Source organism: Cyprinus carpio, unplaced genomic scaffold (assembly GCF_018340385.1).
Source record: "Cyprinus carpio isolate SPL01 unplaced genomic scaffold, ASM1834038v1 S000006625, whole genome shotgun sequence".
NCBI classification, from domain to species: Eukaryota; Metazoa; Chordata; class Actinopteri; order Cypriniformes; family Cyprinidae; genus Cyprinus; species Cyprinus carpio.
This window is the reverse complement of record NW_024879257.1, coordinates 864,575-920,007: the sequence shown is the minus strand read 5'-3', so window position 1 is coordinate 920,007 and position 55,433 is coordinate 864,575. Positions and strand designations below refer to the sequence as shown.

Sequence of the window (55,433 nt, the reverse complement as noted above, 5' to 3'; positions counted from 1 at the left end):
TCTACTCACCAACAAAGGAGTCACTTTCATACTGACGCCAGTAGATGGCAGCAAGTGAGAGTGTGTTTTTGTGCATTGTGACACGTTATTGAATCATGCACCTATCATTCTAAAATGGATTAAGTGTTTAAGCCACAATTAATCACAATTAAGCAGATCTATTAATATTTTCTCCACCTTGTCAAGTTCTAGGTATGACTTGGACATGCGATAACAAAAAGTGGTAGTTTCTACAGTGTAGCTTACGTCATTTGAATTGTGCATAGAAGACATCAGTTTTTTTTGTTTTTTTTTCAAAATAATGTTTCCTCCACCTTTTCTCACAATAGCTCAATGCCTTATGTTAAAACTATTAAAAAATGCACCATTTTACTCTGTAAAATACAAAAAAACGAGGTGATTTTATTATTCCTATTTTTTATTGAAAAGGTTAAACATTAAGTTAGATGGTACTCCAGGTAAATACTTTAGGTCATAGGGATTTACAGCGGACATAAAATTTGGACTACTGCATATATAACTGTTTATCTGTTTTAACACAGTTACATACAATGTCTGAGGCCGTTCAACATGGAAAAACCCATCCTCCAACCGTCCTGGAAGTTGGGACTTGGGGTTCTTGTGACAGACTCCTTCCTATCCAGGATGTGTCCTGTTAGGGAAAAAGAAAAACCACCGTTGGGGAAAGGCACGTACCAGTTACCAGGAGGTCACATGAATTCGGGTGATGATTTACTGTCACAAAAATGGCTGATCATATCAGTGTGGTCTTTTTCTAATGTATCAAATTCTCTCTTAATTCCTGCTATTAGTTAACTTTTCTTATGCCCTGGTTGCACATTAATACACATGGGCCATGCATGTAAATTAATTTAAATTTTTAGAGAAACTTGGGAGGAATGGTGCCCAGAGACGAGGTCATGGAGGAAGCTGGGGTTCGTCCGACTGAACTGAATCGAACCTCGCTTTGGATCTGGTCGTCAACTCCATCAGGACTGGAAGAAAACTACCATTATATCACAATCTTCATGCAGGGAGAATTGGAAACACAGGTCTTTCTCAGCTGAACCAGTTAATTGGGAGCCAGAGAAGAATGAAGGTAAACCGTTTTCTTTGAATGTGTATTGTCTGTGTAGTCTCAGGCCCAGATGCACCCCACCCAAAGATCATTCATGACAGTGATAAAAATCTGTCATGTGAGACTATTGCCTGTCCTCACACCCAATTTGGCAGTCACCAGTACAACAGGTTTAACAGTTCTGAGCAAATATTAAAATGTTTTTTTTTGAATACAGTATAAGACAGGGTTATTCAAATGCTTGCCCTGGAGGGCCAATGCGGTGCAGAGTTTTGGCTCCAACCCTGATCAAAGTCACCTGCCTGTGATTTTCTAAGATCCCAAAAAACATTGATTAACACTGCTCAGGCGTGTGTTTGACTAGGTGTGGAGCTAAACTCTGCAGCGCACTGGCCCTCGAGGGTAAGATTTGAATAACCCTGGTATAATATAGATGTGGCTTGTTGACAGGTGGCGTTTTTATAAAGCACTGGTTTTGTGCAGAGAGATTCTAAGAAATCCCACGTGGTGATACAGGGATTCTAGAGACAGAAGTCCACCCGTATTTAAATTAAACCCAAGCTGTTGTTGAGAGATTCTGAGAAGTCACGTAACTCAAAATGTGGTAAATTCATAATGATAGTTTCATTTCAAAAGTTAAAAATTAATATTTCATGGTAGTGATCGGTCTCACTATATATATTAACAGGTTTCATTTTTTATATTTCAAAAAGATGTTTTGGTAAACTTTGTGGTATATTTCATATGTAATTTCACAGTATTTCTAACTGCGTAGTCAGCTTAGTCTGTTTTGCATATGAAGTTGAATTGCACGTATTGTCTTTTGTATCAATATTTCTTAGGACAAGTATCAGTAGGATACTTCGAATCTAAAATAGGAAGAAGTCCAAAATCGAGAGCATTGACTAGACCTATTTTTAAAGGTTAGGTGTTTATAGTGATAGCCAATGATGACGACCTTATGTTCTGGAAACAACCAGTATATAAGATAGACTCTGCAAAATAGAAGGGGTTTTTTGACTTTCTGAGACTCTGGTCGTCTCTATCTTTTCAGCTCACTTCCTCTTCTTTTGGCTTCACTCGACAACTCTTAGACTCAGACTTAGAACTCTTACAGGTTTTATTCAAATTCAATACCTTGAAATTCAGATACTTTGATACTCTGATACTTTGATATTTTTAATATTTTGGTACTTTTGATTTAAAACAAATAAAAACTGTTTATGTTTTTACTTACAATTTTATTAATGTTTTGATTAATACTGGTTGGGTTCAATCCATCATAAATGGCTTGTAATTAAAAATGTACTAACATTGGATTTACATTTTCTATATTTGAAGGTTGTTATTATTATTCAAGAACTTTTATTTTCCAAGTTATTTGATTTGTGGTTTCTGTTTCCTATATCTTTTTAATAAATTTACATATTATTACACCTTGACCGTCTGAATTGGATTTAAATTTTGCATCAAGCACTAAAGCTTTAAATCCCCATGTTTTGTTTATGTTAAATGTAATATATATGTTAGACAAACTATTAAAATAGATGACATAAACATAACATAGAGAAATAAAAGTAGATCTACACACAAGTAATCTCTGTCCCAACTTCCAATCTTGACCGTCTTAATCATATCCATCAGTTATAATCATACAGTTTGACATAATCAGTTGGAGTGATATTCAGTTATTTGTAATAAGAATCGGTCACTTTATATTTTGTTTAGGCACACTTTTAATATCTTTTAATAAACACCAGTGTGAACAAGCCAGACTATATGTCAATAGTCAAACAAAGTATGCCAGCAAAAGTATCTGTAGATTACCTTGCTATTTACATAGTCCAGCACTGTATAAAAAACCAAATCATGTGCTTTGGTTTTCTATGTTGTATGTATGATTTCTGTGAGTAAGAAGAGTGACCAAGTATAAAGGAGTTATATTTAGTATTAGACCATCAATTTATTATATGAGTGTAGATAATACTGAAAACATTAGTGATTCATTTTTAATTATTTGACTGTATCTGCCCATATGCAAAGCAGGCAGCAGTATTGCTGCAGTATTTCACTGCAGGCCTTCAGATTCATTAGTTATTTCTTTTTTCTCCTCAGTATGGACATGGAGGCGGTGGGATTGAAATTTCCCACCTGAAGATCATGCTATTCCTTGCCATTAGCCCCCTGCGACAGCAGGACTTCCAGCCATTCAGAAAGAGTTAAAGGGATTTTCATGTAATTAAAAAAAACCTTAAGCACTCCCTGACCCTAAACCTTATTCAAGGGTTCAGGTGAATCTGAACTCACCTTAGGCCTTTTTCACCCCTCACTCACTCTTGAAGAGAGGCATTGACCTTAGAAAGGGGGACACATGGCCTGACCTTAAGTTGTGAGAATTGACATACTGGTACTTGCAATATTGACTGAATGGGTGATTCCAGCTTCTCAAAAGCCTAATAATTAGTGTTGAACACCACATGTGTAGATAAATTATATCTAAGGCTATTAAGCTAAGTAGGTCCTATCCAGGTCATATTTTTTTTGTACATGCCGGTTAGATTAAGTATAACAGCATGTTATGTGTGATAGTTTGTTTAATAATTTTAGGTAAAACAGTTTACAATAAGGACTTGTTAACATTACCGAATGCATTGGGTATCCCAAAAGCAGATACTTTTCCAGCATTTTATTTCACACACAATGCTAATTTCTACAATAACATTTTAATATTTAAACAACAACAATTAACCTGTATTAATAATGAATTGTATTTTATTTGTAAGTGTTACCAATATGATTCATCATAACTTCCTCATGGCAAACTTACTCTAACTGTTCCCACCAGAGAAACACCTTTTGCATTTGTAAATCCTACTGCAAAGTGCGATATTCATAAACATATTGTATTGTTCCACATAACCCTTACCTGCACTCAAATAAAAACATTAACCTGGTATTTTCAAAATGGTTTGGGGGGACAGATCTTGATTTTTTTACGAAAGCCACACGCCCCTTATCAGTGAAACTGATATATTATATTATATTTTATTTATTATATTATATTATATATATTATATATATATTATATTATATTATATTATATTATATTATACGTCTGTGTTCATGTAGTAGTGATTTATTACATTGAAATATAAACTTTATTAAAATTAAACCAAACGATGTTATGTAATTTGGTGGAAACAGCGCCCCCTTCCCCGTTTCTATTGATGCACTAAACAGTATGATAATCCGGTCGGTCTCGTGCTACTATGAGACCAGCAGCGCCACAGCAACAGTTGTGAAGCAGTACAGTGTAAACAGAGAGGTCGTCGGATTCGCCAAGCTTTCGCTAGTTTCCAGTTACACAACATGGTGAAACGTCGCTTTTCAACTCTGCTCTCCGGACAGAAGGATTTAAAAAAGGAGGAGAAGGATCGAACGCTTTGGACTTCCTTCAGGATGTGGTGATTTCGTTAGCACAAACGCTAACCGGCTAACGTTAGTGAAATATAAAAACAACGTTAATAACGACATTAACTTTTTTACTAACAATTTTTTATTTGATTGTAACTGTGGTAGGGTCAGAATGTTTATATCCACCTCACTACACCATTACAATGTGAACTACATAAATGAAGTATTTAAAAAAAAAACAACATTCACAAGTAAAATAAAACAACATCAGTTTGATGTTTGACTGGTAATATAGACGTCATCTTTTTTTTTCTAAACAATATTCTGCAGTATGACTGAACACACACGTAGACCGAGTTTGTTTGGGCTTTGTGAGGATTAGAACCTTATTTTTTGTCTGGTAGTATTTGTTTTCGTGTGTGTAGAGGGAAAGCCATCTCCTGCCTAGTTTCAGAGTGGGTGTCGCTATGTAATGTGAGTGGAGCGTGTCAGAACAGCTTGTTGAGCTTTCAGGCAAAATGGCCGACAGTCCAACACAGACACCAGGATATAAAACATCACCAAAAATCCTATTGCAATTGCACTTTTTAGATGTTTTCCATCAAGATATCCTAATGCATGACTGGTCAATGTTCAGCATATAATAAATATTGCATAAAAGGAAATCACGACAGGTGTGTGTAATATATATAAAATCTGCATTGCATTGTTTTTCATGTTGTTTGTAGTCTGATGCATGGTGGGTGCATTAATGGCAATGTATTGAAAATTAAACAGTTCAGTTTCATACATGAGACTTTGCATTTAAAGGAATGTGGATGTATACATGCTCCCTGTACTTCCTGATAGGTTGTTCAAGATCGATACAAACATAGTAAAATCAGGAACGAGGAAATACATGTTTGTGGGCCAGATTATTTATCATTGGAGGACTTTCACACGATGTGAGACCAGCTCCCACTCATGATGCATGCACCGTCTGGCTGCTTCTGTTCCCCTCAGAATATGAATCATCAGCTGCCACTGAGGATGAAAGTGCAGGACCTAGTGTGTGAATTGGGTTTATAATCAAGGAAGAAGAGGGTCGTGAATCATTCATAAGACACTGGTTGTGGTCCTGCTGAAGCACTGCCACTTCACGGCGATCATGAGACAACGGAGCAAGCAGCCTGTGATCTCGACTGGCGACCTACTAATTTCAGCAAGGAGGTCGGATCACTTTCGGGCCCTCAGGGGCATAGTGTCTTAGTACTTGAAACGTAAGAAGGGCCAAATCCGAGCTTCAGAAGGTTTCATAGTTCATGGAGCACCTTTCGCTCTGGGTCCTCGTCCTTTACCTTTAGAGCATTTCTGGCATATCAGAGCACTCTAATTCTTAACTAAATTGGCTAAATTGGCTTATTCATCATGAGATAAGCTGTAAAGATCGTGCTGTCGTGGTCTGAAATCCTCTGTCACACAGGTGAGTTCAAAGTGCCTGCACTGAACCTGCGGATGGAGCCAACTACCAAAAACCCAGCCATCTTTGTGTCCCTGTGGAAAAACTCCTGCAAGGCTTCTGGTTATTTTTAAACAAAGACGGTCCTCTGTTAGCCAAGCCGTAATCTGCAGTGTGTGTTCTGTGTGTGCGATGGGCCAAGGCTCATGTGTATTTGAAACAGGTTGTGATTGGTGTATAAAAATTACTCGTTTCGATTAGAGTCTCTTGAAGCATTTTTGTTTTAGGCTTAGATTTTCCTTTTTTTTTTTTTTTTTTACAACTCACCCAACAGGATTTGGCATTCATGCAAATATAACGTCACATGACCATAATAGATGAATGCCTGGGTGCTGCATAGCTTCAAAGAAATGACATCTAAAAATGAATCAAACAATGGTTTAAACAGATTAAGCCGAACCATTGCATATGGTGTGTTTCCCTTGATGTATTCATTTTTGTGCATAAGTGCCTAGTGCCCTCTTACAGAGTAATTAAAACACATGGATTGGTTTTGTCCTAGATTATCAGCTTCTGTGTGTGCTAGTCATTACTTCAAAATCCTAATAGTAATAAGTCAGCATAAAGGAAGAAGAGCATTTGAAGATGCAGCGGCAATATTTTGGCCTAATCTCAGGATTTAGAATCAGTTGTTTGTGCTTTATTTTTGGATGTCCATTTTTATTTTTTTATTATATTGATCAACCAAAAAAAAACGAAAAAACTTTTGAAAATATTTGTAACTTTACTTTCAGTATTGAAGCTAGTACTGGATGTATTAAAAAGTATATATTCTGTCCACACACTGAGTGGTGTTGAAAAATTGTTATAGCCCCCTTCCTGATTTCTGTTCTTTTTTGTGTTTGCATGTTTGACCACTCAATGTTTCAGATCATCAACCAATGTAAATAATTAGTAAAAGATAACCCAACAAGTAAAAACAACAACATGGACGATTTCTTATTCATGAAGTGAATAACAAAGTCCAAAACGCCAATGGGCCCTGTGTGAAAAAAGTGTGTTGCCCCCTAAACCTAATACCTGGTCACCACCCTTAGCAGCAACAACGGCATATCACATGCGTTTGCGATAGACTTGCAAGTGAGTCTCGTTACAGGTGCTGTGGAGGAATTTTGGGTCCACTCATCCTATGCAGACTTGTTGTAAGTCCGCCACATTGGAGGGTTTTCGGAGCATGAAACGCCACCCCTGCCTTTTTACGTAACTTCCCACAGCACCTCAATAGCCACATCAGGTCCGGGGGGAATTTGGACTAGGCCACTCCAACAGTCCTTCATTTTGTTTTTCTTTCAGCAGCCATTTAAGAGGTGGACTTTCTGGTTGTGTTTTGGCTCTTGTGGTCCTGCTCTGCGCAGAAGAACCCAAGTGCGACTTAAGCTTTGATGTTTACGAACAGATGGCCGGCACAGTCCTCCTTCAGGCGTTTTTTTGAACAGCAGCATTCAGGGTTCCATTTATCACAGCAAGTCTTCAAGGTCCTGAAGCAGCAAAAACAGGCCCCAGACCATCAAACTACCACCACCACCACCATATTTTAACTTTCTGCTGGTATGATGTTCTTTTTTCTGGGATGGGGGTTTTCATCTTGGCACTTCTGCCATGCAGACCATTTTTGCCCAGTCACTCTTCTTATGGTGGAGTCATGAACACATGACATTATACGAGGCAAGTGTAGCGGCCTGCAGTTCTTTGGCTGTTGTTTGTGGTGGTCTTTTGAGAGCCTCTTGGAGGAGTCATTCACTGTTTGTCTTGCTGCGTAATTTTTGTTGGCCAGACCCACTACTTGGAAGTTTTCCCCTGTTCCCTGTTTTTTGCCATTTGTGAATAATGGCCTATCAATGTGTTTCGCTGAGGAGAGTCCCAAAGCTTTAGAAATGGCTTTAGATAAAACCTTTTTCCAGATTGATAGATCTGCAATTACTTTTTTCCATTTGTATTCTGATTTCTTTGGATCCTCAGCATGATTTCGAGCTTTTGAGGATAGTTTGGGGCTACTCAACATTTGTCAGTCAGGTCCTCTTTAAGAGAGATTTCTTGATTCGTGAACATGTGTGGCCGTAATCAAGCCTGGAGTGTGCCTAGAGAAATTGAACTCAGGTCTGATAAAACTACAGTGTTTAAACCGGGTGGGGTGCAAACCACTTCTTCCCACCAGTGCCAGTTGGTTTGGATTTTGTTTTTCCCTTAATAAATAACAAAACGGCTCATTTAAATAACTGTGCAGGTTGTGTTGACCTTGTTTTTTATAATTTGACAAATATTTAATTCTTGTGTGATGAGCGGACGACCATTTAAAGTGGTCACCAAAACAGGCAAAAAAATAAGAAATCCGGAAGGGGGCCAACACTTTAACCACCACTGTTTATGGCAGTAATTCAATATTACACTTTAAGGTGGAGCATTCGTTGTTATTATAAAGTATAGTTTTTATAGTATTTTTTGTCTAACAACCACATTCTGTGCAAGCAACAGAAATATTTTAGTATTTTAATAAAATAAAACAACTAGGCTATTTTATTTTATTGAAGAAAGAATCGCGATAATAAGACATTATCAAAATACCTGTTAGTTTATTGTGCGATTAAATTTTCAATTTCCCTGTTTAACTTTCTTTTGGATGTGCCCTCTTGCTTTTATGAAGTGAATTTGCTGCTGCTGGTGTTTCAGCGGTACACAGGACCTGACTAATCCTATTAAAATGGGTTGGTTGGACTGTTTTCAGTATTGATCAGCTAAAATATTGACAAAGCCCTAAATAACATTTTATATCAAACAGACACTATATGGCATATGAAATAGGTCTGTGCAAGATCCGAAGGTTGATTTTGAACTGAACTAGCGGAGAGGTACTGATACTAGATCATTTTAAATTGCAGGCCGTTGTCATGGGAAATTTTAGTACAGACCTGCATCCCTTAGGACACCACCTGTAAACAAAACCTTTATGTATATTATAGATGTTTTCTAGCTGAAATGAACTCGGTTTTTTGTTGCCATAATTTCCCTGGAGTCATGCAACATGATTGACTGTTGTAAACAAGAAAGCTTAAATACTTTACTCCTTCTTTTTGCTCCTCATTATATTGTATTATGCAAATAGGACACCAACAAAAGATTTGGTGCAAAATTTTTTTTTCCGCTATGTTTCAGTCTGATTTTGTTTTCACTTTTGGTCCATGTGTTAATCAGTCACTGGGTCAGATGCTGTTTTGTTCATTTGCATCAGGCAGTGGGTTTGTTCCTGTTGGTCCTTTCTGGAGGGGAGGTTTGGAAATTTTCCCAGTATCTGTTGCACACAATGCAATTGTTTTTTCAACCCCCAAGAGAAGTGCGATCTTGTGTGAACAATTTGGAAACAAAACATAGTTTTTCCAACAGTAGTTTCCCATACATACACATGGCGTCCATGAAAGTGAGACCATATATTACATAAAAAAAAGTTTTAGATTACTAATGTTCAATACCAAAGCTAACTAAAAAGTAAAAAAGTTAGCATGTATTAATTTGAAGATGTCATCCAACCTGGCCTAGAAGTGCAAAGAAGCCATGATTTTTACTAGACAAGCGTGGTAATTCAGCTTTTCTTCCCTGCTTTTGTGGATGATGCTACAGGACTTGGAGGATGGTCTGCATAATCAGGCAGCATCATGCCAAAAGCAGTCCCAGGGCCCCTGGTGCTGGTGATGTGTGTTTGGGTCCCCCCCCTGGCCCTCATTTTCCCCCCCCCCCCCTTTCTGGCGTGGTTTTTGTGTGGCGCGAGCTTTAACTGTACAGGTATTACTTCATAGAGGTGATGAGAAACCGCAATTTCCATCCGCACTGCAACCACATGAAAAAAAGGACTCAGAATAAGAATGTGAAAAAATCTGTTTTTGGATCCCTTAAAAAACCACAAGGTATTCAAAATGTTTTAATAAATGTTTTTTACTTCAACATTTAAGACAAATAAAAAGTCAAAACATTTATATTCATTGATTTCTTTGTCAGTATGATTTTGAAATGCCCAATGCCTGTAACTAGGTTTTTTTAATAAAATTGAATTTTAGTTTTTTTTTGGGTTGTTGTTTTTTTTTTGCATATTGACAGAGTGCATTATGGGGTGTTGAAAGTTTTGAAGGATCACTAAAAATACATACCAAAAAATAACATAACAAATGGGTGAAAATAAAAAAACTTTCTAAATGTGTGGAAACCCATCAATGATCTGAGAAGCAGCTCGACGTCATCAGTGAATAGTTCCTTTCTCCTGTTAGAACGCATTCCCCCCTGTGTTTAGAGTTTTCTAATGGCCCATATGTAGGCTACATAAAGTTTGTTTTTTACCATAAACTGGACTGTCCTCACCAAACTATTCCAAAATGAAGCATCCTCCATTATAAAACACAGTCACTATATACAAACTACATGAATTATACTGAACTGAGTTTCAAAGCAGAAATGTTATAGTGATGATCATGGTTCATTTTAAGCATACAATAATAAACGGACCAAATGTCCTAATGTACGACTCCTTGTAATCTGTCTCTAATCGTCTTTTACTTTGATTACAGTCGTCATCCATCAAAAAACTTTACTAACGTAAACCCTGGCTTGATTTATCCAGCCAGGAGCTTGTCGTTTTTGCGTATCATAATATACATACAGCGGTTTTGAGCCTGTCTGTTCAGACGCCTTATTTCACACAGCGTGATGAGAAAACACAGAATACATAGAAAAGTGGGGTGCTGTTTATTTATTATTTATTTATTTTATATAATATATATATTTAAAATTAGTTAAACATTATTATAATCATAAAATAGCCTAAGTGAATTTTATTATATTTTAGTTTTAAGTTTAGCTTGCAATCCCCCGGTTGAGAAAGCACAGGCTATTTAAATGATGTCCGAATCTACCAGCATTGCCTTTGCGATCAAAACCTATTGGGCACCCCTGATCTAACAGAATGATGTGTGTCTAGCTGATCATGGTGAATGAATGTGTCCATTCATAATGATGGGTCTTCAGGAGGAGAGGATGTATTTCTGCGGGGTGAACTACCGTGAAGGAAAATTTACAAGATGCGGACAGCCAAGAGGAAACAGACATGGATTTTTTTGCCAACACGCATCCAAGAGGGTTGTAGGAGGAGTGAGGGGTTCTGGAGGGACGAGGGAAGGGAGTGGAGCTCATTAACATCCCGGTGCCCAAAGTTCAGCGACAGTGACCCTGCCCTGACATCGTGGTCATGATTCAAAAAACAGGGTGGAGAGCCGAAGTTTATCTCCCCTTACAAAGCCCATACATTCACACACAATTTTCATCAGATTCCCCCCCCAAAAATAAACTACATGTACCAAAATGTAGTAACATGGTGGTTTTCCTTCTCTGCTTTTAGAGACTGACGGCATAATCTGGAATCTGCGTCTAAACAAATGCTAATCAATCCTATCTAACCTCTCAACACTTCTGTGGTGATGCCGCCCAAAGACTTTGTGGAGCTTCTTGTCAACATCAAGGTAACTGCAGCAATACTGCTATCTTATATTATATATCTTTTAGTCTGCCTCAAAACCTCCTGAACTGCCCTACTTAACCACTTGAGTAATGCCAAGAAATGAAGTCCAGGTTGATAACTGACAAGGCTTTGGCAACACAGTTCTATCTGGTGTTCGAGCAAATGTGACAGTGAACCTTTGGTTGTGTTCGCAGGCTGGAACATACCTGCCTCAGTCATACCTGGTGCGTGAAGAGATGATATGTGACCGGAAAGTTGGAGCATGTGGATCAGCTGGGTTACTTCATCTACTGGCCGTCTGCAGAGGGAGAGACACTTCCAACTGGAGCGCAGAGAGGCCGGTTTTGGTTAAAACACATGCATCCATTGTACTGTTACTTTTGTGCGCGAGCGTCCCAGTAACATTGTTCTCTCGGTTAATTACAAGGGAACACTAGCAACCTCTACAGACAGTGTTTGCCAGTTAAGACTTTTTGTCCCATTTAAGAGTCTTTACTAGGATGTTTTTTTATATTATGTTTTAAAAAAAACAAAAAGACATTTTGAAACCCTCAAAACCACTGACACAAAATAATAGAATGGAATAAAAATGGATAAAATATAATAAAATAAATGAACATTTTCATACATCGCAGTTCGTAGATTTCCAGTTTATTATTTTGCCATTTTACAGATTTGAATTCAGCACTGTTCCATTCAAACGTCCTATAATTCAAAGAATCCTGAAATAAAAAAAAATCATCACAAGTTAAACCAAAATTTTAAGCTTCATGACGCATTTTTTATGATTTTTGTTAAGTTTGTCATTTTCTATTCCTTTTTTAAAATATCTATATATTTAAATTTTTTATTTCAGTTTTAGTACATCAAAAGATAAACTAAATTAAAATGTGAAATGTTACCTCTGCCACTAACAGGGATAAATATCATGATATCTAATAGATATAGATAGAGATATATATAGATATAGATATATATATTATATATAGATATATTTATATAGATAGATATATGATATATAATAGATATATATATATATATAATATATATATATATATACACACACACACACACACACACACACACACACACACACACACACACACACACAGTCACCACACACACACACACACACACACACAGAAGTTTACTGTTTTACTTAGAAGAAAGGTTTCTTTAGCAGCAAATCTGCCTTTTAAGAATGCTTTCTAAATTTTAAAAATTTAGCTTTGGTCATCACAGGAATAAATTACATTAAGTTTGGAAACATTTTAAATTGTTATTTTTGAGGTATTACTTTTTTACTTTATATATATTTGAGTATTATAGATATATATTAGCGTTCTGACACAAACGTGGTCACATAGCATTCACCAAACCATTTTTCCCTCTCTTTTTCAACAGGTATCCAGAAGCGAGAGGCTCTCACTGCCACAAGATTCTCCACTTTGAGAACAAGTTTTGTGGTGGAGACTCCTTATCTGTGCGCCGTAGGGGGGTACAGACGTCTGGGTAACAAGAGAAAAAAACTTTTGACAAATTCCACTTGACCATTACCCTTCCTTCTCCTTTCATAACCTCTTAATGTTTCCCCGTTAGTGTGTGTGTTTCTCTCAGATTTGTTTCTCTGTATAGCAACAAGTCAATATTGCGAGAGAGAATGAGACTGAGACACCAAGAGCCATATAATGCGTAAGAAACCATTTGTGTGTAGGGACCAAACATTTTGATCAGTTTCTCTCTCTTAGTAAACATTTTTTCTGTGTCTGGGTTTCTGTTTAAGAGGGGAGCTTAACGTCTCCAACAGGGTGTGTGGGATGCAAAACATATGAAAAATAACTATACCAAGTGGTGACCATGGGAGAGGGAAGGACTCGCAGATGATAAATAATGACAATGAAAATCTATAAAAAGATGCACTAAATGTTTAGTGTTATATGTTAAAAACGGTTTGAACTGTGTCACAGTACCAGACTATATACTGGGAAATATATTTTGGCTAGAGATTTGTGATATATGGGCCAATTATTACATGTAAGAAATACACATAGAATTGATTTTTGTACGTAGTTACAATTTAGCCTCTAGATTTTTATTTTAAATGACAGTTTTTGCTCTGCTCTGTACGTTAAATACCCTGCTAAAACATCCTATAGATCAGAGAGAAGTAAAATCGTAGGATTAAATCTAGAGGATGCAAAAACATTTTGACATCTTAAAAAAAAAAAAAAAAAAAAAAAAAAAAATCCAAAAGTTAAATCAAAGTGCCGACTAATAAAATGTGTAATTATATGTAATTTAGGGGCTGCCGAGGTATGGGGTGTAGACTGCTGGATGAATTCTGTAAAATGTTGGGTTTAAAGTTTACTAAAGATGTCTACCAGTTCAAACAATGAGTTGGAAATGATTTATTTGTTTTACTTTGCACATAACCCAAATGGTTTAAAATGTTTAAACATATGAATACTAATAAAAATTTGAACCACTCAGTTGCTTGACATTGATTTCATTCTGCTTTTTCTTAGGACGAAAGATCTTTCTACTTTTTTTTTTTAGTACCACTGAGATATTTGATAATATTGTAAATTCATTTATATTTTTGTGTTTACATATTAATTGTTTTGAAAAAAAAAAAAGTTTATTTTGCCAGTGTTCGAGTTCATTTGTGATTTTAGTGTTGGCTTTTTTTTTTTTTTTTCTAGTTTTTAGTTTAGTACATTAAGGTATAACTAAATTAAATGAAAATGTGTACCTTGGTGACAAGCACTAATTGAATATAATGGTTTCGGCATAAATATTAAGTAGCAACAACTGTCCTTCACCATGGGTATAATAAATGTTTCAAGCATAAAATGATTTCGATAATCGTGCAACACTGAAGACTGGAGCAATGCGGAAAATTCACTTTGCTTTCACAGGAATAAAGGACATTTTTAAATATATGACATAGAAAACATTTCTTTTAAACTGTAATGCCATTTATAATAAGTAGAATGCCCAAATTACTATTTTTACGTGTATTTTTTGGGTGCATAAATCCTTGTGAGCAGAACAGACTTGCAATATACACACAAATGCTGTGCTAGCAAGTGATTGTTTCCTACATATTTTTTTTTAATAAAAGTGGTTCACGGATATTAATATTTGAATATTAAACATTAAATTGGACTGATTTATATGGAAATATGAAGAAGGTGCAGGAAAAAGGAATAGCATTAAAAAAAATCCTCAAAAATGTTTTGAATTTTTACTTTGAAGTGTACTTTTAAAGGGATTTTACATATATCTGCTTCTAATTTCACTTAATATAAAACATATTAGATGTTAGAGTAAAACTATTTCAAATTTCTCTTTACCATAAGGAGGACCCTCAGCATGCTCTGGATGACAGATAACTCAAACCAGAAATCAATTCCTGACACAGCAGCGGTCTGGTTTCTGATCCGCTCCAGGAGGGAAACCTTATACGACCCTTGAACTTGAGAAGCATGAACAAGTAGACCGTATCCAATCCATTTTATTCGTCCATCACAGGAAAATCACAGAAATGATCAACATGCAAGACTCAATTCACCACACCCTCGCCACAGACCGTTCATTGAAAAAAAATAAAGATTTGCACACAGAAAAGCAAGTCAGTCACCAAATGATCCAGAAACGTGTGAAAATCGATCGGTTTTCACGCTCACAATACGCACTCACACACACTTACATATAGACATCAAAGTACTCGATAGAAAAAGTCTCTGTGCATTATTACAGTTTGTTCCACATTATCTGCATGTGGGTTATGAGGATGTTTAAAACTTGGGCTGGTCTTTCTGTTTTTTTAGTATCTCTTCATCCAAAAATCAGTTCTTCACATTTTATAAGGTCTCCCTAAGGACCACGTGCATCTCTTGTGCTTTAAAAATCTCTGTAGCTCGTCGACTGAGGACTTTCTAACTGTGCCTTTGTTATATGCAGATAAATGGGGGGTTCTCTTATCTCTACCCAGAGTCATACACCAACACAATAGTATTTCTATAATACTAAATCAATATATAACATACATAGAGAATAGTCTTGTATCTTGAAGTCCGCAGTGGTCAAAGGGATGAATCGGAGGTTAAAGTTCACAATAACACATGTTCTTCCTGAAGAACACCACATCCGGTGCGTAGATTCAAGAAACAAACTCTCACGTCCTGAAAATATGACCATCTACGAACATTTCTTTATGGCACAAAACTTCCTGAACAATTTAATAGTGGTTTTTTTTTTTTTTTTTTTTTTTTACTTTTTATCATACATACAAACAATACACATACTTGCAAATATTTCAAGCAATAAATCTATAAAAAGACTGGTGTTAAAAGAAGAAGTATTTGGTAAAGGGTTGTAGTCGGTCCCGTTCGTGATCCCAAACGCCACTGAAATCCTTTGGTATATCCTCCTGCTAAACATATCAAACTGCACTCCAAATGTAACGGTTTAAAAGAAATTCAACTCCTAACGCAATGAAAAACTAAAGAAAAGCAGACCACCTGAATCCATGCGTCTCTCTCTCTCTCTCTATCACCACAGCACCACCAATATGCATAAAATCCCTGTTCTGTCATTCTTGGCAAAAGCTTTTTTCTGTCAATTGCTGGTCAGCTGGCAGCACACCTTCGGTTTTAAAAGAGGTGATGTAAAAAGGAACATGCACATCCAAGATGGCCGTCTTCCACGAGACAAGTGCAACTGTCTTCTGCTAGTCAGGACCCATTCCTCCCAGAGTAGAGTAGTAAGAGACGAGATAGGACGAAAGCAAAGCGATCACTATTCAACACAAGTCAAGCAAACGCAACACTTTTCTGATAATGTTTCTAAGAGACTGAAATTAAGAGATGAATAAATTGTTCCTAATGTATTTACTTACGACATCTGAACAGTTTTTTAAATTTAAAAATCATCCCCACCGCAAGTTCTCAGCCTGTTTTGTCCGCAACAAGCTTGTGCATGACGTAGTGTAGCTGAATTTCATTGTGTGTGTGTGTGTGTGTGTGTGTGCATGTGTGTATAATAATGAGGAAGATGATGGACAGAGGAGCAGTGGCGCCACCCCGCTGGCTCAGTCAGTCAGCCGTAATGCATGATGGACTCCACGTAGTTCCCAGGGAAGAGGCCCGTGGTTGCCGCTCATCACGCCCTCGAACCAGCCGTCATCGTTCTTCTCTTGATGACGTAAATGATTTGCCCCCTCCTGGAAGGACAGCTCGTCTTCTTTGTCTCGTGTGTTATTCGTAAATAGCCACCACTGATGGGGAAAATGAAAAGAAAAAAACACAAGTCTGGTCATGTATTTATTTTAATTAAGTGTTACAGCACTGTAAATACTGTATATAGCACAATATATCCACAGTACATTGGTTATAGGCCAATATTAGGGACGATTTTCATTTAGCTTCCTAGTGAATATGTGATTATGTATGCCACTGATAAATTTAGTTATCAGAGCTTTTTTACACACTGCCCTTAGGTTATCGCCATTCTAAAACACTTGCTTTAAAATCCTGGGTAAAGGACTGTTCACACAAGTAATTTAGAATCGGGGTTAGCACCACTTGTGCCAGGTTCATGAAAATCCTACTCTGGAGCAGCAATTAGCATCGCTTTTTTTTTTTTTTTTTTTTGGAACGTTTTCATTTTCATTTCAGTTAAAGTTTTAGTCATTTTGATGTGTCAGTTTTATTTATTTTTTTGCTGTAAGTAGTATTTGTTTTTTATATGTCTATAAAGGTTTGTATTAATTTTTATTTCAGTTTTATTTTAGAACATCAAGATGTTGCCTTGACAGCTAGGCTAGCTGAAATACAAACTTTTTAATATTTAAGTTTATTTCAAGTTTTTATTTTAAGAAATGTTTTTTTTAGTGTCAGTTTTAGTCAACTATAACAACCCTAATGTATACATCTAATTTTTAAAAACACTAATAATGTAATAACTCTTTCTCTTTTTTCACCTTTGTTCATACTGTACATTATAATGTTGTGATGCCTAAATTTATTTTAAATTTTTTAAATTTTTTAAAACAACGTTGGATATTTTATGTAGTTTATATATATAAATTATTTACTTATTCAAATCGATATTCATATATGACTGATTTGAATTATTAGTGTTTTAGTTTATGTAGTTTTTATTTTTATTAAATTTTTTATTACATTTCTATAATATTTATCGGTTATATTGGCCACAATATAAAAATAATTATCAGCATTGGATACAATAAATTTAAGTTTAAAAACCCTATAATTCTTTTATAGATGGCCATTCCACTAAATAAGAAAAAAAATCATGCAAGTGGCATAATTATGATACAAAAGTCAAAATTATGAGATACTACTGAGATGACTTTTTGTCATAATTTCAATTTTGTTAAAAATCATCAGATAAAAAGAAATTTTTTAAAAAAAATCTCAATATTAAAACAAAATTAAAACATGTCTAATCAAGTTTTGTTTTACAATCTCACAAATTTGACTGTCAATTAAAACCTTTTCATAATTATGACTTTTGTCACAATTATGATTTATCAAAGCTTGATTTTCTTTTATGTAGCAAAAATGGGGCATCCATAGATTTTGGTTAAAAATGTATTCACTGTAAAAAATCTTCACGATTATACATGTTTTTTTTGTCATTTGAGCTAAACAAGTAACTGATAACATTGCTATTATTGATCAATAATTATGTTTAATCATTGCTGATTTGATATACATTTTGAAATGCAATAGTGAGCAACAGTGTTGGAGAGATATGGATCTTTCTCCATTCAGATCAGTAGGAGCTACCACATGCATGGCTTGTTTACCTACAATGAAAACAGCTGCTTTGCTAGATGCCCCAAACAAGTGTTTTTCTGTGCACTGGGAGAGAAGAAACGGCCAGAAATAAATGCCTAAAACAGAAACGTACCTTTCTCCAGGTAATTTCGAGGGGCCCATTGGCGGGTCGTTCTTCAGCGTAGGGGGTCACTGTACCTCCACACACCGCTGACTCTTCCTCTTCATCACCCTCCTCATCCTCATAGTCCGGTCTGGAGGAGGCGGGGGGGGGGCGGGGTTGCTTCCTCAAACTCCACCTCTTCTGCAGGAGGCGGGCGGTGGGGAGGAGCGTCTGAGGACTAAAGGGAGGAACAAAACAATCTCAGATATAAGCTATTTCTGGGGGAAACTGAGGAACTTCTGTTTGCTGATGTGTTGATAAGATAAATGACTCATGCTGGATGGTGAAGTGAAGGAGGAAAATGGGAGTTTTAAATTTAGAAAGGGTTAGAATAACCAACTGACCTCAAAAAACAGCAGTATTAAGCAATTTTTTTTGAAAAGGGATCTTCACTAAGGTCATGTTCAAAGCTAGTGTTTTTTCCACCACATTAATAAATTAAGACTTTTAACTCTTTCACTCTGAATTAAATGTTATGAGATGAAACAAACAAATGATTAGGCTGACTCTTATGTGCCAGTTCCATAGAATTACTCAAAAAGTTATCAGTAACTGAACCTTAAGTCATTACTTTGAGTCATGTCTGATTTGAAATGAACCAAGAAGTGGTTTATATACAGAACATAGGCTGTTAAACAGCAACAGCTAAACAAAACAATGGCTTTTTTTACATTTTCTGAAAATTATCCAGCATGTATGTGGCCTAACCACATGCGACATGGCACCACACAAAAAAGGTATCTTTTCCATATTAATCAGTGTTGTCCTAACCAGCCGTGTCAGGGGATTCTATTTTTGTAACGGTTTTTATTTCTGCAACGCTGCGGCTGGGAACAAGCAAACCACCAACTTTATGTCCAATGACAATCACAATTGCTGATTATGTGCTTTGTATAATCTTAAAAGGCTTTAATTAGATTTTTAACATAAATGTGCGTGGCTTAACCATAATGAAAGCAACAATGGATAATTGAGTTCAAATCTTGGGAAACAACAACGTTCTAACTGTAACCTCTGTGTGAACAAGTAAGTGTATTCCAAGACAAAGTCACTGAGTACGGTAAAGTGAACGGCTTATTTATTTTCAGAAATTTGATCATGTTTCTCATTTCATTGAGAGTACAAGCCTGCCCACACACTCTTCTGATTGGCTGTGATCTGTGATTGATTTTGTTGCATCTTGTAAACCATGTCAAGTCTGGAGTGGATAAACAAATGACTTCTGGCTGGAATCTTATCTCACTGCCTATCTGGTTAGGACAACACTGTTGGAAACTCCCAGCATGCATTAACACTATGTTTTAGTGGGTTACTAATGGATCCAATCAGATGTGAAAAAAACATGCAAAAAAGTCTGTGAAATACAATGAGACATTTCAATATATAAACACAAACATGCATGTTTAAAATAGCATGCAAAACCTGTTAAACATTAAAACATTCATTAATCCACCACATACACATTTGCATGGATGCCCATTTCTGTCATGAAAAGGTAATGTGACTTTAAACAATCCAGCGTTTTTTCTTGTAATTCCACATTTTACATCTCACAATTATGAATTTTACATTTCACAATTTGTTTCAACCATGAAATTAATACAAAAGGTAATTGCGACTTTTCAAATCACAATTTTCTTGCAGTTGTGAATTTATATATCACCATTTGGAGTGTTTTATACTTAGAATTGCAATAGGAAAAGTTTTCACAAAAAGTTTCACAATTTTCATCCTATGGCTTGATCAAATCAGAATTCAGAAAAAAGGACCAAATTGTAAGACACAAACTCAGAATTGAGAGAAAAACGATATGTCAGATTTGTGAATTAAAATTCTATTCTATTCTGCAGCAGAAACGGGCTTCCATACATTCGATATTATTTTCCCAAACCAATAACTTACTGGTCTCCTGAACCCGAGCCACAAAGCCCCATGAGCGGTAGCTGGGGGGGTGATCTGGAGAATAGAGGGGGGTGGAGGGGCCATAGGGGCTACCCACCCCAACAACAGCGGCAAATTTAGTTTCAAAGAGGAAAAAAAAATAAGGAAATGAGCAAAGGAGCAAAAATAAATTGAGTGTGGGTAAAACAAAAGGAATGAAAAGAGAGGAAGTTGACAAGAAAACAGAAGGAGATGGTAAGTTAAAAAAGAGAGAGAGAGCAATCAGATCAAGCCAGTAAGACTGAACCCACTACTGTTGTCAAAAGTACAGACTGAATTTAAAAAAAAAAAAAAAAAAAAAAAAAAAAAACACAAAAAAACAACACACAACCAAAAAAACAAAAAAACAAAAACACAAAAAAAAACAAAAACAACAACACAAAAAAAAAAAAAAAAAAAAAAAAAAAAAAACACAAAAAAAAAAAAAACAAAAAACAAAAAAAAAAAAAAAAAAAAAATGCGCTTCTGCGCGAGTACTTGGTAAAGAGCGTGAGGCAATGATCACTGTAGCTAATACTCGAAACTAAACTAAACTAAAAAAGAACTAAACTGTAGCGAATCACAGTCACATTTGTTGAGCACCCGAACACAACCGCCAATCAGCGGCATTTAAGAATCCGCTCATCAGTGCTCAAATCCTAGCAGGAAAATGGTCATTTTTAAAATTTCAGTACCAACTGGTATTAAAGTCATACTTTTGACACCACTAGATTGATTTAAATAACAAACAAGCTCCTTATCTAGTTGTTGTATTTATTTTCTACCATTATATGGACACTTGAGCATGTCTAGTGTGTCTACCTTGGTTTTGGTTGTAGTGTGGCCCTCCATTGAGCTGGTTTTGGATCATGTTTGGATTTGTGTTCTGAGGCATTTGTTGGGCTGTCCAGTAAACTGATGACGGCCGGCGATAGGGCAGGGAACCTCCCACTGAGGGCGTGGTTGTGCCGTGTCATTGGTCGGTTCATACTGTAAAAGTTGAAAGGACCGTTGCCTGGGAGACAAAGAGAAAAGTTAATTAAATTAAAAACCAATTCTGTCTGTTCTTTTTTGGACACACAGTACAGAATACACAATAGGCAGACCACAATACATAAAACAATATATGAAATGAACTGAAAACACAAGCTCTGACCAAACCCCCACTCTCTGCTACCTTCCTTCCCAAGCAGCATCCTAACTGAAATTAAACCTCATAATTAACTGATGTGGATCACACCACACAGAACAGCAGGTCTGCAAAAGTAGCATTCATGATAAATAGATGAGACACAAAACTAATGCTCACAGTTAGAAGTGGGATAGTTCACCAAAAATGAAAACTGTGTCATGAATTACTCACCCTCATGTTGTTCCAAACCTATATAACCTTTGTTTATTTTCGGAACACAAGATATTTTGATGAAATCCGAGAGCTTTCTGACCCTCCATAGACAGCAAGGGTATATATTGTTAAAGGCCCAGAAAGGTAGTAAGCACATTGTTAAAATAGTCCATGTTTTATCAGTAGGACTCAGTGGTTCAACTGTAAATTTTATGAAGCTGGCATGAATACTTTTTGTATGCAAAAGAAAACAATGGTGTAAGAACGATGTAGAAATGTTTGATTTCTCTTATGTATCGTCTGTATATTTGGGTTCAAATAATAGGTTAGGGCAAAAATTGCAAGTCATTCTCTCTGTCGAAATCTTCAGACATGTTCACACAAAACTTTTATGTACAGTGTGCGTCTTCCTCCAAGGCACAGGTGCATCCAGGTTCTTCTTGTAGCTTCATAAAATAAGGTTGAACCACTGATGTCACTGGACTATTTTTTAACAATGTTCCTTACACCTAAACCTTTCTGGGCCTTGAACATGGGTTTGCTGTCCTAGAACTCTCAACATAAACCCTTGACATAAAAAATTATGCTTTTAAATACTATCTATGGTAGACAGCTCACTAGTTTTGGGACAGAGCTATAAAGAAAAACATGACCCTCAAACCAATCAGTCCATGTAAATATGTTGGCCCATACCTAAAAATCACAAACTTAAAATTTGTTATGAAGCATCTCATCATAAAAAGAAAGACCCCAAAGTAATCCCTAAGAAGCACAAACAGAAAGTAGAGATGGACCAAATGATGTGATGGAGACCAACGCCACAGGGAATGTAATCCAACCAAGAACTGGAGCACGGATGCACAAGCGAGGCCAAGACAAACCAAGCCATGCAGGTGAAGCCTGGGTGAGGTGGAGGAGGGATGAATCACTGGAAATGTCGAGTCAATCACGTGATGACTCGGTGCAGGATGTCACTTAAAGATGGACGAGTGTGGAGATGGACTTGAGAGAGGGGGTGAGGGGACTCACCTTGAGCGGGGGTGCTAGTTGCAGCAGGAGGGTTGGTGTTTGGTGCAAACGGGGGAGGTTGGGGGTGCAAGCTGTGGGAGGTGGTGAATTTCAGGAGGGCCCTCTGCTGGCAGAGCAGGGGTCGGGGCAGGGGCGGGGGGGCCACTGGCTCTGGGTGGGAGGTGGCGGAGTGGTACGGGAGGTGCCGGAATAGTCTTTTGTAAACGCTCGGAGGGTGTTTGGGAGGGTTGGGAGGGGCAGGTGCTGTTTTACCTGCAGCCCCGCGCACCATACAGAGACAGGAAGCCCAGGGGGAGAGGAAGAGAACAAGAGTGACAGAACAACAGGAAAGAAAGGTCAAAAGGAGAAAAAGGTCCACAGGGAGTAGGGATAGAGTGCAGCGAGTAAAAAGAGAAGAAATAAAGAGGCAGTGAACACAAAGAGAAGTTATCATCGCTAAAAGTGGGACAGAGATTAGCTTTCAATAAAGTAACAAACAATACTTCCTTCAGAACCTTGCGACAGTTTTCTCAGATTCGTTTACTAAAGCTGCGTTCATCCTGCCATGTCATAATTACCATATTTCCCGAGATGAACAACACAGTACATTCTACTCAATAGCTGAATAATGTGTTTCTTCTATGGCAACAACTATCTACAACAAAGCCCTCACACATGCTCCATAACTCGTAATTACAACTTGTTAACTCAAATGTCCTGCATAGCTACAACTTGGACCAGTGACGCTGTACAAACTGACCGCCGTTGGTTAATTTAGTTGCTAACTCAGAGTCCGACAATGAAAACTTTGAGTAAAATTGTCTTGTGTTGTCATCTCAGAATGTACGCAATTACAACATGGCATGAAGGCAGCATAATAGTACAGGACTCTCACCGGGAAAATGCGGTGGGCGGGGCAGGGGTTGGCACGGCGAATGGTCACTGCCCAACGCTTTCCACTCCCACTGTTCTCTCTGCTGCTACTGCGACTGATGCTGGGGACTGCTGGATGACTGTCCGCCGCTGCTGCCACTGCCTGACACCACACAAAAAACACATTGTGCAAAATAAGGTCAATCTGCATTTTCCGGTTTTACTTCCCTGACTTGATGCATTTCTGAGGGCAAACAGGATAGGGAACTAGGTGGAAAAAAAATGTAGGTGGGACTTAATTTTGTCCTCAAATGCAGATGTTGACCAGAAAGACAAGCCAGACTGAATATTAGGGCTATAAAAACAGTTTGGTTTACATTATTCAATAGACCATTACCAGAAAAGAATAGTCATTTTAAAGGACCAGAATGTTATTACATTTGTTTAAAGAATGAAATACATTCACAATAGAGTGGGCATTAACAAGGTAACTAGCTGTAAAATAACCTCACATTCAGCCTTTCACAATTCATTTTGTCCCTTACCAAAAAAAAAAAAAAAAATCATTTTAGCACATTGTCAAAACTTAATTGACCAGGCCAATTACGGAATCAATACTTGGGTATTTTCAGATTATCGTCTGATAACTACAGATGAAATAATTTAATCAGCCTGGTTTATATTTGGGCCAACTCCATAATACCAAGAGATGACTAACAGGTACTAAAGGCATTTTCAGATTGACTAGTGCGGAATGGAAATGATTAAGTGGCCATGAGGCATAACCTCATATTCGACCATTTTCAGATCGTTAATAATACTAATGCAGACTGAATTTAAAAGCCTGTTCAATATTTCTGACAATATGTGGCCATTATCAGATTATCAGCTAATACCAAGCATAAGAAGTACTTCCAGATTAGATCAGATGACATTCATGCCCACTTAGCCAAATAACAGAAATGATTCCATCTCTTTCAGTTATAAAATCTAACAGCCTTGTCAATTACATAATGTACATTCTGTTATTTAAAGCTTTTTATGAGAATTTAATTTAAACAATTTTGCTTTGGTTTAACCATTAAGTCAAAACCTACTGATTTTTTCGAAATGTACCACAATCACTCCCACTTGAATTATCAAACTGCATCTCCAATTCCTGCTTACTGGAGTGTAAATTTTACCCTACTTTTCAACCGTTGAGGGTCGAAAACAGCTAAAAAAAAAAACGTGCTGGTGCTTAATATTTCTTTGGAATCTGTGATACCCTTTTTCGAATTCTTTGGATAAAGTTCAATGCCAAGGGTTGAAACGAAAATCTTTGTACCCTTTTGAATGTTTATTGAACAGTAGTGTATTAAGTGTGAAGAGGTCAGATTGCAAAAGAATCTAAGTGCCGTCTGAACTATTTGTTCTAAAATGAGCAGTTGTTCCTCAGGCTCCTATGTTTTATGTAGGTTATTTTTCGTTAATGGCAACCAACTAACCCTGTTCATTGATACTAAAGTAAAATACTGAACCAACACACAGGAGCACTGAGAAAAATTCTCTATTTAGAAAAAGAGTTCAGACGGCACTTAGAGTCTTTCTTTTTGCATCTGAACTCTTCATGGATAGAATCAACAAAGACAAGATATTTTCCTACACATTTCAAATGGTCCATGAACCGAAGACAATTGTGGGAGAGAATCTGAGGAAGAGGAAGAAGACCACGTGTTTCTTTACGGCAGTGATTGATGTGCTTCTCTGTTTGTTCCTGAGTCTCTCTCAAAATCCGACGCGCCTGAGAATGCAAACCGCAACGCGATGGATGAACGCGCTACGGGTGAGGATAGACGAAATCGCAAAAGGACGGTGAAGTGAAAGAGCAGGAAAGCGCTTTCCTTTAAGTAGGCTATGGCTTTTCTAAACCCAAAAAGAGATCCAAGCAAAACGAGATAGAACGCAAAGGAGACGAAAAGAGAAAGTTAGCGGAGGGACTGTTCTTTGGCCGAGAGTCCCAACGCGCGACAGAACCCACACAAAGACCAGCTTTAAAACAACAGCACAACAGCGACAGGAAGGACAAGACGAGGACCAGGACAAGAGGATGTGGGAAAGAGTGAGAATAGGGAAAGTGTTAGGACCTTTTTTCCTTTTCAAAGTTCATTATTTTAAGCCTGTGTCCAGGGGATACGACTGCGTCGTGTGGATGGGTGTGTTTGTGTGTGATGTGTGTGTGTGTGTGAGTACCTGTAAGTACGGGTCCTGATTAACGGATGCAGTTCTAGCTGGGCTCTGTAGGGGTGGTGCTGGTTTCGTGTTGGACTCCTGCACATAGTCGCTAGGGATGACAGGTGGACGCACAGGCTCGAGTCAGCCCCGTAGTGGGGAGTGCCGCCGCCGCAGGGGGGGCGGGTTCACATTTTAATATCCACTAAGTGGTGGAGTCCAAACATCATTGATGACAGACCCCTAATACTTACATACTGGGAGATCTTTGCGTCACATCTTGTGTAAAAATCCATTGAGAACATCACAATAGTACCGTAAAGCAAACCCTCATGAGTCAAGCATCTAATTTATAGTTATTTGTAGATCTGCATAGCAATTATGGTGGGCAGTATAACCAAGATAGATCAAATTATGGGTCATTTAATGTCTGGATCTATAAATAATATCAATATATTTTAACAGTGTATGAACAATACAGTTATTTTTATTTTCAATTCAAACAAAATAGTAATAGATTTAAATAATAAATAGTCACCTGACAATGCCTTAAGATAATTTTACAAATTAAAAATACTTAATTAGAAATAGACCAAAAATTTGTTTGACTAATACTTTTTACACTTTTCTACTTTCTTTCAGTTGTAATCAATGTCACACCACTGTGCATTCAACACTCAAGTGAGAGTGTTTGTAGCATTCATGAGATCTGAAAAATTTATCTAAAAAAATGTTACACAAAGAAAAAAATATTATTATTTAAACATTGCTATTTGTTATTGATAACATTTTCCTAAATGCAATTTTCTATTGTATAGTTAATAAAAAAAAACATTTTTACTATTATTAAGATTATATAAAATTGCTGTATTACATTAAATTACAAAAGCAGAATTAATAAGATACTTATTATATATAAAAAAAATCTGTACTGTATTGGTCATATAAAAAGCAATACTGGTTAATCTTCAGCTTCATCTAATTGGATTTTCTCTTTTTTATTTAGATGGATGCAAACCAAAAGATACAATTATAACAAATATGTGTTTGATCAAAATTCAGTTTTTTGTAAACAAAATAAGAAATAGTTAGTATATATATATATATATATATATATATATATATATATATATATATATATATATATATATTATAAACTTACATTTTGGTGAGTAAAGCCACATTCACCAAATGTTGTTAAATAACTGATATACATACACCTGCGTACAGCACACAACAGTGTATAATAAATGACATAATGTAGTCTACAGTCTAAAATAGAAATTGTTTAGCAAATGTAAACAAATGTTAACTGTACTTGGTTACAATCTTAACTTGTTTGGGACAAAGCCACTCTGCATTTTTTACATTACTGCATGTTTCTTCAACTATGCTACTCAGGGTAATAATGTAACTTTATGTAGTATATTTACCACAGCTACAGGAACACTCTACCATCGATGGCATTCTTACCGTCGTATAGTATTTATTGTCATACTGCGGCCCTTGCCTAGCAGGAAGCTGTCATGTGTCGTTTAGATATTTAAAGGAGCCTGTTGTGCTGTATTGCAGAAGGTTGTCTGAACTTCTTGTGGTTGGCCGCTGTGTTGCCATGGTGACAGTTGGGGGTTGGGGTCCGTGGACATGGGGTATGAGCGGGAAGAACACAGTTGAGGCTTTAACAACATCAGCTGCAAAAACTCAATGACATAAAATAATAACAAACACATCGCAAACACAACATGATAGTTTTTGCTCTCCACAGTGACCTGCAGTGCAGAAAAAGGGCACAAAGACTGTGAAACACACCGATCCAGTGTGATTAAGTGTGTCAGTACCTGAACAGAGAACAAGCCATAAACTGTTTAGAGTACAATACACACAGTTCGTAGATGTGTGCAAGCGTGGCTGGCAGGAATTGAGATTGCCACAAGAGATGGAGAGAAGCGACAGAAGAGAATTTTCTTTTCAACCACCAGATCAACACATGTGCACAATAATATCTCCAATTTAAAGGGTTCATTTCATGCATTTGTATTATATTATTTCACTCCTGGATGTCCATTTAGAATGCAAGTTGCTTTCTGAACTGAAATATGATACAAAAGCAATTTAGATCAGGGCCAAAATGTTCTTAGACCTGAAGCCTGAACGCACGCCTTTTTGTTTTCGTTTGATTCAGTAGTCAATATGGACTTCATGCACAAGAAAACATTTTCAGTTATGTGTGATATTATAGTTATAGTCATGATTAATTTATTTGGTTAGAGAAAGTGAGGTCTGTGCTATTTCATGCATTCCAAGTTATTTTACACTGTTAAAGAGCGGATTCTCTCATGCTAAATATGGCAAAATTTCAAAAACATTATTTGGATCGTGATGATTTATATTTCTGTGCCAAATGATTAGATTTGCCACACTTTGTAAGTTTAAAAAAAAAATAAAATTCCAAGTTTTTTCCAACAACATCGTCTGCAGCCAAGCACAGGACTTGCTCGAAGAAGGTCTCCAAAGAAGTTTGATTTTGGTCAGAGGGAAAGATAACCTTACTCAGCTTCCTAAAGAACAGCATTACGCGAACAGTGGATGCAGTTTGTTTTTCCGTAAGTGGCAAAGGGTTTCAAGTAAGTGTGTTTATATATTGTTCCCTACGCCTTAGTGATGAATGTTTTCGGGTGATGAATGTTTTTTATAAACAAAGCCGAAGTCTCTACACTGGATTTGCACATTGTTTGATACTGAAAGATGGTGAGTGGGCTCAGCGATAAAAGATCCATGAGGTGCGAGTTGATTCGGAACCAGGAAGAAATTAAGTAAAAGCTACAGCAAATTTCTCTGTTTTTTGTATAGGCAATCCAGTGCTAAGTACTCAGCTTAATTTCTTGCCTCCGCCCACAGCCATCGCCTCCAGGAACACAGCTGTTTTCATTGAGGATTGTAAAGGTGTATCTTTCTTTTTAGAAATATGATTAAACTAAATACACTCCCTAAAAAATATGCATGATATTCTGTTTTACAAAATTGTTTAGGGACAATAATGTCCATTGTCGGTGAAATCACATTGCATCCATGTCTGGCGTTTAGGACACTGTGTTCATATCAACAAGTGATCTTTGTGGAATGTGCCATAAGTATTGAGTTCTGAAAGTTACAGAATGTTTTCATAGTACAATGAGCTCTATTAATCTAGGAAAGATCAAGGAAAGTTTTATTTCATCAAGGATATGACCCCCTTTAAAAACCACCTCTCTGTTCTCTATAAAAATCAAAAACCTCCCAAACATTCTGTACAGAAAAACAGTTTGACAAACATAAGCTTTTTTTATTTTAATATTAATGTACCGCAGTGAGCTTCACCTCCAGTCCAGATGGCAGTCTGACAGGAGATATTTCTTTATCAAAACTTCATCTGTACACAGCTATGAAGTTTAGGGTCTTGAAAATATATATGTTACTGGCATTTCCTAACAAATTATTACTTTCATAAGCGCCATCAAGACTAAAGAGTTAAAAATCAAATTACTGTGCAAATGTGCACCAATCCCACTCCCCAGGGGTTCCAGCACTGACGGGGAGGATTTCGTGTTTTCTGGGTAGGAAGCATTTTTTGTCGCGTGGGAGCTATGCCAGCTTTCATATTCTGGGCGCTGACACCAGAGGCGAAGTATAAAATATCATTATTCTGAGTCAGAACAAATGTAAAGTCACTGACATTGGACGCGCACAAAAAAAAAACACGATCGAAGCAAAACCAGACTGAATCCTTACCTTAAACCTTAGTAAGCCACTGCACTCAGAAATGAAGGCAATAAGAAAGGTGAGAAGAGAAAAGATGCAAAAGCCGTTAGTGCAAAAACACACAGAGCAGCTACTGCTTAGTTGGAAGTAGGCAGAGTCCATATGATCCAAAGCAAAAATACATTCATATAAATTAGTAATGCACAGTATTTTGGCAATATTACTATTATTAAAAAGATGCAAAAGTATTTTGTGTTTTATGGTATTGTGTAGACTGATATAGCAAAGCAATGCTAAACCAAACTTTTTAAGTCATTTAAAACAGGACAAAAGTTATTCACAGGCAGCCATGATTAATTTAACAAGGCAAGCGTGTACAACAAATGGAAATAAAGTGAGTAGCATTGGGCTGGACATGTGATCTTAACATGGCTGCCCCCAAATCAGAAAAGAAAAAAAATTACTTATTTATATGTAGATTTACTTAATTTTGCATTTTAGCAAAAACATATTTTTTTTAATAAATACTAACTCCTTTATGTAACACATAAAATTATAGCTCTTGAAGAAGATATTTGGAAGCAAAATAATATCAAGGACTTAGTTTATTCCATTTATTTTGAGCTTTTTTTGTACACCAAACTATTTTAGTATACCTCCCAACAATGTTTTTTTTTTTTTTTTTTTTTTGTTTTTTTTTACAAGTGTACCCAGTATTGAAATCACTTAAGCCTCTGAAGTGTGTGGTCAAACCTACTGTTTTTTTCTGCTAAATTTTCATAGTCAAAACAGTCATTTGGGAATTTCATGTGATGGAAAAAACTTTTTCCCATGCAAGGTTCAGTATTGGTTTAGTCCACACACAAATTTTGTTGACCATTAGAAAACTTCTTAGTTTGATAAGTGACTTCTGTGTGTATATATCATACATCATTACACCTATTGACAATGGACCTTTTTTGTCCACGAAATGTTGCTAGCATTGATCACGCATAAAGTAATACTATTTTAATAGTATTGGCTGGGTCGGTCAAATTTGTTGACCATTAGAAAACTGCTTTGGCTCTGATAGTGACTTCTGTGTGTGCTCTCATATCATACATCATTACACCATTGACAATGGACCTTTTTGTCCAATTTAAATAAGCTGCTAACTTGATCACACCTTAAGTAATACTATTTAATACCACTTATAATTACACTTATTCAGTGCTCTTACAAATGTGCAAAGTAAACTACACAAACACAAACACACAGACTGTTTTCAAATTTACCCACGCCATGCGCCCAAGTCATCCAGCATACTGTAGTCAATGGCTTATGGATGTACGCATAGGCCTCTCTGGGCATAGGATTGGCTGGTGCAATGATCTTATGTGTGCGGAAGTGTTCTTATTGGTGGTGAGGATGCCACCGGGCTTCTGGCCACCTTCTCTTTTTTATGGATGTCCACCGTCTGTGAGGAATGATGATATGTGATTCGAAGGAAGTAGAAACGTACAGAAACACATCAAAATACAGGTCTGAAAGTCAAGACGAGCCTAAAGTAGGACATGAATCGCAAGCAGTCTGTAGAAGAGAATTCAACCATAAAATATAAAAATCTAATTTCATTAATATAAAAGTAAGCTTATGCGTGTCAAAGTTTAGTACTCAATGTTGCTGATTTGGAGTTAACGTTTTTACTTTAAGTATGAACAATATTAATAGTGATGCTTGCCTTAGAAATTTAAGTGAAAAGAAGCAAGAATTGCAAATGTACAAAGCGTATCCACATTATTAGATGACTGTTATAGCGGCAAAAAGCACCTGTGAGATGTGATTGATGGATCGACTCCCATGCGGCGTAGCTGAGAGACCTGTATATCCAGCATCTGAAGCACATTGTTGTGAGAGTGTTTGATCAGATATCTACGCTTGGCCAAAGACTGAAGTAGTGTAGCTTTGGTTTCTTCTAGAGCTCTGTGCTTATCTGGAGGACTAGACGGGGAGAAGGAAAAGGAGAGAGAGTGTGTGTTAATCTCAGCACAGAAGGATGAATAGAGGTGAAAGAGAACATGATATTGACTCGCGGCCTAATTTGTGTTCCCTCATTTACACTTCCCCTTTAGGAGTGTGCTTATACGCATCATCTACTATAATATTATTGTTTTAACAGTGTGTGAGCTGACATTTTTGAGTATGCCTTGAGAATGCATGCTTGCATTTGGTTATGTAACCTATTAGAACGCCCCCAAAATTCAAACTATGTGACGAAAAAGCCCAGCTTCGCTGTCTTTATCTATAATATATGATATAGTTAAGCAATATCACGTAAGCATGAGTGCTGTTTTCCCAATATCAGCTCTTCATTGCAAAGCTGACTGATTTTATCCAACAGCTGAATATTGAACAAACTTAAAGGGATTAAGCCCTCCCTAAATTTAGAAGTCTGATGTTGATCCAAACCTATATATGACTTTTTCTTAGTGTTGAACACAAAAGAAGATATTCCCAGCGAATGCTGGTAATTAAATAGGTTGGTAGTTCCCCCATTGACTTCCATAGTTTTTCCTTCCTTACTATGGAATTCAATGGGGACCAACAAAAATCTTTAAAACATCTTTGTCTTCAACATAAGAAAGAGACTTATACAGGTTTGAAAGGACATGAGAGTGAGTAAATGACATTTATTTTTTATTTTTGGGTAGGGCTGGACAATAATTCAATATCAATATGTATCGCAATATGATTTTGTTCAATAACGGTGATATGATTTTTAAACATTTCCGATATTTTTTTTGATATACATTACCAGTGTTTCGCGACATACATTGATTTATTTGTAGTATTTGACTTCGTTGAATAAACATGAGCACTCGCAGGTTTCAAAAAATCAAAATGTCCGCAGCTGGTGTTTTTATATGAATGTATCTCTGAAGGGAACAGAAATTTGTCTTCAGAAAAGTTTCGGATTCCATTTTTATTTTTATCTGATAAAGAAGCGCTCACGAAAGTGAGCTGCTTTGATTACAGCCATTATTGGGGAAACTGCTGTTTCTGCCGCTCTTAAAGCGCCTCCTGCTGGCAGACAATCAGTTTGCATTTTCAATTTTTTTTTCTTTGTCCTGGCTGAAGCACATTTGTTTCAATCTATAAGAATAATTTGTACCATACACTACCAGTCAAAGTCTTTAACAGAAAGATTTTTTTTTTAAAGAAATCTCTTCTGCTCACCAAGCATGTATTTATTTGATCCAAAGTACAGAAAAAAAACAGTAAAATTTTGAAATATTTTTACTATTTAAAATCAACAGCTTCATATTATAATACACTTTTAAAATGTAATTCATTCCTGTAATATCAAAGCTGAATTTTCAGCATCATTACTCCATTCTTCAGTGTCATGTGATCCTTCAGAAATCATTCTGATATCTCTGATTTACTTGATTATCAATATTTAAAAACAGTTGAGTACATTTTTTTCCCTGGGATTCTTTGATGAAAGATACACTATTATACACTATACACATTATACACTTTCATACATTCAAAAAGCTTGGAGTCAAAGTATCATTTTTTTGTTTGGGGGAAGGTTATAGAAATTAATGCTTTTATTTGTAAGGATGCTTTAAATTGATCAAAAGTTATGATAAAAACATTTATAAATGTTACAAAAGATTTCTATTTCTGATAAATGTTGTTCTTTTGAACTCTTTCTATTTATCAAAGAAACCCGGAAAAAGTCTTCATGCTTATTTTCAGCTTAATAAATAAATGTTTCTCTTGAGCAGCAAATCCGAATATCAGAATGATTTCCAGAAGGATCATGTGACTGGTGTAATGATGCTAAAAATTGAGCTTTTGGTGAAATCACAGGGAATAAATTACATTTTAAAATATTTCCAAATAGAAAAGTTATTTTTGCATAGTAAAGCTATTTCAAAAATGTTACTGTTTTTGATGTATTTTGGATCAAATAAATGCAGGCTTGGTGAGCAGAAGAGAATTCTTAAAAAACATTAAAAATCTTACTGTTCAAAAATTTTTGACTGGTCTGTTAGCCTATTGTTTGAGTTAAAGATATTAATAATTAATAAGGTGAGTCTGAGATGTTGGTCTTTCTGACAGTGATTTCAAAATTCTTTTGCTCAGAGGAAGGCTAAATACAAAATGTAAAAAGGTAAACATTACTTTATTTGTCCTTGTTTTTTGTTTTAGTTTTTTGTTTTTTTTTCAAAAAAAAAAATTAAATGCGTTATAGGAAGAGGTTTCATAGACTTGGCAAACTGATATTTCATATAGGTTTGTAGGTACAGAGAGTACAGACTTATGTTGTGGGTGCTCTTGGCAGTTTTTATGAGGGATTTTTTTTTTTTTTTTAATAATGTTCATATTGAAATAAAATTTATATCATCATATGTCGAGAGCTAAATTAAGAAGTATTTTGTGATATAAATTTTGGCCATATCGCCCAGCCCTATTTTTTGGGTGAAATATTGTTTAATATTAGGTGATATAGATTTTAGCTCTCGACCGATTATCGATTGTAGCCGATTATCGCTACCGATATTAAGCATTTTATTGTTATCGGCATCGACCATTTTCAAAACAGTTGCCGATAAAAACCATTTTTATTTTGAAATGCGCGATCTGGCACTGAATCCAGCCACTAGATCAGAGCGCGACGGCTCTGTAGCTAGACTAAGCCCCCCGCCCCATGAATCCTCACCTGATTTGTTGGGAGTCCGCGAGGCCTGGCCAATCAATGCGGCTGGCGGCTGGACTGTGTCATCTCCACATCGATAGCACAGGAGCTGCTTCCGAGAAGTGATCAATCATCGCACATCAATAAAGTTATCTCACCGAAGAAGGTAAAGAGAATGCGAGTAAGCGTTCCTGAAGTTTGCAATGAAATCTACCACACTGAAGTTGCAAAACACCTAAATATAATGGATTTATGGATGACAAGCCCGTTCAGTTGTTGATATACCGTGAATTCCCGGGTCAATGTCCGGTCATTGCGGTGATAATAACTATGGACGGATCATCATCAGTGCTGAGATAATTGAAACTGAAACCTACTTCTCTCACCATTCGGTAACTTAGCGCTTTTGTGTGAATAGATTATCAACACAAATGAATTCACACTCCGACGCCTGCTCGCGGGGTTTTTTGTGTTGTTCACATAGCTTCACTGAACAGCGCCCGTTCCGTTAGGGCTCTTAGTCAAAAAAAATGCGCATGGTTTGGAGACTATATTGCTTTTATCTCTAACATGATTTCGCAAAATGATTTATCATACAGATTCAGAATTGCCATTATGCAAGTGCGAAGAGCTGAAAGTGGCATCAAGCCGACTCTGGCGGCCTGGGCGCGCCTTGAAGCCCCTATTCCTGATTTGGTTATCTCCCGCGTCACGCTCTCATTTGACTAATAACCAGGGGGAATTTGCCGGTCTATGCATCCCTGCCTCTGCTTTGAATAACTTTTATCCCGGTGGGGATAAAAACATCATCTGGAAGCCGGCTCTGACGCCCAGATCTGAATCAAATGATTGGCGATGTAGCGATCGATTGAAGCGCATGTCGAAACAGTGAATCATTTTTGCTGGCCATAATGGTTTAACTGATTCGAGTTTCAAAAAGCTCCACGTTGTGTTCTTTTGCTTTCGCTTTGTCTATATAATTTGTTGTTTTGAATAACCGTGGACATTAAATCATTACAAATTAATAGGCCTAACGTGGGCTTACAATATTTTTTTATTAAACTGAGATCATACTAAATACAATTTCCGTGCGTATTAAAACATTTCATAAAATTTTTTCCTAAATACAATTTCAATACCTTAAAAAACATTTCCCATTTCATTTTTCAAATGCATCACCCTGTTATTTTACAAATCGCGACCCTGCTAATAACGAATTGTCAATAATCTCACATTGCCGCGTTTCTGGATGGCCGGCTGTCCTGTATAACTTCCTAGTTTGTATCAGCCCGTGATAGAACAGTCTAAAAAAAAAAAAAACTTACTATTACAATAATGGGTTGTGTGTGATTTTAATGCAATTCTGGGTTGCAAATGGAAATGCTAAATATAACACACACACATACATATATATATATATATTAGATTACATTTATTTTCCATTATTTGTTCATTTGTTGCTGTTTAGAATTTGCTTTAAGTTTTACTTAGTTTACAGAGTGCTGCTGATGGATGCTCCCCAGCACTTTTTTATGTTTGTTGTTATTATTAATATTAATGTTGTTATTATATGTAGACAGTTCTCAAATTAAAAGATGTGCTGTGCACAATAATTTAAAGGGAGTCTTTGTCAGGGCCTTTTTATTCTTAATTTTGACTTAAATTTTCATTTTACACTAGACACATGTCGGTTCAAAATATGGGTTATCGGTCTCCCTTGATCTGTAATAATCCCGATTATCGGCATCGACCCCTGAAAAAATGCATGTCGATTCGATCCCTAATAGATTTTACACACAATATTGTCTTTTCATCGTAGAAAACATCAGTTTCAAAATAAGCCAGAGAGAAGAACTGTTTGTATGTCTCCTCAAGTCCCAGCGAATCTGTTTTTTTTTTTAATTAAACTAGTGAGTCAATGATTCAATGACCAATTCATAAATGCTTAATTTTGTTCCTGAATGAAATTGAATCAGTCATTTGAACAAATCTGTTAAATAAGCTAACTAAATGGCTTCGCTTAAGACAGTGACTTACCATCACTTACTTCAGGTTTTAGTTACATGCTTAAAAGAACTAGATATATTTCATCTCAAAAATAAATAAAAAATAAACAATTCAATATTCACTGAAAAAAACTACTAAGGAACCAACACAAAAATACACTCCAAAAAAATTATTATATATATATATATATATATATATATATATATATATATATATATATATATATATATATATATATATATATAATGTGTGATAATGATATATATATATATATATATATATATATATAGTATATATATATATATACACATTCCAGAAAAATTTTGATATTTCTTTTTTTTGTCAATATCACACAACCATACTCCCCTTCATGATTAATTTCCCAATACATGTACAAGCAAAACAGGCCATGCAGTAAATCCAATCAGAGCAAAAGCACTGGAGCGGAAAAACGCCTGGAGTCACTGGCTGCCTACAACCATCATTCATTCCCTTCCGATTGTATCCATGGTGATGCTGGGGTTCAAATATATGGGGAAGGCCAGTGATGAACGGAACAGTGAGTGAGGAGGGGGGAGGAGGGTAGTGTGTGAGAGAAAACACACCTGATAGCATTCAAAACACATGAAAAGCCAAAGAAAACTCATATCAAAACCAACTAAAACAGTAATTCCCAAAACACTCAGCTGGCTGAGTGTAGCAGACTCCATACTGACCATTAATTATAGTTCACCTATAGGTCAACCCCTCATGTTGCTCCAATTTATTTTGTTTGCTTCAGTGAAATACGAAAGTAGAACGTATCTGAATGTCTGAGCTGCTCTTTTGCTCATTTAACAACAGTATATGATGATTATTACATGCGGCCAGAGTCAAGTTTCAAAAAACATCTTAAATGTGTTCCACTTGGTTTGTACATGCGGCTATATTTCAAGTCTTCAACTGCCATAATTACCCAGCTTCATGTAAGCACTGGCCTCAAAATGGCTGGTTGTTATGTAGGGATAATGTAACACCCAGCTAGTTGTTCTGCCAGAATAAACCCCAACAGGGGGGTCTTGATCAGCCTGAAGGGGTTTATTCTGCGCAGCTCAACCGGCTGATGTACATTATCCTGCGTATTAAGCACGGCTACTTTGCCACATAAGTAAATAATTCGACGTGAAATATTGATTTGAGTTTAAATATTTGAACGCATAGAAGCTTCCATGAACTAAACAGACATATCTAAGGGAAACGGTGCAGTCAAACCACGATTACACAACATTCACCACAAAATAATTAAAGGCAATTAAAAATAATTAAGACGAAAACGTTTAAAACCTTAACAGTATGTTAGTTCTCTTATAATCCATTGCAGCGTACAAAACAATCGAAGCAAAATGGCGGTAGCTGGGTTTGTATGGAGAGAGAGCGAAGTCTCAAGTGGATACCAGGATGACATAATTAAACAATTGTACACCATTTCTTTGAATTGAGTTTTTAATATTTTATTAGCTTAACAACAACGGAAAGTTCAAGCCAAAACAAAATTAGTTCAGCAAGAGTTACACGAGGCAAGCAGCTACAACACCGGATGAGCTCTGTGATTATGCAGGGATGAACATGACCTCCCTCGAAATGACACTAATCAGAATCTAACAGTATTCCCAGAGCAGCATGTCAATAAAATACTGATACTAAAGATAATGACACACAATTACCACATAATAATGAATATGTAGTACCTCTTCAAATGCTAATTTTATAGAATAAGGATTTTAGATGTAATGTGGACCGATTTATAATGCGAATAAGGAGGCAGAATTGAAGGGTGGTTTGGAGTCAAATGAGATATTAGGTATGTACCTTTCTATCACAGATATGATGACATTATACTGACTCCAACGCACCCTGCTTTTCTTCTTGGTGGTCAATCTAAGTCAACACAAGCAAACGAGATTTGTGAGCTCCAGCTCAGACATTTTCTAGGGAATCAACTGTTTACTTTTTTTTTTCTTTGTGCCAAACTGCTATCCCAGGCTTTCGATAGACTTGGAATGCTCAAAAGCCTTCTAGTTCTACTTTCATGATAGTTTTATCTATATCCATTTTCAAAATATGGATATTATTTAGGCCATTTGTCAGGTACTAGCTGAAGAAAGACAATCATGCAGGGTTTAAATGGTCAAGATGAGGTGATAAAACTATAGGAGAACAGTCATTGCACTGCTCAGCGAGATAAAAACCTTTCTTTTGTCATTGACAACTTTGAGGAAAAACATCAGACCCCATTTTATTCAAACACACCAGAAACCAAAACACACACACACTTTTCTACTCTATGACAGTGCAAAATAATGTGATAATAAGGCTATCTATTAACATGGCCTTCCCAACAACAATGTAACAAATGTGTGTCTTAGGCTTATTTACTCCAAAAAAACATCATGACATGCACTAACATATCTGTACTGCAATATGTAAATGAACTGAGGAAGAGGAAAATATTGGGTTACATACTAAACTAAAACCAGACCACATGTTAGCAAAGACTCATAATCAACCCGAGCTACAAGCTGCCTATGGAAAGAAATCCACGCCTGGTGCACATGAAGCTATTACGGTATTTCTGGAACCTATTGTAACAAGCACATAACGTGAGGAGGGCCACTATGGTCAGCTCACAACCAGCAGACTTTATTTAAGACAGATACTGATAACAAAAAAACTCTCTGTGTGGCTCTGCACATGATTCATGAGGGCCTGAATCAGGGTACAAATATGAACTTGAGACCCCACTGAGTCAAATCACAAAACAACACCACTGCTTTGAGCATGCTCGTAAACTGTTGAGCTCTCATTCTTAAAACACTCCTCAACCGCGTTGATTGTTGTGTAATTACAGGCCGGCAAACGCTAGTCAGCATGCACATATTATCAGTGAAACGCATCACGACTCAAAAGTTTACTGACCATCAGCATCCACAGAGAACAAACTCATATCCAGTGACATCCAGTCACTGATCTGCCGGGGCCCATGTGACATGCTCTGTATTTTTGGAGCAATAAATGTCAAGAGTTTTGATTTCTGATGCATGACAACACACTGGGAACAGGAAGTGGCAGATCCTCATACACCCCCTTCTGTGGATCCCCCAGGAATGCTGAAAATAACATGCATTTAGTCATCTCAGTTTGTTCGATTCCAGAAGCACTCACAGATTCCAGAGTGAATCATCAAACTCATGTGTTAGCAGGGGGAAACTCAATGTCAGTGAACAGAAGAGGTACAACCTATCATAGCTCTTGAATAGTAGCTGTGGTATTTGTGTAATACCATAGTAAGCAAGCACTGCTTTACATGGTTAGACCAACATATAGCCTAACTAACAAACAAACGGTATTTGCAGACAACTACCATATTTGTCATAAATAATAAGCAGATGCAACAGTTAATCGTTTAAATCATAGTAAAATCTCGCGATTTCGAAAACGCAAATGATTAAACGCGATGGCACCAAAAATACTAAAACAGAAAACTATCACTTATACACGTATTCCTCCTAGACCATAAACTAATCCACCAAACAACACCCTAATAATGATCCATATAGTAGAGAAACACTAACATTAATAGGATAACTACACTACAAAAGCAGATTTATCAACAATAACACAGTCCCTATAAGCCCCCAGCCATTTAGCAGCGGAAGCTAACTTCACAAACACTGCCGCTGCTTTGATTAAAAGATCTTCACAAACCAATATTACTCATTAACCAACACACAACCACTTTACATCATCGCACTTTCCTGTTTTAATGAAGCATATAAAACGGAATACATTCCTTACTTGATGTAAAACATCAAATAAACAGTCCTTTTTGATGTTATCATATTGAGGTTTACATTGGTTCCCGCTTCGTTCGTCTAGCGCGTTTAGACTCTAACGTTACTAGCTCGCCGTTTGAGGCTCCATTTAATGTTACACAAAACCACACTGAAACATATGCAACAGACCAATTATAAAGTGTGTTAATTGTGTTGCAATTCGTGCATAGAAACTAGTATGAATTAAAAAGCAATAATAATCATGCCGTGGAATTAAATTCCGCTCGCCGGCCTTGTCACTACCCGACAACACAAGCAGTCGGATCCATTTATCCCGCTCCGTGTCATTGCCATTTTGTCTCTTCTCTGGGCGTGTCCTCGGAAATTTTTTGGTTTTGTAATGTTCACCTGAATGTAGTTGCTCTCGCAGTACTTCGCGACTCTCTCAAGGTTGGGGTCCGTAGCGTGTCCAGCAGAGCTCTTCGAACCGCAGGAATCTCCATTCTTACAACCGCAGCATCTGCATCTGTCCGCCATCTTCACATCTTATGGAGGCCTGCGGGAGTAACACACCACCATCACACTCCCCTCTCCCTCACTGATGCCCTCAAGAGGAAAAACCCACCACATTAACCCCCTCTCTCTCACTCTGTTTCAACTAGTTCACAATCTCTTTTTTCCCCCGTCCTCCTTCCTCCCAAATGTGTTCGACGTGTCTGTCACTCTTTTTCTGTATCTCTGTAATGCTCTATTCAACAGAATGGTTTCATTATTGGCGCCAAGATATGGAAGGAGGATGAATGAATGCCTAGATAGAGAGATAGTTAGATAGTAAGATAGATCGATGAGATTAGGATCGCTAGAATAGCTAGATAGATAGATAGATAGATGCACACTTACTCACCTTGTCTTTGAATAGTATATAAAACGAAACTTCCGTTTAAAGATTAGGAGATCAACCGGTATCCCCTGTTATATACAATTGTATTGGCTCTTCAAAGGGACGCATGCCGTGTAACCCAAAGGATCCAGTTTTTTAACTAAACCGGAATCAGTTCTAACGACATTGCCTTGAATACGTATCAAATTGCTGGCCTGCCCCACACATTAGAAGCGCCAATGGCCATGCATACTTTCCCAATCGGCACTTCAGGTACATTAACTGGTGAGTCCTTCAGTTCTCTTGCTGTACTGTGATGCGCCATGGGAGTCCTCTTTGGGTGTGGGCCACCCGCTCATACCCGGCCTCAACCACCTGCCCTTCCACTCTGTGCCGTTTGCAATCAACCTGCGCACCAGCGTGCTGAAATCAAAGCAACTGCGGCCACCGTATATGCAACCTCTACCCAGAAGGAATAGACAGCCGGGACAGCATCGGGGCAGCTTTGTGCCCTCTTTTGTCCTTGCCTGTTTCTTTCCCAGCCTCGTTTCCCCCAATCCTGCCCATCTGGTTCCCCTTCTTCCTATATCCCCCTTTTTATTGTGCCCACACCAGTCCTCGTCCCCCCAGGTCTTCCTCTCTGTTTCCGTCGTGGTTCTCAATCCGCGTGGCCAGAGCCCACTAGGGGGCCATAGCCCCCTTTCACCGGGGCTGTATGCTGGCTTCAACTCCTTTTCACTTAACGGGATCCTCCCAACCCCCCCACATGAACAAATTTTGTCCTTCATGCTGCGTACACTCCGTGTTGTTTTTTTTTTTTTTTTTTTTCCCCCTCTGCTCTTCCCACAGTGTCAGTTCCGTCTCCGGCCCCGGACTTTCCGGATCTTTTGGTTGAGAACATGGCGGTCCTGTGACTCCCCCTTATACTGCCCCCCCGTAACTACCCGTGTCCCGGTCCCCCAAAAGGGTCCTCCCGTCGGTCGTCAGAATCCCCCATCTGCTAATCCGCAGTGGCCACCTGGGTTATCTGCCGGCGACGGGCCTTTTCTTTCTGTCATCCGTGCCCCAAGATGCACTGTTTCTTCTTTCTTCTCTTCGTGCTGACTTTAGCCTTTGATTTGAACCTCCCACCCCCATTGTGATCCCGCTCGGCCGCCCCTACGCTCGTCTTCCGTGTGCTATGGCGCGACCCAGCGGGCCTGTTGCCAAAGGAATTCTTGCCACCCGAGTCTTTATTTTTGTTTTCTCCCTTCACTTTACCCAAGTTTTCCCTATCGTCCTCATATAACACCGATTGCACGTCTGATGCGCGCTTGCGTATTCTGCACGCTGGACTTCCTCATACCTTGTAATAAACCTTGACAACTGTTTAGTCTCTTGGCCGCCCTGGCACACCGTCCCGGCCTCCTGGTTTTCAATCCAAAAATCTCTTACATTGGGTTCCCCCCGACGCCCTGGAGCTTTTGCAGGGTTTGGCCCAGCATGTCGGGCGTAAGTGGCTATCCTTACACCCTCTTTTCCCTGTTGGGGTGGCCGTCTCGCCCTCCCCGACGAGTTTGTCACCACCCCTCCTGTCGCCGTATTGTCGTCTGTGCCGTCGCTCTATTTTAACTACCACCTTCGTTTTAGTTTTCATGGGTCTTGGAAAACCTGACCTTATCATTGGCATTTTAAAAGTTCTTGCCGGTTTTAATTCCTGCTCATCCATTTTGTCCACCGTCCTTTTGCTTATTTGTTCACTTCTTTCTCATCTAGCCCTTGCTTACCTCACTTCCATGTGTGCGTACACCACTCTTTTGGTACTCCAACTTTCCGGATTGCTCGCCCCTCACTCACCTGTGTCTCTGCCTTGGTTCCCTTCTGGTTGTTCATTACGCGTGTGCCCTCTTAGACATCTCGTGCCCCCCTCCTCGGTGCGGGACAATCTTATAGTGTTGCTAAAGCGACCGCCCGCTTTCTACCCTACACCAGACATATCATCTTCAACTTATCCAGGGCCTATATACTCTTGTCCAAATTTCCCAACAATCCAATCGAAAGATTCACTTCGCCGCCCAGATTGGCAACCCCTCAACCCTTCTTTAGGTGGCCTTGCAGGCGAACTCCTCTCTCCTTAAAATGGAGAACAATCTGACATTAACCATGTCCCCATAACTGTTGCAATCTTTTTTTTTTGTGCTCTTTGGTTTATGGTTATTTCGTAAAAGATCCTCACGGACTTTTTCTCTGCTTGTCCCTTCGTTCAGCAGGGCGGCCTGGCGCCCTGAAAAACCCAATCCGCGTGGAGGAGACGTCGTCCTTACAGACTCATCAGCACAGCTGTCAATGATTAACTCTGCCCAAGTCGGACACACCCGTGAGACTACCAAAAACCATGAACCGTACCCACACCGTATACTTAACCTGACGTACCCCAACACAGCTGTCTGGCAAGTGTCCCCGTATCTGCAATCTTGCAGGACCGCCTGCCAGGGCAATAGCTAACCATTGTCTACCAACATACCACCCATTATTGATTTGAACCTTATAGTCAAGTCACTGCCCTCTCTCCACCGCACTCTACATACGGACTAGACTATATATCTTTCGACGTCTATGAAAGCATAATTTGCCCCCCAAACCATCCAAGTGGCTAAGACGTCTGGTACTGACGTGAATGAAACCTGCAAAGCTTTTTAGGTCTTTGATGTGGGCCTAGTACTGAAAACAGACTAGTTCTTTACGACTTCTTTTGGGAATGACATGTTTGGTCCACCGTCCCCTCCACCTCCTGTACTATGGCCCAGCCACATGGGCGGTCCGTTTGGCTGTGCGGACAGGTTTTTCATATTCCGCACCCGCTGGCCGTCTTCTGGGGCCCACACGTGCCACCCGAATGCGGAGTTTACGACCCAGTTGCTGGCCGTGGTGGAATCCGTTTCCCCTCCCGGTCTTTTATTGCCCTCACAGAATTGCCACACATATGCCTCTGTTGGCCAGGAGGCCATTAGACATATACAAAAACCCCGCATCTTGGTAAACTCATAGCTCTTGAACCAAATCAGCTCTGTTTTGGAGATCTCAAATGTTCACTACTCTACTACCCCGTCCTTTTACTTTCTTCATGTTTAAACTTTTTTTCCATAGGTGTCTCTCGAGTTCATTTATTATCGTGTCACCTCAATCCATGTTAATACCATGTGGGATAATATACCCCGCATCCAATCAGACCCTTGGACCTGTTTTTCCACCTAAGATTGTGGATCTTCTCCCCGGTAACCGGCTCCTCACCAACGCACTTCACCCCTGTTCCTGAGAGAGCCGTTCCTGCCTCCTGCTTCTGAGACTTGCGAGGCCGTGCTGCCCGCTGCACATCTGGCAATACAGATGCGACAGGCCTCCATCCGTACCGCCTACCCGGAATCCGACCTGCGGTTCACCACGCCACAGCTCCCCGTGTCTTATCATTAACTACACCCTACTTCACATTGTTTGTAATTGACGCTTAAATCAACTTGTATGACCTCCGGTAACATTACATTACATTAGACAAGTTTACGTGAAGCTCTAAAGTAACTACCCTGAAAACTCTATTAAGACCTCCTCCTAAAATTCCCCATCCCTCTTAAACACACCTAAATTAACATATTAAACTACCCATCCCATTCTCCATTACCAATAACAGCTAATGTAAACTCTCAATAAAAACTATAATACTCCCTACTCAAACATCACACTGAAGCTACAACAAAACAACTAGAAAGGCGAGAAACTGAAACTTACAGTTAGCAGTGACTCACACCAGCCAGCGAGGAGTAAAAACCATACCATCTTCCATCACCTGAGGACAAAACATATTTAATAATGGTTTAGAATTTTTGCATAAATATAAGTCAGTTTGAAAATGAACCACACTGTGTTGAGCTGATGCTACCTGTCGCTCTGTCAGCTTGGCCTGTAGTAAATAGTTAACAAAAGATGACTGACTGGATCCTTGTCCACTCCTCTGCTTTGCCACAGACTTCAGCACCGACTCCATCTCAGCCAGAGCTGAAAACAACAAAACCACATGATCAAATGACATCGAACAATGAGGCAAACACTTCCAAACGCATCTCAGCTGCCTTCTTACCGCTCCTCAGTAATGGGTCTTTTCTGCTGGAACTTTCTCTAGGATGCCATCCAGATAACCTTTAACCAATCTCTGACCAGATGCTATTCAAATCCAGATATATATGCATTTACCATGTAAAATACCACATTTTTTGAGTATAATAACAAGAATTTTCATAAGCATGACACTAAATATAACTAGTGAGGAATGCTCACCGCTTCATGGTTCTTAATACGGAACCGGATGACCTCAGCATCATCCTGAAAACGACTCCCCATGGCAAGCTGAGTGACAGGCCTTCACTAGCCAATCCAAGCTAAGAGTATGAGCACAAAGAGGTGTGTGCTGTGATTTAGATAAGATGCCCACTATTATCAACTAGCTCTCCACAAAGCTAAAAAAAAGCAGAGTAGTAGTAAGAGAGGGATAACCATTTTTTAAAAATACGGACTGTTCAGGCATATTCAGTACTGTTAATTGTATGAACAAAGACAAATCATCTATGGTTTACTATCAAAAAGAACTTTAGTTTAAGGTAGAGTATCACTGGGTTAGTTACATTAATGCAATGTAGTCCTAATACTGAAATCCTGAACTAATATATATATATATATATATATATATACAGTAAAGGTCAAAAGTTTGGAAACATTTACTAGTTTTAAATGTTTTTGAAAAGACCATTTACGTCTCTGCTCATCAAGCCTGCATTTTGATTTGATCAAAAATACAGAAAAAACAGTAATATTGGTGAATATTATTACCAACCTTTAAATCAATAGTATTTCTCTATTGAATCTACTTTAGCTTCTGTTTTTTTTTCTTTTTATTCATCAAAGTATCCTCAAAAAGTATCACATGTTCTGAAAAAAATATAAGCAGCAGAACTGTTTCCAACTTTGATAATGAATCACATATTAGAATGATTTCTAAAGGATCAATGTGATAATGATCCTAAAAAATTCAGCTTTGCATCACAGAAATAAATGACAATTTAAAGTATAATAAAATTTAAAAACAATTGATTTTAAATTGTAAGATAACATATCTCAATATTACATTTTTTTTTTCTGTATTTTTGATCAAACAAAATGCAGGCTTGTTGAGCAGAAGAAACTTCTTTCAAAAACATTAAAAATAGTAACTATTTCCAACTTTTGACCTTACTGTAATATATATATTATAGATATATAATTTATATATATAACACACTGTGAAACCGACCTGAAGCAAATATAGGGAAGGTGTTCTCCAGGGTTTTATCGATAGCTCCCTAAATACAATTTTTTTCTTATCATTGACTCCGTCACTCCCACTTCCTGATCCGTGATGGTAACTTAGCAATGGACTTGAGCATTGTTCTCAAAAGGAATCCGCTGAGAAAAGGGTACAAACATATGTGTTAGAAAAAGCATGCATAATAATATGCCATTAAAGGGAACTTGCATTTTTTCTGTGATGGTTAAAATTATAGCAAAAACATTTGGTATGGTGATAAATAAGATACTTTATACACTACCATCCAAATGTTTGGGAAAGAAAGTTTTTTCTTTAATTATAGCAAAAAGTAACAGAATGACATGTATAGTGTTAACATAAAAAAAAGTTTTTACAACATATTCTTGAGCACCGAAATCAAAATATTACAATCATTTCTGAAGGGACTTGTGACAGAGAAATGACTGCTGAAAATTCAGCTTGGCCTTCACAGAAAAAAAATATATTTTTGAAATATATTAAAACAGAAAAGAGTTGTTTTAAATTGAAAAAATATATATATTTCACACTATTACTCTTTAAGTGAGCAAATAAATACAGCCTGGGTGAGAAAAGACACAAGACCACATCTTTCAAAATCCTTACTGACCCACACCTTTTGAAAGTAGTAAATCAACAAATGACTCATTAACTCATATGTAATGTATGATAAAATCATAATGTTACTTTATTAAGAGGAGCTTTTTCACCCCCCAACTTCTTTCTCTCATTCCCTCCACTGTCGAGTTGGGTGATGTGTGGTGTCGTAGTGGTCCACTTGCCCAAGGGCCCACCTTCTGGTCTCCGCTCGAACCCCACGAACGCTGTACACAGATCCGAAACTTCCATCACTTGAGAGCGTCCACCCTTGTCGACCATTCTCACAGCCCAGGGCTCTTGCCACTATACATCTGTTGTAGCACTCTCCATTTCCTTGCGACTCGTCTACCTCCCCTTCCAGAGGACCCTCTGGCCCCGTGACAGCACACACTGGATTGTCAGTAGTTGTTGGTGCATCATGCGAACGGCCCGCAGACGGCTCGGAATAAGCGAGGACCAATGTTCTCTCACTCCCTTCTGTGGGGTTTCGTCCCGGCCATCCACCGGTATTCTCTCTGGTCCACTTTCTCGAATGACTGACATCAAAAGTAAAAAAGCCGCCCCCCATCTCAGGGTTAATTTACACATATTTGAAATATTAAAGTCCCGTCGCCTCGCAATAATGGTATACGCCAGTTCATTCCATGTCCGCTGACTTTTCGCTTTTTACATAAGTATCCAAAACCGTTAATCAAGACAGAAAATGTCATTCTCAAAAAATAAGAAGAAACCACTCCAGCGTAGTCATCTTGGATGCCCTTCTAACGCATGTCAAGCAAGGTCAGCCATTTACACCCCCCCCTATTCATTAGGCGATTCCACACCAATATCCTTCCCTCTAAAAATGCTCAACCAACACCTAACGTTACAAAACAGTCTACAAAGACAGTTAAGCTTCATATTTATATATTTCACCGGATCAAATACAGGACGGCACCGATCAGGATAATGACAAATGTCACCGAAATATAGCAAAATCAACACAACATATTGCTTTTCCAGAAACGTCTGAGGATCGTCATAAATGTAATTAAACTGTTCACTGAACGAAGTACGGCCCCTAACAATCCACGTCTACAGTGACCAGCAGAGACCTCGCGCCCCTGTAGATCGGTACTCAACTACACACATCCTGTACAATCGAGGCTACACCAATCCATCACAGAAGAATCGTTTATTGTTTAGGGATATTTTATCTGGAAGTCAGTCGGATGTTATTTTATCCAAAACATCTTCCATGATTGATGATTTTTTTTTTTTGTTTTTTTTTTTTTTGCACTCACATATACCTATAAAGTTAATATAAGGATATAATTCTTATTGTCCGTCCTGTATGTCATATTTGGTTTAATTATAATAGTTCGTTTTGGTAAAAATTGTGTGACTAATTCGTGTTTTTACCACATTACGGTTTGTTTATAATCAAAGTGGGGCGGCAGGGCTAAAGATACTTAGGCTCGTTGTGCACTCTTTAAATGTGACACACCCAGAGTAAAAAGTAGTTTACTTAGCGAAAGTAAGCCCGCGAAAAATGTTAGTAATTGCAGCATTAATTGCGTTTAAGCTTAGTGTATATTTGAGAAGTGCTCAGGATCCGCAGTAGCTCAGCCGGTGGTGGTTATTATTCCTCTCCCGTTGTTCTGAAAGAGTTTTTCCCCAGCAGCAGAGGGTTCGGTTTCGCCGGAGTTGGAGTCACGTGAGCTCGTCTTTCATCATACGGCTCTCAGCGCTGTGTGCATCACTGGCTGATGGATGGAGGTTTATCACTGCTGTTATGATGCGCAGGGCTGTTACTATGCCAAGACAGGTGAGCGTGAAAACTAAACCATATTTAGCGCTAGTACTTTTTCAACTCCTCCCCAATATGTATGAAAGAAGTTTCATCAGAAATCTTCTAATATTGCTCTATGTTGGTGCTCAATATTAAACAGTTCTTGTTACTATCAATGTTGAAAACAGGTGCAGCTAATATTGTGGGAACTGTGATACAACTGAGCCCATTGCAGGATTGGAGATATGAAGAAAAATAAGTGCATGGGAGAGTAGGTATCCACAAAAATATTAAGCAATAACACAGTCATAGACTTCAGAATATAAATAAAAACTATCGTATATTCTTAACAAATGTATTATTAGTAGTTAAGTAAGTAGTTTTGTGTTGTTGTTATTTTTCAGAGAGAATGGTAGTAGTAGTCAGTAGCAAAATAAATAGAAATAATAAAATGTTAGTATTATTAACAAATGTTTTAGTAGTAGTAGTAGTAGTAATATTCTTATTCTTAACACAGATTTATTAATTAAATAGGCTGTGTATAAATATTATTTTAACCCAAACAAGGTTATATAACTATTATTATTTTAGCTTATTTCAATATACACAAATGTAATGAATTTCACATTTAATAATAAATATTTACTGACGACAAGGATAAAATAAAATAAGAATGTTAAATTATTAATTACGAATTAAAAAAATCTACATACAATATCTATATCAATATCACAAATCTCATTATGTATTTTTATTATTATATACTTATTATTTATATTCTTATTAAGATTCTGTTTGTAATTTGCGGAAGGGCCATTTCAGAAGACTTGAAGGGTGCCTGAAGGAAAAGGTTGTAGTTTCAGGTGGGGAGGTCATACTTGAATCCCATTTGCCAGTTTCTGATAATCTAGCAGATAAAACCGAAGGTATACTTTCTTATTTTTGTATTCATGCAGATGAACCAACCCATGCAAATACTTAGCCTTAACCTGGAAATGTATGCCTTCTAGTTCCACAAGAGATATTGGATTATGGATTATGGGCTGGCAGGGCTCTCACTGTGTTTGGTTGTGTCTGTGGGCTTTTAATTCAGCGTGGCCGCAAACCTGCGCCCTCAGCTCGCTGTCCAGTGTGACATTAATAAAATGTCAAAAAGAATGTGGCCTCTTGTGAAATCACCTTTATTGCTGATAAAGAGAAAGAATGGTTTATTTAAAATTTTTATTGCTGAGACCCTACAATAGGCAAGTGTTTGACATTTCTAATATATACAGTGACAAATCAACCATGTATCAAAACACAGTAGAAAAAAGGCCTTCAGGTGCCTTATGCGGTGATGTTTCCTTCTCTTCTGCTTTTGGATATTCCAATCTCCATCGACATTAAAAAACTCTACAGAGGGGAAAACAACCAACATGCATGTAATATGTAATATTCATGCAAGTTTAAGTTCTAACTTTAACATTTCCAGTTTGAACACCCCAAGAAATATGTTCAGAATGAATATACTTTGTGCTCTTTCTAATGTGCAATATATTCAGTACACTACCATTTAAACCACTGGGTAAGATGTTGGTGTGTGGGAAAGAACATCCTGTAAAGCGGTTACCTTCTGTGTGGTACGATATCTGGACTTGTTGGCCTCAAGACCCAGGAGCCAGCCGAGCCAAACCAAAGTAAACCCGCCAGGTTCTTATTGTCCGTCCTTTATGTAATATTTGTTTAATTATAAATAGTCGTTTTGTAAAATTGTGTGACTAATTCGTTTTTTACCACATTACGAGTTTGTTTATAATCAAGGGGGCGGAGCTAAAGATAAATAGGCTCGTTGTGAACTCTTTAAATGTGACACACAGGAAAAAAGTAGTTACTTAGCGAAAGTAAGCCGCGAAAATGTTAGTAATTGCAGCATTAATTGCGTTTAAGCTTAGTGTATATTTGAGCAGTGCTCAGGATCCGCAGTATCAGGCCGGTGGTTTATTATTCTCTCCGGTTCTGAAAGAGTTTCCCCAGCAGCAGAGGGTTCGGTTTTCGCCGGAGTTGAGTCACGTGAGCTCGTCTTTCTCCGGCTCTCAGCGCTGTGTGCATCACTGCAGATGGATGTGAGGTTATCAGCTGCTGTTATGATGCGCAGGGCTGTTACTATGCCAAGACAGGTGAGCGTGAAAAATAAACCATATTTAGGCTAGTACTTTTAATCTCTCCCAATATGCATGAAAGAAGTTTCATTCAGAAACCATTCTAATACGCTCTATTTGGTGCTCCATTAACATTTCTTGTTATTATCAGTGTTGAAAAATTTCTGTGTAAAATATTTTGTGGGAACTGTGATACACTACCATTCAAGCTTGGAGTATAAGAAAAGAATGCATCATGGTTTCCACAAAATTATAAATAAAAAATAATAGTAATTATTAACACATGTATTATTAGTAGTTAGTTAGTAGTAGTAGTTGTTGTTGTTATTATTATTTAGAGATATGTATTAGTAGTAGTAAAATAATATAAATAATAAAAATGATAGTAATTATTAACAAATGTATTATTATTAGTAGTAGTAGTAGTAGTAATATTATTATTAACAATAATATTTATTAATACATTAGTTGTGTATAAATATTATTTTTAAACAAACATTATTAATATTTTATTATGATTATTTGTCTAAATATACACAATGTAATGAATTTCACAGTTATAATTTTTAATAAATATTTTATGACGAACCAGAGGCGCTTCACAATAACGTTAAAATAAGATGGTTAAATTATTGATCGAATCTTGTAACACATTAAAATAAACATCTATCATACAATATCAGATCAATAGCCACAAATTCATCATTATTTATTTATTATTATGATTAGTATTTATTATTATTATTATTCTTATTAAGAATTTATTTGTTTGTAATTTAGGAAGGGCATTTCCATAATACCTTGAAGGAATCCTGAGGAAAAGGTTGTAGTTGTCAGTGGGAGGGTCCCATACTTGAATCCCTTTTCCGTTTCGTCTGATAATCTAGCAGATAAAGAAGGTATACATCTCATGCAGTGAACAACCCATGCAAACTCTAAGCCTTAACCTGGAAATGTAATTGCTCTTCTAGTTCCTACAATATTCTGGATTATGATTATGGGCGGCAGGCCTCTCACTGGTGTTTGGTGTCTGGTGGGCTTTAAATTCAGCGGCCAAAACCTCCCCTCAGCCGCTCCACGTGTGGACCCATTAAATAAAATGTCCCAAAACTGTGGCCTCTCTTGGTGTGAAAATCACTTGTAAATGGGAAAAACGATCAGAGAAAGAATGGTTTATTTAAAAATTTTTATTGCTGAGACCCTACAATAGGCCAGACGTGTTTTGCAATTTCAATTATACAGTGACAAATCACCCATGTATCAAAAATAGTCTAGAAAAAGGCTCGTCAGCGGTGCCTTAATGCCGTGATGTTTTCCCTTCTCTTCCTCTGCTTTTGATAGTTCCAGATGTCCAAGCGTGATGCGCATAAAGAAGGCCTACAGAGGGGAAAAAACACATGCATGTAAATGTAATATTCGCAAGTTTAGTTCTAACTTTAACATTTCCATTTGAACTACCAAGATATGTTTCAATGAATACTTTTGTCTGTACCTACTAATTGCCAATATATACAGTACACCCTACCATTTAAACCACTGGTAAGATGTTGGGGTGGGAAATAACATCCGTAGCGGTTTAAACCTTTCTGTGTGTCGGTCGATATCCTGGACTTTGTTGACATCAGAACTCCAGGCCACAGCCCGAACCAGCAAAGTGACCACCAGTTTACATATGATCCAGGTGTGAAGGAGTGCTGCGCTCGAAAAAAAAAAAAATTGCCCGGCCTGCCTGTGAGAAACACACGCAACCCGCTCAGTGCTATTATTATACTGAACAGCATTTATACCCAATGGCTCTAATTGAGAGGGGTTCTTACCAGGTGTCACATTATAGCTAAAGTACTGATTATAGAGATTGTGGCGATCACACCACTCGTCAGCGCCTGGCTTAACGATTAAACCAAAGTGCAGAAATAACACTGAAAAACGAAAATGTTTTACATTAAAAACCATTGCTGTTTCAGAAGTACATAATCCCCATTTTGTGACAAATGTGATAAATAACTCACAGAATGAAGCAAGCGCCACAGGACTGAGAAGGTCATTAAACTCCTCATGGCCGTAGAGCGGCTTTGGGGCAAGATTCAGCCTGTTTGGGGAGAGAGATAAATAGTTAGTTTATTCAACTCCTCAAGGGCTCAGCAATCTACAATATTTTAAATGGCAACAGCGTACTGGATCTTTCTCCCTTTTTTGTTGGGTTTGGTGGTTAGTTTCTCACGTGGGAAAGTGTCATTATGTGTTTTGGTGCTTCACCTGTCCGAAAGGCAGAAAACAGTGCTGAGGGCCAGCAGCAGGTAGAGCAGGGACTGCTGGGGTAGGCTACAGGGTATTTGTACCTGGGCTGGAAGGTAGGTGGAAAAGTTGGCTGTTCCCCAGCCAAAACACATAGACCACAATGATATATATGTTCCATACAGCATAACCACAGCCAGGAAACCATGAGAAAACAGGTATTTATCACCCTGTGTAGTAACAACAGTCAAGGTTTAGAAAGGTCTTTCAGCATTCAAAAGTTTGGGGGTCAGTGAGATTTTTCTTCTTTTGCTCAGAAAGTATGCAATAAATTGAATAAAGGTGACAGTAAAAACATTTATATTGTTACAAAAACATTCTGTTTTAATACCATCTGAGCAGTATGCAGGCGGCGTATGCTCTTCTGTGTCAGCCGCGCCACAAGGATACATTTTCTACGTATATTTACGATTTGGTTTGAAAGAAAACAGAGCATCAGCGTATCAGCACAGTGCGGCTGACACAGAAGAGCGTACACCGTCTGCGTACTGCTCAGATTCGCCAAAAATGGTGCTACACTGATTTGGAGGACACAGAGGAGGGAATTATTGAATAAAGTCGTTATTTTTGGGGGTTTTTTCGTGTACGAAAAGTATTCTCGTCGCTTCATACTGTTATGGTTGAATCACTGATGGCAGATGGACTATTCTGGCGATGCTTTTTATACTTTTCTGGACCTTGACAGTGTATTTTACTTGGCAGTCTATGGGACAGTCTCAAGCCTCCTGGTTTTCATCCAAAATATCTTAAATTGTGTTCCAAAGACGAACTACATGAGGGTAAGTGATTAATGATAAAATTTTCATTTTGGGGTGGAGTATCCCTTTAAGTTGAAGTCTAAAGCAACCGCACAGATCTAAACAAATTGGAAAATAAATTGTCATTTAAAAACCAGATGTTGAAAGCACACCTAAAACCCACTGTGCTAAGTCCTCAAGGAGACACTCTCTAGTGAACCACACTGAGCGCTGTCCATAGCTCTCAGCTCCACGGACACTGGCCTTCCACTGAGATCCACCACATCGGCTCAGCAGCTTTTGAAAAAATTAAAAAAACGAACCCCCCCCCTACACCAAAGATGCAAGGTCACTTGACCTTAATTTCATGATGCAAGAGTACCTTGCATACAGAAACAACTTCACCTTAGAACTACTGAAATGTTTTAGATGTCAAAAGTTGCAATGTATAAACAAGCAAACTGTCTTAGAAAAGGCAAACCCCTGCACACCATATCCACATTATTCTGCTTGAGGCATACGGTCTCCCCTCCACAAACACCTTCCCCACAGGCTGGCTCTGTCCTTGGGGAGGCGGAGGGTATAAGGAATGCTGGGGGGACAGGCACCTGGGGGGTCTGTGATGATATCATCATCCTCTATGTCCAATTCATTGTTGTTGGACTGTGTTTTTCTGTGACTTTTAGGTTTCACTCTGGAGGAAATGACAAATTAAATCCATTAGAGCTTTCATAAAAAAAAAACTCACATCAGTGGTGCATAAAATATACCTGGAAACTTTCTATAACCTGTTTACTTGTTACTTACTTCCTCTTTTTTGGTTTTGGCATCACCTCTTCTTCGACATTCTGATCCACCATATCTCCATTTGACACCAGGTCTGTCTGAGTCTCCCTCCACATCTGACCAGTAAGAGCAAATCAGCATTATTTCACTGGGGGGTGTCTATGTTGAAGTAAATCCCCACCTCTGCAGGTATCAGATGAGTTGTAGTGAACAGGACATGGTTTTTTGAACAGTGTTTCTACCAATTGCTTGTGCTTTCTTCTTCTTTTCCTCTCCTTTGTGGCGGATTGTCCACAGGTTCTGTGGTCAAAGGTTCCTGACATTCAGAAGGTCTGCGACTGAGTAAGCCCTCCCATTTCCATTCCACCATCTACAAAGGTCAGGGGACACAAACTCATCACATGCACACCATGCTTGTACAGGTGATACCAAGCAGTCAAGTTTGTCTGGTTGCAAGGTCTAGTATCCAGACTCTGCTGGAAGATGTTGTCACTATAACATCTGGTTCCAAAAAAGCATCTTTCTCCATCTTTTTCTCTCTTTAGAAAGCCATTCAAAGTAGCTATGTGTTCTACTATGTCAAATGTGTACACAATTCCAACACAGAGCACCAACATGCCAAATTACAAACCAACCAACAAATTAAAAACAAAAAAAACCACTATAAACCACTACTTTAAGACCTAATAGCTTAGAAGCACTTTTGCACCAACATGCCAAATTGGAAACCTACCAATGAATTAGCAGTTTGGAGACAAAAAACAAAAATAAAGTTAAATATTTTTAATAATTATGCACATTTCAATGAAACGTAAT

At 37.7% G+C, this 55,433-nt stretch overlaps 2 pseudogenes; one reads left to right on the top strand and one right to left on the bottom strand.

Annotated features, from left to right (window-relative positions):
* Positions 1-9,756: 9,756 nt before the first annotated feature.
* LOC122144251 lies at positions 9,757-13,003 on the top strand (annotated as a pseudogene).
* Positions 13,004-16,590: 3,587 nt separating this feature from the next.
* On the bottom strand, positions 16,591-40,563 carry LOC122144250 (annotated as a pseudogene).
* Positions 40,564-55,433: the final 14,870 nt, after the last annotated feature.